Source organism: Crinia signifera, chromosome 6 (genome assembly GCF_055691185.1).
Source record: "Crinia signifera chromosome 6, ASM5569118v1, whole genome shotgun sequence".
NCBI classification, from domain to species: domain Eukaryota; kingdom Metazoa; phylum Chordata; class Amphibia; order Anura; family Myobatrachidae; genus Crinia; species Crinia signifera.
Genome location: NC_139222.1, coordinates 293,928,823 through 294,000,911, shown reverse-complemented (window position 1 = coordinate 294,000,911; position 72,089 = coordinate 293,928,823). Strand labels below are relative to the sequence as shown.

The following is a 72,089-nucleotide window of genomic DNA, read 5'->3' as shown; positions in this document are numbered from 1 at the left end:
TTATCCATACGTAGTCGCTGTATTCTGGCTTAGTGATATATAGTGGCTGAATATAGCAGTCGGCAGCCTGCACGGATCTTTATCCATACGTAGTCGCCGTATTCTGGGGTAGTGGTATATAGCGGCTGAATATAGGAGTCGTCAGCCTGCAGGGATCTTTATCCATACGTAGTCGCTGTATTCTGGCTTAGTGATATATAGTGGCTGAATATAGCAGTCGGCAGCCTGCAGGGATCTTTATCCATACGTAGTCACCGTATTCTGGTGTAGTGGTATATAGCGGCTGAATATAGGAGTCGGCAGCCTGCAGGGATCTTTATCCATACGTAGTCGGCTGTATTCTGGCGTAGTGGTATATAGTGGCTGAATATAGGAGTCGGCAGCCTGCAGGGATCTTTATCCATACGTAGTCGCCGTATTCTGGCGTAGTGGTATATAGTGGCTGAATATAGGAGTCGGCAGCCTGCACGGATCTTTATCCATACGTAGTCGCCGTATTCTGGGGTAGTGGTATATAGTGGCTGAATATAGGAGTCGGCAGCCTGCACGGATCTTTATCCATACGTAGTCGCTGTATTCTGGCGTAGTGGTATATAGTGGCTGAATATAGGAGTCGGCAGCCTGCACGGATCTTTATCCATACGTAGTCGGCCGTATTCTGGCGTAGTCGTATATAGCGGCTGAATATAGGAGTCGGCAGCCTGCAGGGATCTTTATCCATACGTAGTCGTCGTATTCTGGCGTAGTGGTATATAGTGGCTGAATATAGGAGTCGGCAGCCTGCAGGGATCTTTATCCATACGTAGTCGCCGTATTCTGGCGTAGTGGTATATAGTGGCTGAATATAGGAGTCGGCAGCCAGCACGGATCTTTATCCATACGTAGTCGCTGTATTCTGGCGTAGTGGTATATAGTGGCTGAATATAGGAGTCGGCAGCCTGCACGGATCTTTATCCATACGTAGTCGCCGTATTCTGGCGTAGTGGTATATAGTGGCTGAATATAGGAGTCGGCAGCCTGCACGGATCTTTATCCATACGTAGTCGGCCGTATTCTGGTGTAGTGGTATATAGTGACTGAATATAGGAGTCGGCAGCCTGCACGGATCTTTATCCATACGTAGTCGCTGTATACTGGCGTAGTGGTATATAGCGGCTGAATATAGGAGTCGGCAGCCCGCACGGATCTTTATCCATACGTAGTCGGCCGTATTCTGGTGTAGTGGTATATAGTGACTGAATATAGGAGTCGGCAGCCTGCACGGATCTTTATCCATACGTAGTCGCCGTATTCTGGCGTAGTGGTATATAGTGACTGAATATAGGAGTCGGCAGCTTGCACGGATCTTTATCCATACGTAGTCGGCCGTATTCTGGCGTAATGATATATAGTGGCTGAATATAGGAGTCGGCAGCCTGTACGGATCTTTATCCATACGTAGTCGCCGTATTCTGGCGTAGTGGTATATAGTGGCTGAATATAGGAGTCAGCAGCCTGCACGGATCTTTATCCATACGTAGTCGCCGTATTCTGGCGTAGTGGTATATAGTGGCTGAATATAGGAGTCGGCAGCCTGCACGGATCTTTATCCATACGTAGTCGGCCGTATTCTGGTGTAGTGGTATATAGCGGCTGAATATAGGAGTCGGCAGCCTGCACGAATCTTTATCCATACGTAGTCGCCGTATTCTGGCGTAGTGGTATATAGTGGCTGAATATAGGAGTCGGCAGCCTGCACGGATCTTTATCCATACGTAGTCGCCGTATTCTGGCGTAGTGGTATATAGTGGCTGAATATAGGAGTCGGCAGCCTGCACGGATCTTTATCCATACGTAGTCGCTGTATTCTGGCGTAGTGGTATATAGTGGCTGAATATAGGAGTCGGCAGCCTGCACGGATCTTTATCCATACGTAGTCGGCTGTATTCTGGCGTAGTGGTATATAGTGGCTGAATATAGGAGTCGGCAGCCTGCAGGGATCTTTATCCATACGTAGTCGCTGTATTCTGGTGTAGTGGTATATAGTGGCTGAATATAGGAGTCGGCAGCCTGCACGAATCTTTATCCATACGTAGTCGCCGTATTCTGGCGTAGTGGTATATAGTGGCTGAATATAGGAGTCGGCAGCCTGCACGGATCTTTATCCATACGTAGTCGGCCGTATTCTGGCGTAGTCGTATACAGTGGCTGAATATAGGAGTCGGCAGCCTGCACGGATCTTTATCCATACGTAGTCGCCGTATTCTGGCGTAGTGGTATATAGTGGCTGAATATAGGAGTCGGCAGCCCGCACGGATCTTTATCCATACGTAGTCGGCCGTATTCTGGCGTAGTGGTATATAGTAGCTGAATATAGGAGTCGGCAGCCTGCACGGATCTTTATCCATACGTAGTCGCTGTATTCTGGAGTAGTGGTATATAGCGGCTGAATATAGGAGTCGGCAGCCTGCACGGATCTTTATCCATACGTAGTCGGCCGTATTCTGGTGTAGTGGTATATAGTGGCTGAATATAGGAGTCGGCAGCCTGCACGGATCTTTATCCATACGTAGTCGGCCGTATTCTGGCGTAGTGATATATAGTGACTGAATATAGGAGTCGGCAGCCTGCACGGATCTTTATCCATACGTAGTCGCTGTATTCTGGCGTAGTGGTATATAGTGGCTGAATATAGGAGTCGGCAGCCTGCACGGATCTTTATCCATACGTAGTCGCCGTATTCTGGCGTAGTGGTATATAGTGGCTGAATATAGGAGTCGGCAGCCCGCACGGATCTTTATCCATACGTAGTCGGCCGTATTCTGGCGTAGTGGTATATAGTAGCTGAATATAGGAGTCGGCAGCCTGCACGGATCTTTATCCATACGTAGTCGGCCGTATTCTGGCGTAGTGGTATATAGTGGCTGAATATAGGAGTCGGCAGCCTGCACGGATCTTTATCCCTACGTAGTCGCTGTATTCTGGCGTAGTGGTATATAGTGGCTGAATATAGGAGTCGGCAGCCCGCACTGATCTTTATCCATACGTAGTCACCGTATTCTGGCGTAGTGGTATATAGTGGCTGAATATAGGAGTCGGCAGCCTGCACGGATCTTTATCCATAAGTAGTCACCGTACTCTGGCGTAGTGGTATATAGTGGCTGAATATAGGAGTCGGCAGCCTGCACGGATCTTTATCCATACGTAGTCGGCGTATTCTGGCGTAGTGGTATATAGTGGCTGAATATAGGAGTCGGCAGCCTGCACGGATCTTTATCCATACGTAGTCGCTGTATTCTGGCGTAGTGGTATATAGTGGCTGAATATAGGAGTCGGCAGCCTGCACGGATCTTTATCCATACGTAGTCGCTGTATTCTGGTGTAGTGGTATATAGTGGCTGAATATAGGAGTCGGCAGCCTGCACTGATCTTTCTCCATACGTAGTCGGCCGTATTCTGGCATAGTGGTATATAGTGGCTGAATATAGGAGTCGGCAGCCTGCACGGATCTTTATACATACGTAGTCGGCCGTATTCTGGCGTAGTGGTATATAGTGGCTGAATATAGGAGTCGGCAGCCTGCACGGATCTTTATCCATACGTAGTCGCCGTATTCTGGCGTAGTGGTATATAGTGGCTGAATATAGGAGTCGGCAGCCTGTACGGATCTTTATCCATACGTAGTCACCGTATTCTGGCGTAGTGGTATATAGTGGCTGAATATAGGAGTCGGCAGCCTGCACGGATCTTTATCCATACGTAGTCGCTGTATTCTGGTGTAGTGATATATAGTGGCTGAATATAGGAGTCGGCAGCCTGCACGGATCTTTATCCATACGTAGTCGCCGTATTCTGGCATAGTGGTATATAGTGGCTGAATATAGGAGTCGGCAGCCTGCACGGATCTTTATCCATACGTAGTCGGCCGTATTCTGGCGTAGTGGTATATAGTGGCTGAATATAGGAGTCGGCAGCCTGCACGGATCTTTATCCATACGTAGTCGCCGTATTCTGGCGTAGTGGTATATAGTGGCTGAATATAGGAGTCGGCAGCCTGCACGGATCTTTATCCATACGTAGTCGCTGTATTCTGGCATAGTGGTATATAGTGACTGAATATAGGAGTCGGCAGCCTGCACAGATCTTTATCCATACGTAGTCGCCGTATTCTGGCGTAGTGGTATATAGTGGCTGAATATAGGAGTCGGCAGCCTGCACGGATCTTTATCCATACGTAGTCGCTGTATTCTGGCGTAGTGGTATATAGTGGCTGAATATAGGAGTCGGCAGCCTGCACGGATCTTTATCCATACGTAGTCGCCGTATTCTGGGGTAGTGATATATAGTGGCTGAATATAGGAGTCGGCAGCCTGCAGGGATCTTTATCCATACGTAGTCGCCGTATTCTGGGGTAGTGGTATATAGTGACTGAATATAGGAGTCGGCCGCCTGCACGGATCTTTATCCATACGTAGTCGCCGTATTCTGGCGTAGTGGTATATAGTGGCTGAATATAGGAGTCGGCAGCCTGCAGGGATCTTTATCCATACGTAGTCGCTGTATTCTGGCGTAGTGATATATAGTGACTGAATATAGGAGTCGGCAGCCTGCACGGATCTTTATCCATACGTAGTCGGCCGTATTCTGGCGTAGTGGTATATAGTGGCTGAATATAGGAGTCGGCAGCCTGTACGGATCTTTATCCATACGTAGTCGCTGTATTCTGGCGTAGTGGTATATAGTAACTGAATATAGGAGTCGGCAGCCTGCACGGATCTTTATCCATACGTAGTCGGCCGTATTCTGGCGTAGTGGTATATAGTAACTGAATATAGGAGTCGGCAGCCTGCACGGATCTTTATCCATACGTAGTCGCCGTATTCTGGCGTAGTGGTATATAGTAACTGAATATAGGAGTCGGCAGCCTGCACGGATCTTTATCCATACGTAGTCGGCCGTATTCTGGCGTAGTGGTATATAGTGGCTGAATATAGGAGTCGGCAGCCTGTACGGATCTTTATCCATACGTAGTCGCTGTATTCTGGCGTAGTGGTATATAGCGACTGAATATAGGAGTCGGCCACCTGCACGGATCTTTATCCATACGTAGTCGCCGTATTCTGGCGTAGTGGTATATAGTGGCTGAATATAGGAGTCGGCAGCCTGTACGGATCATTATCCATACGTAGTCGGCCGTATTCTGGCGTAGTGGTATATAGTGGCTGAATATAGGAGTCGGCAGCCTGCACGGATCTTTATCCATACGTAGTCGCTGTATTCTGGCGTAGTGGTATATAGTGGCTGAATATAGGAGTCGGCAGCCTGTACGGATCTTTATCCAAACGTAGTCGCCGTATTCTGGCATAGTGGTATATAGTGGCTGGATATAGGAGTCGGCAGCCTGCACGGATCTTTATCCATACGTAGTCACCGTATTCTGGCGTAGTGGTATATAGTGACTGAATATAGGAGTCGGCAGCCTGCACGGATCTTTATCCATACGTAGTCACTGTATTCTGGCGTAGTGGTATATAGCGGCTGAATATAGGAGTCGGCAGCCTGCACGGATCTTTATCCATACGTAGTCGCCGTATTCTGGCGTAGTGGTATATAGTGGCTGAATATAGGAGTCGGCAGCCTGCACGGATCTTTATCCATACGTAGTCGCCGTATTCTGGCGTAGTGGTATATAGTGGCTGAATATAGGAGTCGGCAGCCCGCACGGATCTTTATCCATACGTAGTCGCCGTATTCTGGCGTAGTGGTATATAGTGGCTAAATATAGGAGTCGGCAGCCTGCAGGGATCTTTATCCATACGTAGTCGCCGTATTCTGGGGTAGTGGTATATAGTGACTGAATATAGGAGTCGGCCGCCTGCACGGATCTTTATCCATACGTAGTCGCCGTATTCTGGCGTAGTGGTATATAGTGGCTGAATATAGGAGTCGGCAGCCTGTACGGATCTTTATCCAAACGTAGTCGCCGTATTCTGGCATAGTGGTATATAGTGGCTGGATATAGGAGTCGGCAGCCTGCACGGATCTTTATCCATACGTAGTCGCTGTATTCTGGCGTAGTGGTATATAGTGGCTGAATATAGGAGTCGGCAGCCTGCACGGATCTTTATCCATACGTAGTCGCTGTATTCTGGCGTAGTGGTATATAGTGGCTGAATATAGGAGTCGGCAGCCTGCACGGATCTTTATCCATACGTAGTCGCCGTATTCTGGCGTAGTGGTATATAGTGGCTGAATATAGGAGTCGGCAGCCTGTACGGATCTTTATCCAAACGTAGTCGCCGTATTCTGGCATAGTGGTATATAGTGGCTGGATATAGGAGTCGGCAGCCTGCACGGATCTTTATCCATACGTAGTCGCTGTATTCTGGCGTAGTGGTATATAGTGGCTGAATATAGGAGTCGGCAGCCTGCACGGATCTTTATCCATACGTAGTCGCCGTATTCTGGCGTAGTGGTATATAGTGGCTGAATATAGGAGTCGGCAGCCTGCACGGATCTTTATCCATACGTAGTCGCTGTATTCTGGCGTAGTGGTATATAGTGGCTGAATATAGGAGTCGGCAGCCTGCACGGATCTTTATCCATACGTAGTCGCTGTATTCTGGCGTAGTGATATATAGTGGCTGAATATAGGAGTCGGCAGCCTGCACGGATCTTTATCCATACGTAGTCGCTGTATTCTGGCGTACTGGTATATAGTGGCTGAATATAGGAGTCGGCAGCCTGCAGGGATCTTTATCCATACGTAGTCGCCGTATTCTGACGTAGTGGTATATAGTGGCTGAATATAGGAGTCGGCAGCCTGCACGGAACTTTATCCATACGTAGTCGCCGTATTCTGGCGTAGTGGTATATAGTGGCTGAATATAGGAGTCGGCAGCCTGCACGGATCTTTATCCATACGTAGTCGCTGTATTCTGGCGTAGTGGTATATAGTGGCTGAATATAGGAGTCGGCAGCCTGCAGGGATCTTTATCCATACGTAGTCACCGTATTCTGGCGTAGTGGTATATAGTGGCTGAATATAGCAGTCGGCAGCCTGCACGGATCTTTATCCATACGTAGTCGCCGTATTCTGGCGTAGTGGTATATAGCGGCTGAATATAGGAGTCGGCAGCCTGCAGGGATCTTTATCCATACGTAGTCGCCGTATTCTGGCGTAGTGGTATATAGTGGCTGAATATAGGAGTCGGCAGCCTGCACGGATCTTTATCCATACGTAGTCGCCGTATTCTGGCGTAGTGGTATATAGTGGCTGAATATAGGAGTCGGCAGCCTGCACGGATCTTTATCCATACGTAGTCGCCGTATTCTGGCGTAGTGGTATATAGTGGCTGAATATAGGAGTCGGCAGCCCGCACGGATCTTTATCCATACGTAGTCGGCCGTATTCTGGCGTAGTGGTATATAGTAGCTGAATATAGGAGTCGGCAGCCCGCACGGATCTTTATCCATACGTAGTCGGCCGTATTCTGGCGTAGTGGTATATAGTGGCTGAATATAGGAGTCGGCAGCCTGCACGGATCTTTATCCATACGTAGTCGGCTGTATTCTGGCGTAGTGGTATATAGTGGCTGAATATAGGAGTCGGCAACCTGCAGGGATCTTTATACATACGTAGTCGGCCGTATTCTGGCGTAGTGGTATATAGTGGATGAATATAGGAGTCGGCAGCCCGCACGGATCTTTATCCATACGTAGTCGCCGTATTCTGGCGTAGTGGTATATAGCGGCTAAATATAGGAGTCGGCAGCCTGCACGGATCTTTATCCATACGTAGTCGCCGTATTCTGGCGTAGTGGTATATAGCGACTGAATATAGGAGTCGGCAGCCTGCACGGATCTTTATCCATACGTAGTCGCCGTATTCTGGCGTAGTGGTATATAGTGGCTGAATATAGGAGTCGGCAGCCTGCAGGGATCTTTATCCATACGTAGTCGCTGTATTCTGGCGTAGTGGTATATAGTGGCTGAATATAGGAGTCGGCAGCCTGCACGGATCTTTATCCATACGTAGTCGCCGTATTCTGGCGTAGTGGTATATAGTGGCTGAATATAGGAGTCGGCAGCCTGCACAGATCTTTATCCATACGTAGTCGCCATATTCTGGCGTAGTGGTATATAGTGGCTGAATATAGGAGTCGGCAGCCTGCACGGATCTTTATCCATACGTAGTCGCCGTATTCTGGCGTAGTGATATATAGTGGCTGAATATAGGAGTCGGCAGCCTGCACGGATCTTTATCCATACGTAGTCGCCGTATTCTGGCGTAGTGGTATATAGTGGCTGAATATAGGAGTCGGCAGCCTGCACGGATCTTTATCCATACGTAGTCGGCCGTATTCTGGCGTAGTCGTATATAGCGGCTGAATATAGGAGTCGGCAGCCTGCAGGGATCTTTATCCATACGTAGTCGTCGTATTCTGGCGTAGTGGTATATAGCGGCTGAATATAGGAGTCGGCAGCCTGCAGGGATCTTTATCCATACGTAGTCGCTGTATTCTGGCGTAGTGGTATATAGTGGCTGAATATAGGAGTCGGCAGCGTGCACGGATCTTTATCCATACGTAGTCGCCGTATTCTGGCGTAGTGGTATATAGTGGCTGAATATAGGAGTCGGCAGCGTGCACGGATCTTTATCCATACGTAGTCGCCGTATTCTGGCGTAGTGGTATATAGTGGCTGAATATAGGAGTCGGCAGCCTGCACGGATCTTTATCCATACGTAGTCGCCGTATTCTGGTGTAGTGGTATATAGTGGCTGAATATAGGAGTCGGCAGCCTGCAGGGATCTTTATCCATACGTAGTCGCTGTATTCTGGCGTAGTGGTATATAGTGGCTGAATATAGGAGTCGGCAGCCTGCACGGATCTCTATCCATACGTAGTCGCCGTATTCTGGCGTAGTGGTATATAGCGGCTGAATATAGGAGTCGGCAGCCTGCACGGATCTTTATCCATACGTAGTCGCCGTATTCTGGCGTAGTGGTATATAGTGGCTGAATATAGGAGTCGGCAGCCTGCACGGATCTTTATCCATACGTAGTCGCCGTATTCTGGCGTAGTGGTATATAGTGGCTGAATATAGGAGTCGGCAGCCTGCACGGATCTTTATCCATACGTAGTCGCCGTATTCTGGCGTAGTGGTATATAGTGGCTGAATATAGGAGTCGGCAGCCTGCACGGATCTTTATCCATACGTAGTCGGCCGTATTCTGTCGTAGTGGTATATAGTGGCTGAATATAGGAGTCGGCAGCCTGCACGGATCTTTATCCATACGTAGTCGCCGTGTTCTGGTGTAGTGGTATATAGTGGCTGAATATAGGAGTCAGCAGCCTGCACGGATCTTTATCCATACGTAGTCACCGTATTCTGGTGTAGTGGTATATAGTGGCTGAATATAGGAGTCGGCAGCCTGCACGGATCTTTATCCATACGTAGTCGCCATATTCTGGCGTAGTGGTATATAGTGGCTGAATATAGGAGTCGGCAGCCTGCACGGATCTTTATCCATACGTAGTCGCCGTATTCTGGCGTAGTGGTATATAGTGGCTGAATATAGGAGTCGGCAGCCTGCACAGATCTTTATCCATACGTAGTCGCCATATTCTGGCGTAGTGGTATATAGTGGCTGAATATAGGAGTCGGCAGCCTGCACGGATCTTTATCCATACGTAGTCGCCGTATTCTGGCGTAGTGATATATAGTGGCTGAATATAGGAGTCGGCAGCCTGCACGGATCTTTATCCATACGTAGTCGCCGTATTCTGGCGTAGTGGTATATAGTGGCTGAATATAGGAGTCGGCAGCCTGCACGGATCTTTATCCATACGTAGTCGGCCGTATTCTGGCGTAGTCGTATATAGCGGCTGAATATAGGAGTCGGCAGCCTGCAGGGATCTTTATCCATACGTAGTCGTCGTATTCTGGCGTAGTGGTATATAGCGGCTGAATATAGGAGTCGGCAGCCTGCAGGGATCTTTATCCATACGTAGTCGCTGTATTCTGGCGTAGTGGTATATAGTGGCTGAATATAGGAGTCGGCAGCCTGCAGGGATCTTTATCCATACGTAGTCGCTGTATTCTGGCGTAGTGGTATATAGTGGCTGAATATAGGAGTCGGCAGCGTGCACGGATCTTTATCCATACGTAGTCGCCGTATTCTGGCGTAGTGGTATATAGTGGCTGAATATAGGAGTCGGCAGCGTGCACGGATCTTTATCCATACGTAGTCGCCGTATTCTGGCGTAGTGGTATATAGTGGCTGAATATAGGAGTCGGCAGCCTGCACGGATCTTTATCCATACGTAGTCGCCGTATTCTGGTGTAGTGGTATATAGTGGCTGAATATAGGAGTCGGCAGCCTGCAGGGATCTTTATCCATACGTAGTCGCTGTATTCTGGCGTAGTGGTATATAGTGGCTGAATATAGGAGTCGGCAGCCTGCACGGATCTCTATCCATACGTAGTCGCCGTATTCTGGCGTAGTGGTATATAGCGGCTGAATATAGGAGTCGGCAGCCTGCACGGATCTTTATCCATACGTAGTCGCCGTATTCTGGCGTAGTGGTATATAGTGGCTGAATATAGGAGTCGGCAGCCTGCACGGATCTTTATCCATACGTAGTCGCCGTATTCTGGCGTAGTGGTATATAGTGGCTGAATATAGGAGTCGGCAGCCTGCACGGATCTTTATCCATACGTAGTCGCCGTATTCTGGCGTAGTGGTATATAGTGGCTGAATATAGGAGTCGGCAGCCTGCACGGATCTTTATCCATACGTAGTCGGCCGTATTCTGGCGTAGTGGTATATAGTGGCTGAATATAGGAGTCGGCAGCCTGCACGGATCTTTATCCATACGTAGTCGCCGTGTTCTGGTGTAGTGGTATATAGTGGCTGAATATAGGAGTCAGCAGCCTGCACGGATCTTTATCCATACGTAGTCACCGTATTCTGGTGTAGTGGTATATAGTGGCTGAATATAGGAGTCGGCAGCCTGCACGGATCTTTATCCATACGTAGTCGCTGTATTCTGGCGTAGTGGTATATAGTGGCTGAATATAGGAGTCGGCAGCCTGCACGGATCTTTATCCATACGTAGTCGGCCGTATTCTGGCGTAGTGGTATATAGTGGCTGAATATAGGAGTCGGCAGCCGGCACGGATCTTTATCCATACGTAGTCGCCGTATTCTGGCATAGTGGTATATAGTGGCTGAATATAAGAGTCGGCAGCCTGCACGGATCTTTATCCATACGTAGTCGCTGTATTCTGGCGTAGTGGTATATAGCGGCTGAATATAGGAGTCGGCAGCCTGCACGGATCTTTATCCATACGTAGTCGCCGTATTCTGGCGTAGTGGTATATAGTGGCTGAATATAGGAGTCGGCAGCCTGCACGGATCTTTATCCATACGTAGTCGCCGTATTCTGGCGTAGTGGTATATAGTGACTGAATATAGGAGTCGGCAGCCTGCACGGTTCTTTATCCATACGTAGTCGCCGTATTCTGGCGTAGTGGTATATAGTGGCTGAATATAGGAGTCGGCAGCCTGCACGGATCTTTATCCATACGTAGTCGCTGTATTCTGGCGTAGTGGTATATAGTGGCTGAATATAGGAGTCGGCAGCCTGCAGGGATCTTTATCCATACGTAGTCACTGTATTCTGGCGTAGTGGTATATAGTGGCTGAATATAGGAGTCGGCAGCCTGCAGGGATCTTTATCCATACGTAGTCACCGTACTCTGGCGTAGTGGTATATAGTGGCTGAATATAGGAGTCGGCAGCCTGCAGGGATCTTTATCCATACGTAGTCGCCGTATTCTGGCGTAGTGGTATATAGTGGCTGAATATAGGAGTCGGCAGCCTGCACGGATCTTTATCCATACGTAGTCGGCTGTATTCTGGCGTAGTGGTATATAGTGGCTGAATATAGGAGTCGGCAGCCTGCACGGATCTTTATCCATACGTAGTCGCCGTATTCTGGCGTAGTGGTATATAGTGGCTGAATATAGGAGTCGGCAGCCTGCACGGATCTTTATCCATACGTAGTCGCTGTATTCTGGTGTAGTGGTATATAGTGGCTGAATATAGGAGTCGGCAACCTGCACGGATCTTTATCCATACGTAGTCGGCCGTATTCTGGCGTAGTGGTATATAGTGGCTGAATATAGGAGTCGGCAGCCTGCACGGATCTTTATCCATACGTAGTCGCCGTATTCTGGCGTAGTGGTATATAGTGGCTGAATATAGGAGTCGGCAGCCTGCACGGATCTTTATCCATACGTAGTCGGTGTATTCTGGCATAGTGGTATATAGTGGCTGAATATAGGAGTCGGCAGCCTGCACGGATCTTTATCCATACGTAGTCGCCGTATTCTGGCGTAGTGGTATATAGTGGCTGAATATAGGAGTCGGCAGCCTGCACGGATCTTTATCCATACGTAGTCGCCGTATTCTGGCGTAGTGGTACATAGTGGCTGAATATAGGAGTCGGCAGCCTGCACGGATCTTTATCCATACGTAGTCGCCGTATTCTGGCGTAGTGGTATATAGTGGCTGAATATAGGGGTCGGCAGCCTGCACGGATCTTTATCCATACGTAGTCGCCGTATTCTGGCGTAGTGGTATATAGTGGATGTATATAGGAGTCGGCAGCCTGCACGGATCTTTATCCATACGTAGTCGGCCGTATTCTGAGGTAGTGGTATATAGTGGCTGAATATAGGAGTCGGCAGCCTGCACGGATCTTTATCCATACGTAGTCGCCGTATTCTGGCGTAGTGGTATATAGTGGATGTATATAGGAGTCGGCAGCCTGCACGGATCTTTATCCATACGTAGTCGGCCGTATTCTGAGGTAGTGGTATATAGTGGCTGAATATAGGGGTCGGCAGCCTGCACGGATCTTTATCCATACGTAGTCGCCGTATTCTGGCGTAGTGGTATATAGTGGATGTATATAGGAGTCGGCAGCCTGCACGGATCTTTATCCATACGTAGTCGGCCGTATTCTGAGGTAGTGGTATATAGTGGCTGAATATAGGAGTCGGCAGCCTGCACGGATCTTTATCCATACGTAGTCGCCGTATTCTGGCGTAGTGGTATATAGTGGCTGAATATAGGAGTCGGCAGCCCGCACGGATCTTTATCCATACGTAGTCGCTGTATTCTGGGGTAGTGGTATATAGTGGCTGAATATAGGAGTCCTCAGCCTGCAGGGATCTTTATCCATACGTAGTCGCCGTATTCTGGTGTAGTGGTATATAGTGGCTGAATATAGGAGTCGGCAGCCTGCACGGATCTTTATCCATACGTAGTCGCCGTATTCTGGTGTAGTGGTATATAGTGGCTGAATATAGGAGTCGGCAGCCTGCACGGATCTTTATCCATACGTAGTCGCCATATTCTGGTGTAGTGGTATATAGTGGCTGAATATAGGAGTCTGCAGCCTGCACGGATCTTTATCCATACGTAGTCGCCGTATTCTGGCGTAGTGGTATATAGTGGCTGAATATAGGAGTCGGCAGCCTGCACGGATCTTTATCCATACGTAGTCGCCGTATTCTGGCGTAGTGGTATATAGTGGCTGAATATAGGAGTCGGCAGCCTGCACGGATCTTTATCCATACGTAGTCACCGTATTCTGGCGTAGTGGTATATAGTGGCTGAATATAGGAGTCGGCAGCCTGCACGGATCTTTATCCATACGTAGTCACCGTATTCTGGCGTAGTGGTATATATTGGCTGAATATAGGGGTCGGCAGCCTGCACGGATCTTTATCCATACGTAGTCGCCGTATTCTGGCGTAGTGGTATATAGTGGATGTATATAGGAGTCGGCAGCCTGCACGGATCTTTATCCATACGTAGTCGGCCGTATTCTGAGGTAGTGGTTTATAGTGGCTGAATATAGGAGTCGGCAGCCTGCACGGATCTTTATCCATACGTAGTCGGCCGTATTCTGGCGTAGTGGTATATAGTGGCTGAATATAGGAGTCGGCAGCCTGCACGGATCTTTATCCATACGTAGTCGGCCGTATTCTGGTGTAGTGGTATATAGCGGCTGAATATAGGAGTCGGCAGCCTGCAGGGATCTTTATCCATACGTAGTCGCCGTGTTCTGGTGTAGTGGTATATAGTGGCTGAATATAGGAGTCAGCAGCCTGCACGGATCTTTATCCATACGTAGTCGCTGTATTCTGGCGTAGTGGTATATAGTGGCTGAATATAGGAGTCGGCAGCCTGCAGGGATCTTTATCCATACGTAGTCGCCGTATTCTGGCGTAGTGGTATATAGTGGCTGAATATAGGAGTCGGCAGCCTGCACGGATCTTTATCCATACGTAGTCGCCGTATTCTGGCGTAGTGGTATATAGTGGCTGAATATAGGAGTCGGCAGCCTGCACGGATCTTTATCCATACGTAGTCGCTGTATTCTGGCGTAGTGGTATATAGTGGCTGAATATAGGAGTCGGCAGCCTGCAGGGATCTTTATCCATACGTAGTCGCCGTATTCTGGCGTAGTGGTATATAGTGGCTGAATATAGGAGTCGGCAGCCTGCAGGGATCTTTATCCATACGTAGTCACCGTATTCTGGCGTAGTGGTATATAGTGGCTGAATATAGGAGTCGGCAGCCTGCAGGGATCTTTATCCATACGTTCTGCGTATTCTGGCGTAGTGGTATATAGTGGCTGAATATAGGAGTCGGTAGCCTGCAGGGATCTTTATCCATACGTAGTCGCTGTATTCTGGCGTAGTGGTATATAGTGGATGAATATAGGAGTCGGCAGCCTGCACGGATCTTTATCCATACGTAGTCGGCCGTATTCTGGCGTAGTGGTATATAGTGGCTGAATATAGGAGTCGGCAGCCTGCACGGATCTTTATCCATACGTAGTCGCTGTATTCTGGTGTAGTGGTATATAGTGGCTGAATATAGGAGTCGGCAGCCTGCACGGATCTTTATCCATACGTAGTCGCCGTATTCTGGCGTAGTGGTATATAGTGGCTGAATATAGGAGTCGGCAGCCTGCACGGATCTTTATCCATACGTAGTCGGCCGTATTCTGGTGTAGTGGTATATAGTGGCTGAATATTGGAGTCGGCAGCCTGCACGGATCTTTATCCATACGTAGTCGGCCGTATTCTGGCGTAGTGGTATATAGTGGCTGAATATAGGAGTCGGCAGCCTGCACGGATCTTTATCCATACGTAGTCGCTGTATTCTGGCGTAGTGGTATATAGTGGCTGAATATAGGAGTCGGCAGCCTGCACGGATCTTTATCCATACGTAGTCGCCGTATTCTGGCGTAGTGGTATATAGTGGCTGAATATAGGAGTCGGCAGCCTGCACAGATCTTTATCCATACGTAGTCGCTGTATTCTGGCGTAGTGGTATATAGTGGCTGAATATAGGAGTCGGCAGCCTGCAGGGATCTTTATCCATACGTAGTCGGCTGTATTCTGGCGTAGTGGTATATAGTGGCTGAATATAGGAGTCAGCAGCCTGCACGGATCTTTATCCATACGTAGTCGCTGTATTCTGGCGTAGTGGTATATAGTGGCTGAATATAGGAGTCGGCAGCCTGCACGGATCTTTATACATACGTAGTCGGCCGTATTCTGGCATAGTGGTATATAGTGGCTGAATATAAGAGTCGGCAGCCTGCACGGATCTTTATCCATACGTAGTCGCCGTATTCTGGCGTAGTGGTATATAGTGACTGAATATAGGAGTCGGCAGCCTGCACGGTTCTTTATCCATACGTAGTCGCCGTATTCTGGCGTAGTGGTATATAGTGGCTGAATATAGGAGTTGGCAGCCTGCACGGTTCTTTATCCATACGTAGTCGCCGTATTCTGGCGTAGTGGTATATAGTGGCTGAATATAGGAGTTGGCAGCCTGCACGGATCTTTATCCATACGTAGTCGCCGTATTCTGGCGTAGTGGTATATAGTGGCTGAATATAGGAGTCGGCAGCCTGCACGGATCTTTATCCATACGTAGTCGCCGTATTCTGGCGTAGTGGTATATAGTGGCTGAATATAGGAGTCGGCAGCCTGCACGGATCTTTATCCATACGTAGTCGCCGTTTTCTGGTGTAGTGGTATATAGCGGCTGAATATAGGAGTCGGCAGCCTGCACGGATCTTTATCCATACGTAGTCGCCCGTATTCTGGTGTAGTGGTATATAGTGGCTGAATATAGGAGTCAGCAGCCTGCACGGATCTTTATCCATACGTAGTCGCCGTATTCTGGCGTAGTGGTATATAGTGGCTGAATATAGGAGTCAGCAGCCTGCACGGATCTTTATCCATACGTAGTCGGCCGTATTCTGGCATAGTGGTATATAGTGGCTGAATATAAGAGTCGGCAGCCTGCACGGATCTTTATCCATACGTAGTCGCTGTATTCTGGCGTAGTGGTATATAGCGGCTGAATATAGGAGTCGGCCGCCTGCACGGATCTTTATCCATACGTAGTCGCCGTATTCTGGCGTAGTGGTATATAGTGGCTGAATATTGGAGTCGGCAGCCTGCACGGATCTTTATCCATACGTAGTCGGCCGTATTCTGGTGTAGTGGTATATAGCGGCTGAATATAGGAGTCGGCCGCCTGCACGGATCTTTATCCATACGTAGTCGCCTTATTCTGGCGTAGTGGTATATAGTGGCTGAATATTGGAGTCGGCAGCCTGCACGGATCTTTATCCATACGTAGTCGGCCGTATTCTGGCGTAGTGGTATATAGTGGCTGAATATAGGAGTCGGCAGCCTGCACGGATCTTTATCCATACGTAGTCGCCGTATTCTGGCGTAGTGGTATATAGTGGCTGAATATTGGAGTCGGCAGCCTGCACGGATCTTTATCCATACGTAGTCGCCGTATTCTGGTGTAGTGGTATATAGTGACTGAATATAGGAGTCGGCAGCCTGCACGGTTCTTTATCCATACGTAGTCGCCGTATTCTGGCGTAGTGGTATATAGTGGCTGAATATAGGAGTCGGCAGCCTGCACGGATCTTTATCCATACGTAGTCACCGTATTCTGGTGTAGTGGTATATAGTGGCTGAATATAGGAGTCGGCAGCCTGCACGGATCTTTATCCATACGTAGTCGCCGTATTCTGGCGTAGTGGTATATAGTGGCTGAATATAGGAGTCGGCAGCCTGCACGGATCTTTATCCATACGTAGTCGCCGTATTCTGGTGTAGTGGTATATAGTGGCTGAATATAGGAGTCGGCAGCCTGCACGGATCTTTATCCATACGTAGTCGGTGTATTCTGGCGTAGTGGTATATAGTGGCTGAATATAGGAGTCGGCAGCCTGCACGGATCTTTATCCATACGTAGTCGGTGTATTCTGGCGTAGTGGTATATAGTGGCTGAATATAGGAGTCGGCAGCCTGCAGGGATCTTTATCCATACGTAGTCGCCGTATTCTGGCGTAGTGGTATATAGTGACTAAATATAGGAGTCGGCAGCCTGCAGGGATCTTTATCCATACGTAGTCGCCGTATTCTGGCGTTTTGGTATATAGTGGCTGAATATAGGAGTCGGCAGCCTGCACGGATCTTTATCCATACGTAGTCACCGTATTCTGGCGTAGTGGTATATAGTGGCTGAATATAGGAGTCGGCAGCCTGCACGGATCTTTATCCATACGTAGTCACCGTATTCTGGCGTAGTGGTATATAGTGGCTGAATATAGGGGTCGGCAGCCTGCACGGATCTTTATCCATACGTAGTCGCCGTATTCTGGCGTAGTGGTATATAGTGGATGTATATAGGAGTCGGCAGCCTGCACGGATCTTTATCCATACGTAGTCGGCCGTATTCTGAGGTAGTGGTATATAGTGGCTGAATATAGGAGTCGGCAGCCTGCACGGATCTTTATCCATACGTAGTCGGCCGTATTCTGGCGTAGTGGTATATAGTAGCTGAATATAGATCCATACGTAGTCGCCGTATTCTGGCGTAGTGGTATATAGTGGCTGAATATAGGAGTCGGCAGCCTGCACGGATCTTTATCCATACGTAGTCGCCGTATTCTGGGGTAGTGATATATAGTGGCTGAATATAGGAGTCGGCAGCCTGCACGGATCTTTATCCATACGTAGTCGGCCGTATTCTGGCGTAGTGGTATATAGTGGCTGAATATAGGAGTCGGCAGCCTGCACGGATCTTTATCCATACGTAGTCGGCCGTATTCTGGTGTAGTGGTATATAGTGGCTGAATATAGGAGTCGGCAGCCTGCACGGATCTTTATCCATACGTAGTCGCCCATATTCTGGCGTAGTGGTATATAGTGGCTGAATATAGGAGTCGGCAGCCTGCACGGATCTTTATCCATACATAGTCGCAGTATTCTGGCGTAGTGGTATATAGTGGCTGAATATAGGAGTCGGCAGCCTGCACGGATCTTTATCCATACATAGTCGCAGTATTCTGGCGTAGTGGTATATAGTGGCTGAATATAGGAGTCGGCAGCCTGCACGGATCTTTATCCATACGTAGTCGCCGTATTCTGGCGTAGTGGTATATAGTGGCTGAATATAGGAGTCGGCAGCCTGCACGGATCTTTATCCATACGTAGTCGCCCGTATTCTGGTGTAGTGGTATATAGTGGCTGAATATAGGAGTCGGCAGCCTGCACGGATCTTTATCCATACGTAGTCGGCCGTATTCTGGTGTAGTGGTATATAGTGGCTGAATATAGGAGTCGGCAGCCTGCACGGATCTTTATCCATACGTAGTCGCCCGTATTCTGGTGTAGTGGTATATAGTGGCTGAATATAGGAGTCGGCAGCCTGCACGGATCTTTATCCATACGTAGTCGGCCGTATTCTGGTGTAGTGGTATATAGTGGCTGAATATAGGAGTCGGCAGCCTGCACAGATCTTTATCCATACGTAGTCGCCCGTATTCTGGTGTAGTGGTATATAGTGGCTGAATATAGGAGTCGGCAGCCTGCACGGATCTTTATCCATACGTAGTCGCTGTATTCTGGCGTAGTGGTATATAGTGGCTGAATATAGGAGTCGGCAGCCTGCACGGATCTTTATCCATACGTAGTCGGCCGTATTCTGGTGTAGTGGTATATAGTGACTGAATATAGGAGTCGGCAGCCTGCACGGATCTTTATCCATACGTAGTCGCCGTATTCTGGCGTAGTGGTATATAGTGGCTGAATATAGGAGTCGGCAGCCTGCACGGATCTTTATCCATACGTAGTCGCCGTATTCTGGCGTAGTGATATATAGTGGCTGAATATAGGAGTCGGCCGCCTGCAGGGATCTTTATCCATACGTAGTCGCCGTATTCTGGCGTAGTGGTATATAGTGGCTGAATATAGGAGTCGGCAGCCTGCACGGATCTTTATCCATACGTAGTCGGCTGTATTCTGGTGTAGTGATATATAGTGGCTGAATATAGGAGTCGGCAGCCTGCACGGATCTTTATCCATACGTAGTCGCTGTATTCTGGCGTAGTGGTATAAAGTGGCTGAATATAGGAGTCGGCAGCCTGCACGGATCTTTATCCATACGTAGTCACCGTATTCTGGCGTAGTGGTATATAGTGGCTGAATATAGGAGTCGGCAGCCTGCACGGATCTTTATCCATACGTAGTCGGCCGTATTCTGGCGTAGTGGTATATAGTGGCTGAATATAGGAGTCGGCAGCCTGCACGGATCTTTATCCATACGTAGTCGCCGTATTCTGGCGTAGTGATATATAGTGGCTGCCTCTCTGACTAATCACTTCCAGAAGTGAAGGAGTTACAGGAGGGTCCTGCACGGCGGCCTGTTCTCCTCCCCTGGCACTTGAACTCCAGATCTGAAGGCCCCTACTTAGAATGCAGCCCCCTGTGCAGGTCACCAGACGCCCTGTACATCTGCTAGCAGCTTTTGTCAACGAGGTTGTTAATTGGTTCTAATCCCCTCCTATGGGCTGTTGTTGTTCCCTGACCTAGCACCTAACAGACACCTTAGTGCCCATTCATACCAGAGAGCATTCCAACACTTGTTCAGTTCAGGGGGGAGAGTAGATCCCCGTCCCATCCTCAATGAGACACTGACAGCAAGCGGGAGAGACAACAAGAGCCAAGTGTGCTAAATACAGTGCCTGCTCCTATATACAGGGTGTATACAGTGCCTGCTCCTATATACAGGGTGTATACAGTGCCTGCTCCTATATACAGGGTGTATACAGTGCCTGCTCCTATATACAGGGTGTATACAGTGCCTGCTCCTATATACAGGGTGTATACAGTGCCTGCTCCTATATACAGGGTGTATACAGTGCCTGCTCCTATATACAGGGTGTATACAGCGCCTGCTTCTATATACAGGGTGTATACAGTGCCTGCTCCTATATACAGAGTGTATACAGTGCCTGTTCCTATATACGGGGTGCATACAGTGCCTGCTCCTATATACAGGGTGTATACAGTGCCTGCTCCTATATACTGGGTGTACACAGCGCCTGCTCCTATATACAGGGTGTATACAGCGCCTGCTCCTATATACTAGGTGTATACAGCACCTGCTCCTATATACAGGGTGTATACAGCGCCTGCTCCTATATACAGGGTGTATACAGCGCCTGCTCCTATATACAGGGTGTATATAGTGCTTGCTCCTATATACAGGGTGTATACAGCACCTGCTCCTATATACAGGGTGTATACAGCGCCTGCTCCTATATACAGGGTGTATACTGTATCTGCTCCTATATATAGGGTGCATACAGCGCCTGCTCCTATATACAGGGTGTATACAGCGCCTGCTCCTATATATAGGGTGTATACAGTGCCTGCTCCTATATACAGGGTGTATATAGTGCCTGCTCCTATATACAGGGTGTATACAGTGCCTGCTCCTATATACAGGGTGTGTACAGTGCCTGCTCCTATATAAAGGGTGTATACAGTGCCTGCTCCTATATAAAGGGTGTATACAGTGCCTGCTTCTAAATACAGGATGTATACAGTGCCTGCTCCTATATACAGAGTGTATACAGTGCCTGTTCCTATATACGGGGTGCATACAGTGCCTGCTCCTATATACAGGGTGTATACAGTGCCTGCTCCTATATACTGGGTGTACACAGCGCCTGCTCCTATATACAGGGTGTATACAGCGCCTGCTCCTATATACTGGGTGTATACAGCGCCTGCTCCTATATACAGGGTGTATACAGCACCTGCTCCTATATACAGGGTGTATACAGCGCCTGCTCCTATATACAGGGTGTATACAGTGCTTGCTCCTATATACAGGGTGTATACAGCACCTACTCCTATATACAGGGTGTATACAGCGCCTGCTCCTATATACAGGGTGTATACTGTATCTGCTCCTATATACAGGGTGTATACAGCGCCTGCTCCTATATACAGGGTGTATACAGTGCCTGCTCCTATATACAGGGTGTATACAGTGCCTGCTCCTATATACAGGGTGTATACAGTGCCTGCTCCTATATACAGGGTGTATACAGTACCTGCTCCTATATACAGGGTGTATACAGTGCCTGCTCCTATATACAGGGTGTATACAGTGCCTGCTCCTATATACAGGGTGTATACAGTGCCTGCTCCTATATACAAGGTGTATACCGTACCTGCTCCTATATACCGGGTGCATACAGTGCCTGCTCCTATATATGTGGTGTATACAGTACCTGCTCCTATATACAGGGTGCATACAGTGCCTGCTCCTATATACAGGGTGTATACAGTGCCTGCTCCTATATACGGGGTGCATACAGTGCCTGCTCCTATAAACAGGGTGTATACAGTGCCTGCTCCTATATACAGGGTGTATACAGTGCCTGCTCCTATATACGGGGTGTATACAGTGCCTGCTCCTATATACAGGGTGTATACAGTGCCTGCTCCTATATACGGGGTGTATACAGTGCCTGCTCCTATATACGGGGTGTAGACAGTGCCTGCTCCTATATAAGGGGTGTAGACTGATATGACGGATCTGACTGATGTGACGGATCTGACTGATGTGACGGATCGGACTAATGTGGCGGAGCGGACTGATGTGACGGGTCGGACTGATATGACGGATCGGACTGATGTGGCGGGTCGGACTGATGTGACGGGTCAGACTGATGTGACGGATCTGACTGGTATGACGGATCTGACTGATATAACGGATCTGACTGATATAACGGATCTGACAAAAAAAAATATATGACGGATCTGACAAAAAATATGACGGATCTGACAAATTATGACGGATCTGACTGATATGACGGATCTGACGGATCTGACTGATATGACGGATCTGACTGATATGATGGACCTGACTGATATAAAGGCTCTGACAAATATGACGGCTCTAACTGATGTGATGGATCTGACTGATATGAAGAACCTGACTGATATGACGGATCTGACTGATGTGACGGCTCGGACTGATGTGACGGCTCGGACTGATGTGACGGATCGGACTGATGTGACGGCTCGGACTGATGTGACGGGTCGGGCTGATGTGACGGGTCAGACTGATTTGACGGAACGGACTGGTATGACGGATCTGACAAATATGACGGCTCTGACTGATATGACGGATCTGACTGATATGACGGATCTGACTGATATGACGGATCTGACTGATATGGCGGATCTGAGAAAATATGACGGATCTGACAAATTATGACGGATCTGACAAATTATGACGGATCTGACTGATATGACGGATCTGACTGATATGACGGCTCTGACAAATATGACGGCTCTGACTGATATGACGGATCTGACTGATGTGACGGATCTGACTGATATGACGGGTCGGACTGATATGACAAATCTGACTGATGTGACGGATCAGACTGATGTGACGGATCGGACTGATGTGGCGGGTCGGACTGATGTGACGGATCGGACTGATGTGACGGATCGGACAGATCCGTGCAGACTTTTTCCAAATACGCCTGGGAAATGAAGTGTATTTTCCAGGAATATTTTAGCAGCCATATCCCACTAATTAGTAAATTTCTCCCAATGTCTAGTAATGTGCAGTAATACACAGCAGTCATACAGAACAGGAAATGCAGATTAATGCGGGAAAACAGCTCAACTATCCAAACCAGTGGCTGGTAGGAGCAAACTGCGGTCACCTGACCTCAATGGAGGAGTGGCCCCCGGGGCAGCAACCTAAACTGTCCAGCAGCAAAGGATCCTGGACTGAGCGACAATGGCTGCCATTGGTGGAAAGCCTGCAAGAGGGATTATGCTACTAACCTATGGGAGGGGCTCATAAGGAAAACCCACCTACGCCTGCTGACAATGAAAATGGCCTCCTGAACAGCGCCAGTAAAGCGGCAGGGATTAGGCTATGCTACTGACGCTGTGTGTCTGCTGCCTTAGTTTCCCAGGTGGTCCAGTGGGGGAATGGAGTGGACTGATGACCACTTGCCAGCGCAGCCCAGTAGTCCCCTGCACCAGAGCTGCAGAGCCACTGGCATCTCCACGCGCAGATAGACGCTTACCTGGCCTGCATCCGGCTGTGGCCTCCTCAGTGACCAGGGACCAGTGGAGGTCATGAACTTAGGTGTGGTGCTGCAGCCAAGGCTGAGTCAGCCCCCACATGACACTTCCCCATCAGAGATACCGGGATTAGTGTCCACCTGAGTCAGCCCCCACATGACACTTCCCCATCAGAGATACCGGGATTAGTGTCCACCTAAATCAGCCGCCACATGACACTTCCCCATCAGAGATACCGGGATTAGTGTCCACCTAAATCAGCCGCCACATGACACTTCCCCATCAGAGATACCGGGATTAGTGTCCACCTGAGACAGCCCCCACATGACACATCCCCATCAGAGATACCAGGATTAGTGTCCACCTGAGTCAGCCCCCACATGACACATCCCCATCAGAGATACCGGGATTAGTGTCCACCTGAGTCAGCCCCCACATGACACTTCCCCATCAGAGATACCGGGATTAGTGTCCACCTGAGTCAGCCCCCACATGACACTTCCCCATCAGAGATACCGGGATTAGTGTCCACCTCTGAGTCAGCCCCCACATGACACTTCCCCATCAGAGATACCAGGATTAGTGTCGACCTGAGTCAGCCCCCACATGACACTTCCCCATCAGAGATACCGGGATAAGTGTCCACCTGAGTCAGCCCCCACATGACACTTCCCCATCAGAGATACCGGTATTAGTGTCCACCTGAGTCAGCCCCCACATGACACATCCCCATCAGAGATACCGGTATTAGTGTCCACCTGAGTCAGCCCCCACATGACACATCCCCATCAGAGATACCGGTATTAGTGTCCACCTGAGTCAGCCCCCACATGACACTTCCCCATCAGAGATACCGGGATTAGTGTCCATCTGAGTCAGCCCCCACATGACACATCCCCATCAGAGATACCAGGATTAGTGTCCACCTGAGTCAGCCCCCACATAACACATCCCCATCAGAGATACCGGGATTAATGTCCACCTCTGAGTCAGCCCCCACATGACACATCCCCATCAGAGATACCGGTATTAGTGTCCACCTGAGTCAGCCCCCACATGACACTTCCCCATCAGAGATACCGGGATTAGTGTCCACCTGAGTCAGCCCCCACATGACACTTCCCCATTAGAGATACCGGGATTAGTGTCCACCTGAGTCAGCCCCCACATGACACTTCCCCATTAGAGATACCGGGATTAGTGTCCACCTGAGTCAGCCCCCACATGACACATCCCCATCAGAGATACCAGGATTATTGTCCACCTGAGTCAGCCCCCACATGACACTTCCCCATCAGAGATACCGGGATTAGTGTCCACCTGAGTCAGCCCCCACATGACACTTCCCCATCAGAGATACCGGGATAAGTGTCCATCTGAGTCAGCCCCCACATGACACATCCCCATCAGAGATACCAGGATTAGTGTCCACCTGAGTCAGCCCCCACATGACACTTCCCCATCAGAGATACCGGGATTAGTGTCCACCTGAGTCAGCCCCCACATGACACTTCCCCATCAGAGATACCGGGATTAGTGTCCATCTGAGTCAGCCCCCACATGACACATCCCCATCAGAGATACCAGGATTAGTGTCCACCTGAGTCAGCCGCCACATGACACATCTCCATCAGAGATACCGGGATTAGTGTCCACCTGAGTCAGCCACCACATGACACTTCCCCATCAGAGATACCGGGATTAGTGTCCACTTCTGAGTCAGCCCCCACATGACACATCTCCATCAGAGATACCGGTATTAGTGTCCACCTCTGAGTCAGCCCCCACATGACACATCCCCATCAGAGAAACCGGGATTAGTGTCCACCTAAATCAGCCGCCACATGACACTTCCCCATCAGAAATACCGGGATTAATGTCCACCTCTGAGTCAGCCCCCACATGACACTTCCCCATCAGAGATACCGGGATTAGTGTCCACCTCTGAGTCAGCCCCCACATGACACATCCCCATCAGAGATACCGGGATTAGTGTCCACCTGAGTCAGCCGCCACATGACACTTCCCCATCAGAGATACCGGTATTAGTGTCCACCTCTGAGTCAGCCCCCACATGACACATCCCCATCAGAGACACCGGGATTAGTGTCCACCTGAGTCAGCCCCCACATGACACATCCCCATCAGAGATACCAGGATTAGTGTCCACCTGTGTCCGCCCCCACATGACACTTCCCCATCAGAGATACCGGGATTAGTGTCCACCTCTGAGTCAGCCCCCACATGACACATCCCCATCAGAGATACCAGGATTAGTGTTCACCTGAGTCAGCCCCCACATGACACATCCCCATCAGAGATACCGGGATTAGTGTCCACCTGAGTCAGCCGCCACATGACACTTCCCCATCAGAGATACCGGGATTAGTGTCCACCTCTGAGTCAGCCCCCACATGACACTTCCCCATCAGAGAAACCGGGATTAGTGTCCACTTAAATCAGCCCCCACATGGCACATCCCCATCAGAGACACCGGGCTTAGTGTCTACCTGAGTCAGCCCCCACATCACACATACCCATCAGAGATACCAGGATTAGTGTCCACCTGTGTCCGCCCCCACATGACACTTCCCCATCAGAGATACCAGGATTAGTGTCCACCTGTGTCCGCCCCCACATGACACTTCCCCATCAGAGATACCGGGATTAGTGTCCACCTGTGTCAGCCCCCAGATGACACTTCCCCATCAGAGATACCGGGATTAGTGTCCACCTCTGAGTCAGCCCCCACATGACACTTCCCCTTCAGAGATACCGGGATTAGTGTACACCTGAGTCAGCCCCCACATGACACATCCCCATCAGAGATACCGGGATTAGTGTCCACCTGAGTCAGCCCCCACATGACACATCCACATCAGAGATACCGGGATTAGTGTCCACCTGAGTCAGCCCCCACATGACACTTCCCCATCAGAGATACCGGGATTAGTGTCCACCTGAGTCAGCCCCCACATGACACTTCCACATCAGAGATACCGGGATTAGTGTCCACCTGAGTCAGCCCCAACATGACACATCCCCATCAGAGATACCGGGTTTAGTGTCCACCTGAGTCAGCCCCCACATGACACTTCCCCATCAGAGATACCGGGATTAGTGTCCACCTGAGTCAGCCCCCACATGAAACATCCCCATCAGAGATACCGGTATTAGTGTCCACCTGAGTCAGCCCCCACATGAAACATCCCCATCAGAGATACCGGGATTAGTGTCCACCTGAGTCAGCCCCCACATGACACATCCACATCAGAGATACCGGGATTAGTGTCCACCTGAGTCAGCCCCCACATAACACATCCCCATCAGAGATACCGGGATTAGTGTCCACCTGAGTCAGCCCCCACATGACACATCCCCATCAGAGATACCAGGATTAGTGTCCACCTGAGTCAGCCCCCACATGACACATCCCCATCAGAGATACCGGGATTAGTGTCCACCTGAGTCAGCCGCCACATGACACTTCCCCATCAGAGATACCAGGATTAGTGTCCACCTGAGTCAGCCCCTACATAACACATCCCCATCAGAGATACCGGGATTAGTGTCCACCTGAGTCAGCCCCCACATGACACTTCCCCATCAGAGATACCAGGATTAGTGTCCACCTGAGTCAGCCGCCACATAACACTTCCCCATCAGAGATACCGGGATTAGTGTCCACCTCTGAGTCAGCCCCCACATGACACATCTCCATCAGAGAAACCAGGATTAGTGTCCACCTAAATCAGCCCCCACATGACACATCCCCATCAGAGACACCGGGATTAGTGTCCACCTGAGTCAGCCCCCACATGACACATCCCCATCAGAGATACCGGGATTAGCATCCACCTCTGAGTCAGCCCCCACATGACACTTCCCCATCAGAGATACCGAGATTAGCATCCCCCTCTGAGTCAGCCGCCACATGACACATCTCCATCAGAGATACCGGGATTAGTGCCCACATGAGTCAGCCCCCACATTACACATTCCAATCTGAGATACCGGTATTAGCGTCCACCTCTGAGTCACCCCCACAATACACATCCCCATCTGAGATACTGGGATTAGTGTCCACCTCTTAGTCAGCCCCCACATTACACATTCCAATCTGAGATACCGGTATTAGCGTCCACCTCTGAGTCACCCCCACATTACACGTCTCCATCTGAGATACCGGGATTAGCATCCCCCTCTGAGTCAGCCGCCACATGACACATCCCCATCAGAGATACCGGGATTAGTGCCCACATGAGTCAGCCCCCACATTACACATTCCAATCTGAGATACCGGTATTAGCGTCCACCTCTGAGTCACCCCCACAATACACATCCCCATCTAAGATACTGGGATTAGTGTCCACCTCTTAGTCAGCCCCTACATTACACATTCCAATCTGAGATACCGGTATTAGCGTCCACCTCTGAGTCACCCCCACATTACACGTCTCCATCTGAGATACCGGGATTAGCATCCACCTCTTAGTCAGCCCCCACATTACACATTCCAATCTGAGATACCATTATTAGTGTCCCCCTCTGAGTCACCCCCAAAATTACACATTACCATCTGAGATACCGGTATTAGCGTCACCCTCTGAGTCACCCCCAAAATTACACATTCCCATCTGAGATACTGGGAGTAGCATCCACCTGAGTCAGCCCCCACATTACACAAACCCATCTGAGATACCGGTATTAGCGTCCACCTCTGAGTCACCCCCAAAGTTACACATTCCCATCTGAGATACCGGGATTAGCATCCACCTCTGAGTCAGCCCCCACATGACACATTCCCATCAGAGATACCGGGATTAGGGTCCACCTGAGTCAGCCCCCACATTACACAATCCAATCTGAGATACCGGTATTAGCGTCCACCTCTGAGTCACCCCCAAAGTTACACATTCCCATCTGAGATACTGGGATTAGCATCCACCTGAGTCAGCCCCCACATTACACATTCCCATCTGAGATACCGGTATTAGCGTCCCCCTCTGAGTCACCCCCAAAATTACACATTCCCATCTGAGATACTGGGATTAGCATCCACCTGAGTCAGCCCCCACATTACACATTCCCATCTGAGATACCGGTATTAGCGTCCACCTCTGAGTCAACCCCAAAGTTACACATTCCCATCTGAGATACCGTGATTAACGTCCACCTCTGAGTCAGCCCCCACATTACACATTCCAATCTGAGATACCAGTATTAGCGTCCCCCTCTGAGTCACCCCCAAAATTACACATTACCATCTGAGATACTGGGATTAGCATCCACCTGAGTCAGCCCCCACATTACACATTCCCATCTGAGATACCGGTATTAGCGTCCACCTCTGAGTCACCCCCAAAGTTGCACATTCCCATCTGAGATACCGTGATTAACGCCCACCTCTGAGTCAGCTTCCGCATTGCACATTCCAATCTGAGATACCGGGATTAGCGTCCACCTCTGAGTCACCCCCAAAATTACACATTCCCATTTGAGATACTGGGATTAGCATCCACCTCTAAATCAGCCCCCACATTACACATTACCATCTGAGACACTGGAATTAGCATCCAGCTCTGAGTTAACCCCCAACATTACACATTCCCATCTGAGATACCGGGATTAGCGTCTACCTCTGAATCAGACCCCACATTACACATTCCCATCTGAGATAACAGGATTAGCGTCCACCTCTGAGTCAACCCCCAACATTACATATTCCCATCTGAGATACCGGGATTAGCGTCAACCTCTGAGTCAGCCCCCAAAATTACACATTCCCATCTGAGATACCGGTATTAGCGTCCACCTCTGAGTCACCGGTATTAGCGTCCACCTCTGAGTCACCCCCAAAGTTACACATTCCCATCTGAGATACCGTGATTAACGCCCACCTCTGAGTCAGCTCCCGCATTGCACATTCCAATCTGAGATACCGGGATTAGCGTCCACCTCTGAATCAGCCCCCACATTACACATTCCCATATGAAATAACAGGATTAGCGTCCACCTCTGAGTCAACCCCCAACATTACATATTCCCATCTGAGATACCGGGATTAGCATCTACCTCTGAGTCAACCCCCAACATTACACATTCCCATCTGAGATACCAGGATTAGCGTCCACCTCTGAGTCAGCCTTGATGTTACACATTCCCATTTGAGATACTGGGATTAGGGTCCTACTCTGAGTCAGCCCCCATGTTACACATCCCCATCAGAGATACCGGGATTAGCGTCTACCTCTGAGTCAGCCCCCACATGACACATCCCCATCAGAGATACCGGGATTAGTGTCCACCTCTGAGTCAGCCCCCATGTTACACATTCTCATCTGAGATACCAGGATTAGCATCCACATCTAAGTCAGATCCTGCTTTACACATTTCTGAGATACAAAGATTAACATCCGCCTCCTTGTCAGTTCCCCACATTGCACTTTCCCCCCATCTGAGATACTGGGATTAGAGTCCATCTCTAAATCACTCCCACATTACACATCCCCATCTGAGATACCAGGATTGGTGTCTACCTGTGAGTCACCCCCACGTTACACATTCCCATCAGAGATACTGGGATTAGCGTCCACCTCTGTGTCAGCCCCACATTACACATTCCCATCAGAGATACTGGGATTAGCGTCCACCTCTGAGTCAGCTCACTTTACACATTTCAGAGACACAGAGATTAGCATCTGCCTCTGTGTCAGTACCCCACATTACACATTCCCCCAATCTGAGATACCGGGATTAGAGTCCACCTCTTAGTCACTCCCACGTTACCCATTCCCATCTGGGATACCAGGATTAGCGTATACCTGTGAATCACCACGACGTTACACATTCCCATCAAAAATACTGGGATTAGCATCCACCTCTGTGTCACCCCCACATTACACATCCCCATTTGAGATACTGGGATTAGTATCCACCTCTGAGTCAACCCCAACCATATTCCAATCTGAGATATCGGGATTAGAGCCCACCTCTGAGTCACCCCCACATTACACATTACCATCTGAGATACTGGGATTAGCATCCTCCTCTGTGTTACGACCACATTACACATTTCCATCTGAGATACCAGGATTAGCATCCACCTCTGAGTTACCCGCACATTACACATTACCATCTGAGATACTGGGATAAGCATCCAGCTCTGAGTCACCCCCACATTACACATTCCCATCAGAGATACAGGGATTAGCATCCACCTCTGAGACCGCCACATTATACATTTCCATCTGAGATACTGGTATTAGCATCCACCTCTGAGTTACCGCCACATTACATGTTACCATCTGAGATATTGGGATTAGTATCCACCTCTGAGTTACCGCCACATTACACATTACCATATCTGAGATACTGGGATTAGTATCCACCTCTGAGTTACCGCAACATTACACATTTCCATCTGAGATACTGGGATTAGGATCCACCTCTGAGTTACCGCCACATTACACATTACCATCTGAGATACTGGGATTAGCATCCACCTCTGAGTCACCCCCACATTACACATTCCCATCAGAGATACAGGGATTAGCATCCACCTCTGAGTTACCGCCACATTACACATCCCCATCTGAGATACTGGGATTAGCATCCACCTCTGAGTTCCTGCCACATTACACATTCCCATCTGAGATACTGGGATTAACATCCACCTCTGAGTCACCCCCACATTACACATCCCCATTTGAGATACTGGGATTAGCATCCACCTCTGAGTCACCCCCACATTACACATCCCCATTTGAGATACTGGGAATAGTATCCACTTCTGAGTCAGCTCCAGCATTATATATTCCCATCTGCAATACCAGGATTAGAATCCACCTCTGAGTCACCCCCACATTACACATTCCCATCAGAGATACCAGGATTAGCATCCACTTCTGAGTCACCCCCACATTACACATTCCCATCAGAGATACCAGGATTAGCATCCACCTCTGAGTCAGATCCCGCATTATACATTCCCATCAGAGATAACAGGATTAGCATCCACTTCTGAGTCACCCCCACATTACACATTACCATCTGAGATACCGTGATTATCGTCCACCTCTGAGTCAGTTTCCGCATTACACATTTACATACAGGGGAATGAAGAAGAGACATTTACTCAAGTTGGTTATTTTCCATTTAATTTCAGATCCAACCAGTGTGAAATGCAGTTTACAGAGACCTCAGATCCGTCACTTCCAGAGCACATATGACATAAAATGCATTTAATTTTTAAATAGTATGTGTAAAATACATTAAATCTGTTATCATATATATGTATGTATACATTTTCAATTTATATATATATATGTAGAAGACACTCATACAACATAACACTAAACACTCCCTGACATTCTGAAATTAGTAACAAATATCGGTACTTATGAGTTATCTGGGCGCCCGATTTCTAAATCGGGTCGGATCGGGCACATCGCATCGCATGCGACCATCGGATGCGATGCGATGCGATGCGATGACCCGATTTTTCCATAGGAATCAATGTTAAAATGGACTGAGTCCATTTTAACATGGAATTCAATGGGAAAAAGGGGTCCTTTTCATACCCCTACTATCCAAGTGGGCATGGAGTTGGATATAAACCTGTGGCAAACGTAGCGAGCCACCGAGCCCGAAGCGTGGCGAGCGTAGCGAGCCCCGCGAGGGGACACGGAATACCGTCCCCTCGCGGGGCTCGCTTCGCTCGCCACGCTTCGGGCTCGGTGGCTCGCTACGCTCGCCACAGGTTTATATCCAACTCCATGCCCACTTGGATAGTAGGGGTATGAAAAGGACCCCTTTTTCCCATTGAATTCCATGTTAAAATGGACTCAGTCCATTTTAACATTGATTCCTATGGAAAAATCGGGTCATCGCATCCGATGGTCGCATGCGATGCGATGCGATGCGATATCGCATCGCATCGCATCTGATTGTATGCCTTAACTTAAGGCATACAATCAAAAAATCGGCAGCCCAGATAACTCACAAGTACCCAAATATCAGATACTGAAATCCTCTATATTTCAGCTATTTCCCCTTTAAATAATTTACAATAAAAAGAATATAATAAGCTTAGGGCCCACTGCTTCCATTTCAGTGAATTGACAAAGACACATGCCAGGTCAGCTGACCAGACAGAACTGTGTCTGGTGTGATCCCACATCTACAAGAACAATTGGCAAATTGTGGCTGTAACAGCATCCGAATTATTCTACAAATCCGATCCTAAAACATGGTCACAAAACACAAGTCCCATAATATATACCAAGTGATCCCCAATATTTGGGGACGGTCCCCAGAGAGGTCAAAACAAAGGATGGTCTGCAGTGTGGTGCACAACAAAGGATGTCCCCAGGGTGGTGCACAACAATGGACGGTCTGAAGGGTGGTGCACAACAAAGGACATTACTAAGCTGGGGCACAACAATGGACGGTCCCTAATGTGGTGAACAACAATGGATGGACCTAAGGGTGGTACACAACAAAGGATGGTCCCTATTGTGGCACACAACAATGGACGGTCCCCAAAGTGGTGCACAATAAAAGGTGGTCCTCTGGGTGGTGCATAACAATGGACAGACCCAATGCAGACCCAGTGGTGCACAATGGATTGTCCCTAGTGTGGTGCATAACAAAAGGTCTCTGGGTGGTGCATAATAATGGACGGTCTACAAGGTGGTGCACAAAAATTGACGGTGCCTAATGTGGTGAACAACAATGGATGGACCCCAGGTTGGTGCACAACAAAGGATGGTCCCTAGTGTGGTGCACAACAATGGATGGACCCCAGGGTGGTGCACAACAAAGGATGGGCCCTAGTGTGGTGCACAACAATGGACGGACCCCAGGGTGGTGGTCAACAATGGATGGTCCCTAGTGTGGTGCACAACAAAAGGTGGTCCTCTGAGTGGATGGTCTTTAAGGTGGTGCACAAAAATGGATGGACCCCAGGGTGGTACACAACAAAGGATGGTCCCTAGTGTGATGCACAATAGATGGACCCCAGGGTGGTGCATAACAATGGTTGGTCCCCAGGGTGGTCAACAACAAAGGATTGTCCCTAGTGTGGTGCATAACAATGGATGGTCCCCAGAGTGATGCACAACAAAGGACAGTCCCGAGAGTGGTGCACAACACTGGACCGTCTCCAGGGTGGTGCACAACAAAAACCGGTTCCCAGTCTGGTGCACAACATTGGATGGTCCCCAGGGTGGTGCACATCAAAGAACGGTTTCCAGTGTGGTGCACAACATTGGATGGTCCCCAGGGTAGTGCACAACTAAGGAAGGTGACAAGGTTGGTGCACAACAATGGACAGTCTCCAGGGTTGTGCACAGCAATGGATGGTTCCCAGGGTGGTGCAGAACAATAGATGGTCCCTATTGTGGTGCACAACAATGGATGGTCCTCTGGGTAGTGCAGAACAATGGATGGTCCTCTGGGTGGTGTACAACTATGGAAGGTCCCCTGAGTGGTGCACTACAATGGACAGTCCTCAGGGTGGTGCACAACAAAGAATGGCTAAAAAATGTGCAAATATTTTTCCTCCAATCCTGTAATTGTGCAACAAACATCAAATGTATCAAAATGTGTCTCATACGATTGTATGGTGTCAATATTGCATATTTATCTGCTGCATTGTGTGTGTTTGTGTGCGTGTGTGTACACAACATAAGAAGATGGACAGCAGATATGACCCTCAATTTAATGCAGCAATTTCAGGTAAGTTAGGTGCAAACATGTGCTCATAGATATGTGTACTTGGGATGGTATTCTTACATATCTGTGTAGTGTTGATGCACAGTATGTGTGTAGGGTACAGTACATTGCTCGTAAGTATATATGTAGGGTACAGTACATATCTGTGTAGTGTTGATGCACAGTATGTGTGTAGGGTACAGTACATTGCTTTTAAGTATATATGTAGAGTACAGTACATTGCTCTTATGTATGTATGTAGCATACAGTACATATGTGTGTAGGGTACAGTACATTGCTCTTATGTATGTATGTAGCGTACAGTACATATGTGTGTAGGGTACAGTACATTGCTCTTATGTATATATGTAGGGTACAGTACATTGCTCTTATGTATATATGTAGGGTACAGTATATATCTGTGTAGTGTTGATGCACAGTATGTGTGTAGGGTACAGTACATTGCTCGTAAGTATATATGTAGGGTACAGTACATTGCTCTTAGGTATGTATGTATGTATATAGCGTACAGTACATATGTGTGTAGGGTACAGTACATTGCTCTTATGTATTTATGTAGGGTACAGTACGTTGCTCTTATGTATATATGTAGGGTACAGTACATTGCTATTATGTATGTACTGTATGTATGTATGTAGCGTACAGTACATATGTGTGTAGGGTACAGTACATTGCTATTATGTGTGATTGTAGGGTATACTACATATAAATGAATGTATGTATGCAGGGTACAGTACATTGCTATTATGTATGTATGTATGTATGTATGTATGTAGCGTACAGTACATATGTATGTAGGGTACAGTACATTGCTATTATGTGTGATTGTAGGGTACACTACATATAAATGTATGTATGTATGTATGTATGTATGTATGCAGGGTACAGTACATTTCTATTATGAATGTTTGTAGGGTACAGTACATATGTGCGTAGGGGTGAAGCACATTGCTCTTATGTATGTATGTAGGGTACAGTACATATGTGTAGGGTACAGTACATTGCTATTATGTGTGTTTGTAGGGTACAGTACATATGTGTGCAGGGATACAGTACAGTACATATGTGTGTGTGTGTGTGTGTGTGTGTATATATGCAGGGTACAGTGCATTGCTATTATGTGTGTTTGTAGGGTACAGTACATATGTGTGTAGGGATACAGTAGAGTACATATGTGTGTAGGGGTAAAGCACATTGCTCTTATGTATGTGTGTAGGGTATACTACATGTGTGTAGGGTACAGTACATCAGTACACTGTTCCCTGCCTAAGTGAAGCCAGATGCAGTCTGTGTGACTGCTCTGGCTTCATTGTGACTGACAGTGACTTCCTATTGGAAGTCCGACCTGCTAGTCACCTGAGGCGGTCCCATTAGGAGGTGTTCCCTCCCTCCAGGCAGTACATATGTGTGTAGGGTACAGTACAGTACATAGGTGTGTAGGGTATGGTGCCTTTACATAAGTGTGTAGGGTACAGTACATATGTGTGTGGGGTACAGTACAGTACATATGTGTGTAGGGTACAGTAGAGTACATATGTGTGTAGGGTATGTAGCCTTTACATAAGTGTTTAGGGTACAGTACATATGTGTGTAGGGCACAGTACATTGCTCTTATGTATGTTTGTAGGGTACAGTACATTGCTCTCACCTATGTGTGTAGGCTACAATACATATTTGTCTAGGGCACAGTACATATGTGTGTATGTGTATGGGTGCAGTACATGTGTGTGCAGGAGTGCAGTACATGTGTATGTAGGGGTACAGCACATGTGAGTGTAGGGTACAGAATATATGTGTGTGGGGTACAGTACAGTACATATGTGTGTAGGGTACAGTAGAGTACATATGTGTGTAGGGTATGTAGCCTTTACATAAGTGTTTAGGGTACAGTACATATGTGTGTAGGGCACAGTACATTTCTCTTATGTATGTTTGTACATTGCTCTCACCATGTGTGAAGGGATAGAGTACTTATGTATACAAGGGTGGAGTACATGTGTATGTAGGGGTACAGCACATATGAGTGTAGGTTACAGTATATATGTGTGTAGGGTAGATAACATATATATGTAGGGGTGCAGTACATACATTTGTAGGGTTGCAGTACATATATATGTGTAGGGGTGCAGTACATACATGTGTTAGGGGGTGCAGTACATACATGTGTAGGTATTCAGTACACATGTGTGTAGAGTACGGCACATATTTGTGTAGGGGTGCAGTGCATACATGTGTATGCATGTGCCTTTCTTAGAATATATAAACCTCTGCCACCCTGATAATTGCTTCAGTGTCCTGTCCCCTGGTGCAACTATCCATATTATCCATGTACTTGTCCTAAACTGTCTTGTACTGTAATTTGTTATGTGTTTTTGATTATAACTATGCTCTGTAAAGCACCGCGGAATCTGTGTGCGCTATATAATAAATGTGTAGGGTACATTACATAGATGTGTAGGGGTGCAGTACATACTGTACATGTGTAGGGTTGCTGTAAATTCATGTGTACGGGTGCAGTACATATGTGTGTAGGGTACAGTGCATACATGTGTAGGGGTGCAAAATATTTATGTGTATGGGTAGAGTACATACGTGTGTAGCAGTGCAGTACATACATTTGTAGGGTACAGTACATACATGTGTAAAGGTGCAGTTACATGTGTCAGATACAGTGTAGGGGTGCAGTACATACGTACGATGATGTTTGTCTGTTATAGTTACTCATCAGAGAGAAAAGCACATACACCACATATATGTATATGATGCAGTACATACGTATGTAGTGCTGCGGTATTTAGGTGCGTCAGGTACAGTACATACATGTGTAGGGGTGCAGTATATATATGTGTGTAGGGTAGATAACATATATGTGTGTAGGGGTGCAGTCGATATGTGTGTAGGGTACATTGATGTTTGCCTGTTACAGTAACTCATCAGAGAGAAATACACATCCAGCACATATATGTATAAGGTACAGGACATACGTGTGTAGTATTTGTGTGTGTCAGGTACAGTACATAGGTGTATAGGGGTGTAGTATATATGTATGTCAGGTACAGTACATAGGTGTATAGGGGTGTAGTATATATGTATGTCAGGTACAGTACATAGGTGTATAGGGGTGTAGTATATATGTATGTCAGGTACAGTACATAGGTGTATAGGGGTGTAGTATATATGTATGTCAGGTACAGTACATAGGTGTATAGGGGTGTAGTATATATGTATGTCAGGTACAGTACATAGGTGTATAGGGGTGTAGTATATATGTATGTCAGGTACAGTACATAGGTGTATAGGGGTGTAGTATATATGTATGTCAGGTACAGTACATACATGTGTAGGGGTGCAGTATTTATGTATGTCAGGTACAGTACATAGGTGTATAGGGGCACAATATTTATGTGTGTCAGGTACAGTACATAGGTTTGTAGGGGTGTAGTATGTATATGTGTCAGGTATAGTACATACATGTGTGTGTGTGTGTGTGTGTGTGTGTGTGTGTGTGTGTGGAGTACAGTACATACTTGTGTTTGGTACATTGATGTTTGCCTGTAACAGTTACTCATCAGAGATAAATACACATCCAGCACATATGTGTATAAGGTACAGGACATACGTGTATAGGGGTGCAGTATTTATGTGTGTCAGGTAAGTACATACATGTGTATAGGGGTGCAGTATATATGTACTGTATGTCAGGTACAGTACATAGGTTTGTAGGGGTGTAGTATGTATATGTGTCGGATACAGTACATACATGTGCTTGTGTGGAGTACAGAACATATGTGTCCTGGGTCCATTGATGTTTGCCTGTTACGGTTACTCATCAGAGATAAATACACATTAAGCACATATGTGTATAAGATACAGGACATACGTGTGTAGGGGTGCAGTATTTATGTGTGTCAGGTACATTACATACATGTGTATAGGGGTGCAGTATATATGTACTGTATGTCAGGTACAGTACATAGGTTTGTAGGGGTGTAGTATGTATATGTGTCGGGTACAGTACATACATGTGCGTGTGTGGAGTACAGTACATACGTGTGTTGGGTACATTGATGTTTGCCTGTTACAGTTACTCATCAGAGATAAATACACATCCAGCACATATATGTGTAAGGTACAGGACATACGTGTGTAGGGGTGCAGTATATATGTACTGTATGTCAGGTTCAGTATTTATGTACTGTATGTCACGTACAGTATGTAGATTTGTAGGGGTGTAGTATGTATATGTGTCAGGTACAGTACATACATGTGCGTGTGTGGAGTACAGTACATATGTGTGTTGGGTACATTGATGTTTTCCTGTTACAGTTACTCATCAGAGATAAATACACATCCAGCAAATATATGTATAAGGTACAGTGCATAGGTTTGTAGGGGTGTAGTATGTATGTGTGTCAGGTACAGTACATACATGCGCGTGTGTGGAGTACAGTACATACGTGTGTTGGTTACATTGATGTTTTCCTGTTACAGTTACTCATCAGAGATAAATACACATCCAGCACATATATGTATAAAGTACAGTACATAGGTTTGTAGGGGTGTAGTATGTATGTGTGTCAGGCACAGTACATACATGCGCGTGTGTGGAGTACAGTACATACGTGTGTTGGGTACATTGATGTTTGCCTGTTACAGTTACTCATCAGAGATAAATACACATCCAGCATATATATGTATAAGGTACAGTACATAGGTTTGTAGGGGTGTAGTATGTATGTGTGTCAGGTACAGTACATACATGCATGTGTGTGGAGTACAGTACATACGTGTGTTGGGTACATTGATGTTTGCCTGTTACAGTTACTCATCAGAGATAAATACACATCCAGCACAGTCAGTCCAGAGACTTTTTGTCCATCGCCTCCTTGCAGATATTCCTAGAATAGGGCTCGAAGGCTGAGGAGCTGAGGTACCTGGCAGACAGTTCTTGGAGGTTCCCTGCCATTGTCAGTGGGTTGGATGACATCCTATTGGCTACTGTGCCCAAGAGCGATGGCACGGGCATGGTGAAAATACTGTGTCCAGATTGGGAAGTGTGCAGTCCAGGCTGGTGAGGGGAAGCGCTGGTGACTTCAGGATGAGAGGTAGCTCCAGGGCCAGAGCTATTAGGGGCCCGCAATACCCCTGCGGCACAAGCAGGTAGTAATCCAGGCAGTCCAGGAGGAGAGAGGAGACGACCTTGCTCCAGAAGTCTAAGGACACTGCAAGTGGCAGCTGTCTCTGACACCACCGACCGTAGCTCGGAGTCCTTCCCCTGGTCCTTCTTCTGCTTGGTTCTACGGTTCTGGAACCAGACCTTCACCTACGGAGAGAGGACAATGAATGCAGGGACTGACCCAGGGCGATACAACACAGATAATGTATCCCCCTATTTACCACATCACAGATACTGTGGGGGACATTAACTAATGCTTTTACAAATAAGAAGTCTTCCTGTGTGATGACTGTAGTCATATATATATATATATATATATATATATATATATATACATATATACTGCAGGGATGCCCGGCACTCCACTCCCAAGTGTAGATGCAAATGGTCTGGTGCCCTCTTAGGTCTGTGTAAGACCAAATATACCGTCGGGAATCAATCGGCACTCAGGAGACTTCAGATGCGGTGAAACAACACTTTCTTTATTGGATATCCAACAAATATTTCTTAGATGGACAAAACCATGTGCACTGCAGGTGTATGCAGGTGTGCTCGCAGCCCTTTCTCCAAGTCTTGTGTGTGGCTTGAGAAAAGGGGTGCGAGCCCCGAAACGTCACTTAAATAAACCATATATATATACTGTAACATGATACAAAGTATCACTTCTATATACTGTAACAGGACACACAGTAAGACTTCTATATATATATACTGTAACATGATACAAAGTATCACTTCTATATACTTTATACTGTAACAGGACACACAGCATCACTTCCATATATATATATATATATACTGTAACATGATACAAAGTATCACTTCTATATACTGTAACAGGACACACAGTAAGACTTCTATATATATATACTGTAACATGATACAAAGTATCACTTCTATATACTGTAACAGGACACACAGTAAGACTTCTATATATATATACTGTAACATGATACAAAGTATCACTTCTATATACTGTAACAGGACACACAGTAAGACTTCTATATATATATACTGTAACATGATACAAAGTATCACTTCTATATACTGTAACAGGACACACAGTAAGAATTCTATATATATATACTGTAACATGATACAAAGTATCACTTCTATATACTGTAACAGGACACACAGTAAGACTTATATATATATATATATATACTGTAACATGATACAAAGTAATACTTCTATATACTTTATACTGTAACAGGACACACAGCATCACTTCCATATATATATATATATATATATATATATATATATATATATATATATATATATATATATATATATATATATATATATATATATATATACACATACATACTGTAACAGGACACACACCACACAGCATCACTTCCACATATATATTAGGGCGGAGTGAAAAAACTGAAATTGAGAAATTCAGAATCGGCTAGTGTGGAAAAGTTGTGACTTGACTTGAATAAGAAACGTGCAAAAGCTTTTTGATCTGAGTCAACATCTTCTGTTCTGGCAAGAGGCCTGAAGTTTCACTTTTTTGGTGAAAATGACGAAAACTATGAAGATTCTCCAATCTAGTTAAAATTATGTCAGGATGTCTTAGAGTGGTTCATTAATATACTTTAGCATAGTAAAAGAGAGTACGAGATTGTTCTAGTGCAAAGGGAATGACTTTGGTGGGAGAAAAAATCCCTAATAATTGATCCATTTTCATGGTCACAATTGTGAATATTGTGTGTTTTCTCCTGAACGTGTTTATAATAGAAGAAGCACAAATACTCTAAATGGAATTTCGGTGACACTGTGTGAAATATAACACTGCATAATAGCCCTTAATCAGACCTGATCCCAGTACAAATTTGTTCTCAAAATGGGCAAAACAAATGCTGCATTGCAGGTGGGGCAGATGTAACGTGCTGAGAGAGTTAAATTTGGGTGGGGTGTGTTGAAACTGAAATCTAAATTACAGTGTAAAAATAATGCAGCCGGTATTTACCTTGCACAGAAACAAAATAACTCACACAAATCTAAAGGTGGCCATACATCTACAGATTGATTGTCAGATTGGGCCGGTTGGAACAAACAGCTGGTAATATCTGAATGACAGTTTTTCAGCATTTCAAAGCAAATGGTCAACTGTCATTTGCTCTCATCTTTTACCAGGATTTTGTTCCAACCAGACAGATCGGACAATAAATCTGTAGATGTATGGCCACCTTAAATCTCTCTGCACATGTTACATCTGCCCCACCTGCAGTCCAGCATTTTTTTGCCCATTTTGAGAACAAATTTGTACTGCGATCAGGTCTGATTAAGGGCCACTATGCAGTGTTATATTTCACACAGTGTCACTGAACTACATGAAATTGGATTTATGCTGCTCTCTTTGCAGTGCATATACAAAGATAGACAATCCTGTGTATATAAATAAGAAATAACTGTTGCAGTCTGTTATTGAAAAACAGTAACTGTTACAATAAGTATTGCAAGTAAGTGTAAACTGTCTAATGTATCATTTTACATATCACTTCTGTTTATTGACAGAAAAACAGTGTTGCATCCCCTATGCTGGGAACATGAATGGGCTGCATTACAGCATATAATTATGCCAAAGATAAGCCAATATATTAACTGTTAAATACGTTGAAGTGTATTATGATGTAATAAATTGTAAGCTTGCAGCAGGGCCCTCTAACCCCCAAGTCTGTCTGTCATTACCCAGTTTGTTTTATCACTGTCTACTATTGTAAAGCGTAAAGGAATCTGCTGCGCTATATAAGAAACTGTAAATAAATAAATAAACAAATACATCTAATGTTTAGGGGGAAAAAATTAGAACATTGATTCAAAAAATAACAGGTTAATCATTTTCTATGAGTGGTGTCCAGCAGTACATATATGCCAATCACTGTGTTCATTTCTAGGCAGCAGGGCCGTCTTAACAGCAGTATGGGCACCTGGGCAAAGCAATGCACTGGGGCCCTTACCCATTCTCCCCTCCTAGGGGTGGGGGTGCTATCAGCAGCAGCTTTGATGTCCCACGGGTGGCAGGGGGTGCTCCATCTTCCATTTAACATGTAGGACCTGGAGCAGTAACTTCTGCTAATTACTCCTTTACTGCACAGGCGGTGGGAGGGAGAACACTAATGTGTGGAAGGGGGCACTGAGCTGAATGAAGGGTCCCTTGTAAATAACTTCCAGGGAGCTAGGGGGTGTTTTATACACAGGGGACGGTTGGATAATGGAGTGGGCTTAATATTCGTAATTTTCCGGTGGAAGGGCAGCTTGTTTGACTGCAGATATCGCCATTATCTGGAAATAGATTTCTTAGCCTAGGATAAAAACCTAGAGTCCCAACTTTCAGGAGGTGCTGGGAACTTGGGGATCAGAGATCAGGAACCAGAGCAATCCATTGACAAAAATATAAAACTGTGCACCAGACGTTTGGAGCTGGAGCAGGGACCGGCTGCTTGAAGGCTGATATCTCTGGTTCTGGGCATGATAGAGACAAGCCGCTAGTGTCAGAGAGAACCTGAGAAATATGACTGGAAATTGTAATTAACAGGTCGGATGTGGACTGCTGCTTTGAAGTTGGATATCTGCAGTTCCCCAGGGCCGATTTTCAAAATTCTGGTATCCCTGGAAAAAGGGGATCCTCAGCTATCAACATAGAGCCATTATACACCTGGGGCCCCTGGGCAAGTGCCCATTAAGCCCATACAAAAAGACGGCCCTGCTAGGCAGGATTGATCAGCAATACTTATTACAGCATAATGCACTTTAATGTATTTAACTGTTAATATATTGGCTTATCTTTGGCATAATTATATGCTGTAATGCAGCTGCAGGTGGGGCAGATGTAACATGTGCAGAGGGAGTTAATGTGGCCATACATCTACAGATTTATTGTCCGATCTGTCTGTTTGGAACAAAATACAGGTAATGGATGAGAGCACTTTGCTTTGAAATGCTGGAAAACTGCCAAAAACTGTCATTCAGATATTACCAGGTATTTGTTCCAACCAGCCAGATCTGACAATCGATCTGTAGATGTATGGCCAGCTGTATTTGGGTGAGTTATTTTGTTTCTGTGCAGGGTAAATACCTGCTGCATTATTTTTACACTGCAATTTAGATTTCAGTTTCAACACACCCCACCCAAATTTAACTCTCTCCGAACGTTACATCTGCCCCACCTGCAATGCAGCATTTGTTTTGCCCATTTTGAAAACAAATTAGTACTGCGATCAGGTCTGATTAAGGGCCATTATGCAGTGTTATATTTCACCCAGTGTCATTGAAATTCCATTTAGAGTATTTGTGCTTCTTCTATTATAAACACGTTCAGGAGAAAACACACAATATTCACAATTGTGACCATGAAAATGGGTCAATTATTAGGGATTTTTTCTCCCACCAAAGTCATTCCCTTTGCACTAGAACAATCTCGTACTCTCTTTTACTATGCTAAAGTATATTAATGAACCACTCTAAGACATCCTGACATAATTTTAACTAGATCGGAGCATCTTCATAGTTTTCGTCATTTTCACCAAAAAAGTGAAACTTCAGGCCTCTTGCCAGAACAGAAGATGTTGACTCAGATCAAAATGCTTTTGCACGTTTCTTATTCAGGTCAAGTCACAACTTTCCCACACTAGCCGATTTTGAATTTCTCAATTTCAGTTTTTTCACTCCGCCCTAATATATATATATACTGTAGATGGCAATAAGGCGTCACTCGGAGACTGGATACAACTTCAAAAATTTATTGTGTGGTGACCGACACCAGTGTTTCGAGACTACAGCTCGTCCTCAGGGTTCAACTCACAAACATCAAATGACAGAGTTAAATACCCTACAGAGATTCCCGCGCCCACCAATGTTTAATTACACTTACCTGGATCAGGTGTGCCCTCAGCGCGTGTTGCGTGTAGTCGGATCACTCCTAAGCCGATGCGTGCTTCCTGGTGATGTCATCACCCCGCGTCCCTGCCTCTGGAACGCACGCCGGCGGTCAGAGCTCACCCGACTTCCGCATAACTGACACGCAGGAGCTAACCCGTCCAGGATTAATCTACGAGCACAATACAAATATGTGCAATAAAGTGTCAAATGCATACACAATATAATACAAGAAATAAACATTACAACATGATACAATATTAATATAAAAAAAGTGACAAAAAAATACAAAAAATTGAGAAAAGACGGACAATGTTAAAAAGTGTAGTAACCCTTTGTTTGTCAGACTCAAATCATTTCCAAGATAATACATACAAAATTACCCATTAAAGGGGCAGTATTAGATTCGATTTGTTTTTATTAATATTAATATTAGTAGGATTATCCAATAGTCTGACCTATACTGAGAGGGTGACCTATACAATATGAAAGCACTACCAATGCAGACTAAATCGATGGCATTTAACTAGTGGAAAAAATCAACACTGTAACAAAATCAGTCGGCTGGTATACAGACCAGCTTGTGCTATAATGCAGAAATACAAGAAAAAGGATAACAAACCAGGGTACATTCCCCACCTATAAAAAACTTTGTAAGCCATGCTGTTCATTTAACCCCCTAGGCGCGATGGTATCCAACAAGTGGATCCACCGTGCCTCAGCCTGGAGGAGCTTTTTGCCTTTATTACCACCCCTGTAATGCACAGGTATATGGTCAATAATTTTGGACCTCGCACTGGCAACACTGTGACTCTTCTGCACGCAATGTCGTGCAAAAGGCTGATCACTGTTGCCACTAGCCAGGGCTTGTCTGATAGCGTGGCGATGGTTCGCCATCCTGGTTTTGAACTGACATTCTGTCTTGCCCACGTAGTAAAGACCACATGGACAAGACATAACATAAACCACGAATTTAGTGGAACACGTGACCGCAAATTTGATAGGAATACTGCGGCCCGTGTGAGGATGGTTGATGAACTTTCCCGCCAGTAAAGAACCGCAGGTCGTACAACCCACACATTTATAACAGCCAGCCGGTCTAGTCAAAAAATGCGTGGGTGCAGCTTTTTTGGTAAGCTCACTAATATCCAATTTCACTACCAGATCACTCAAATTTCTCCCCCGTTTATATGATGGCATGATCTGCATTTTATTCAAGCCAGGCAGTTCCTTATCTGTAGTGATAAGGGACCATTGCTGTTTCACCTTTTTAGTAACCACTTGGCTGTCAGTTGCAAATTCATTAACCCAGGGCATCTTATACTTAATTTGCTCAGCCCTGTCAGGAGGATTTAATGCTACATCTCTTGAGATTTGTAAAACCTTTTCTTTGGCCTTCAAGAGAGAACCCCGTCTGTACCCCCGGGCTTCAAACTTTTCTTGCATTAAATCCAGTTGTTTACAGGTTTCTACAGGGTCACTGGTGATCCTGCGCACGCGCAACATCTGGGAGAAAGGGAGACCTTCACGTAGGGGAAGGGGATGGCAGCTTTCGTGGCGTAAAAGAGTATTTCTGTCTGTTTCTTTAACGAAAATAGAAGTAGAAAGCCTCCCACTGTTGAGCATAATTTTTACATCCAGAAAGTTAACATAATTCTCACTAATGGTGAAGGTAAACTTCACTGGACTTTCTGAACAATTATGAGCCTCAAACATCTCTGTTAGGGACTCGGCGGATCCCTGCCAAAATATCAACAAATCGTCGATATATCGAAGATAAAGTAGTATCTTATCACTATTTGGGCCCTGAAAGAATAACTCGTTGTCTATCAGGCACATAAAAGCATTGGCGTACGATGGGGCCACCGGGGACCAATGCTTTTATGTGCCTGATAGACAACGAGTTATTCTTTCAGGGCCCAAATAGTGATAAGATACTACTTTATCTTCGATATATCGACGATTTGTTGATATTTTGGCAGGGATCCGCCGAGTCCCTAACAGAGATGTTTGAGGCTCATAATTGTTCAGAAAGTCCAGTGAAGTTTACCTTCACCATTAGTGAGAATTATGTTAACTTTCTGGATGTAAAAATTATGCTCAACAGTGGGAGGCTTTCTACTTCTATTTTCGTTAAAGAAACAGACAGAAATACTCTTTTACGCCACGAAAGCTGCCATCCCCTTCCCCTACGTGAAGGTCTCCCTTTCTCCCAGATGTTGCGCGTGCGCAGGATCACCAGTGACCCTGTAGAAACCTGTAAACAACTGGATTTAATGCAAGAAAAGTTTGAAGCCCGGGGGTACAGACGGGGTTCTCTCTTGAAGGCCAAAGAAAAGGTTTTACAAATCTCAAGAGATGTAGCATTAAATCCTCCTGACAGGGCTGAGCAAATTAAGTATAAGATGCCCTGGGTTAATGAATTTGCAACTGACAGCCAAGTGGTTACTAAAAAGGTGAAACAGCAATGGTCCCTTATCACTACAGATAAGGAACTGCCTGGCTTGAATAAAATGCAGATCATGCCATCATATAAACGGGGGAGAAATTTGAGTGATCTGGTAGTGAAATTGGATATTAGTGAGCTTACTAAAAAAGCTGCACCCACGCAATTTTTGACTAGACCGGCTGGCTGTTATAAATGTGTGGGTTGTACGACCTGCGGTTCTTTACTGGCAGGGAAGTTCATCAACCATCCTCACACGGGCCGCAGTATTCCTATCAAATTTGCGGTCACGTGTTCCACTAAATTCGTGGTTTATGTTCTGTCTTGTCCATGTGGTCTTTACTACGTGGGCAAGACAGAATGTCAGTTCAAAACCAGGATGGCGAACCATCGCCACGCTATCAGACAAGCCCTGGCTAGTGGCAACAGTGATCAGCCTTTTGCACGACATTGCGTGCAGAAGAGTCACAGTGTTGCCAGTGCGAGGTCCAAAATTATTGACCATATACCTGTGCATTACAGGGGTGGTAATAGAGGCAAAAAGCTCCTCCAGGCTGAGGCACGGTGGATCCACTTGTTGGATACCATCGCGCCTAGGGGGTTAAATGAACAGCATGGCTTACAAAGTTTTTTATAGGTGGGGAATGTACCCTGGTTTGTTATCCTTTTTCTTGTATTTCTGCATTATAGCACAAGCTGGTCTGTATACCAGCCGACTGATTTTGTTACAGTGTTGATTTTTTCCACTAGTTAAATGCCATCGATTTAGTCTGCATTGGTAGTGCTTTCATATTGTATAGGTCACCCTCTCAGTATAGGTCAGACTATTGGATAATCCTACTAATATTAATATTAATAAAAACAAATCGAATCTAATACTGCCCCTTTAATGGGTAATTTAGTATGTATTATCTTGGAAATGATTTGAGTCTGACAAACAAAGGGTTACTACACTTTTTAACATTGTCCGTCTTTTCTCAATTTTTTGTATTTTTTTGTCACTTTTTTTTTATATTAATATTGTATCATGTTGTAATGTTTATTTCTTGTATTATATTGTGTATGCATTTGACACTTTATTGCACATCTTTGTATTGTGCTCGTAGATTAATCCTGGACGGGTTAGCTCCTGCGTGTCAGTTATGCGGAAGTCGGGTGAGCTCTGACCGCCGGCGTGCGTTCCAGAGGCAGGGACGCGGGGTGATGACATCACCAGGAAGCACGCATCGGCTTAGGAGTGATCCGACTACACGCAACACGCGCTGAGGGCACACCTGATCCAGGTAAGTGTAATTAAACATTGGTGGGCGCGGGAATCTCTGTAGGGTATTTAACTCTGTCATTTGATGTTTGTGAGTTGAACCCTGAGGACGAGCTGTAGTCTCGAAACACTGGTGTCGGTCACCACACAATAAATTTTTGAAGTTGTATCCAGTCTCCGAGTGACGCCTTATTGCCATCTACAGTACATTTGGTCGTTGACCTGGGAAGGCACCGGAGCAAGTATTGTCTACATTAAGTTGTGGAGTGCCGGATTCTTCACTTGTTTATATATATATATATATATATATATATATATATATATATATACTGTAACAGGACACACGGCATCACTTCCATATATACTGTAACAGGACACACAGCATCACTTCCATATACACTATAACAGGAAACACAACATCACTTCTATATATACTGTAACAGGACACAAAGCATCACTTCCATATATACTGTAACAGGACACAATGCATCACTTCCATATATACTGTAAGAGGACACACAGCATCACTTCCATATATACTGTAACAGGACACAATGCATCACTTCCATATATACTGTAACAGGACACACAGCATCACTTCCATATACACTATAACAGGAAACACAACATCACTTCTATATATACTGTAACAGGACACAAAGCATCACTTCCATATATACTGTAACAGGACACAATGCATCACTTCCATATATACTGTAACAGGACACACAGCATCACTTCCATATACACTATAACAGGACACATAACATCACTTCTATATATACTGTAACAGGACACAAAGCAGCACTTCCATATATACTGTAACAGGACACAATGCATCACTTCCATATATACTGTAACAGGACACAAAGCATCAGTTCTATATGTACTGTAACAGGACAGAAAGCATTACTTCTATATTTACTGTAATATGACAAAAACCATCACTTCCATATATACTGTAACAGAACACACAGCATCACTACTATATATACTGTAACAGGACACAAAGCATCACTTTTAGATATACTGTAACAGGACACAGCATCACTTCTATATATACTGTAACAGGACACAGCATCACTTCTATATATACTGTAACAGGACACATAGCATCGCTTCTATATATACTGTAACAGGACACACATCATCACTTCTATATATACTGTAACTGGACACATAGCATCACTTCTATATATACTGAAACAGGACACAGCATCACTTCTATATATACTGTAACAGGACACAGCATCACTTCTATATATACTGTAACAGGACACATAGCATCGCTTCTATATATACTATAACAGAACACACAGCATCACTTCTATATATACAATAACAGGACACAAAGTATCAGTTCTATATATACTCTAACAGGACACATAGCATCACTTCTATATATACTGAAACAGGACACAGCATCACTTCTATATATACTGTAACAGGACACATAGCATCACTTCTATATATACTGTAACAGGACACACAGCATCACTTCCATATATACTGTAACAGGACACACAACATCACTTCTATATATACTGTAACAGGACACATAGCATCACTTCTATATATACTGTAACAGGATACACAAAGCATCACTTCTATATATACTGTAACAGGACACAGCATCACTTCTATATATACTGTAACAGGACACATAGCATCGCTTCTATATATACTATAACAGAACACACAGCATCACTTCTATATATACAATAACAGGACACAAAGTATCAGTTCTATATATACTGTAACAGGACACATAGCATCACTTTCATGCCCTACTATCCACTAGGGCGTGGAGTGAGAATAGAAGGGACGCGTATAACTGTGAAGGTATCCGCGTCCCCTTGCGGGGCTCGCTGCGCTCGCCACGCTCGCCACGCTTCAGGCTCGGTGGCTCGCTGCGCTCGCCACACTATTCTATTCTCACTTCACGCCCTAGTGGATAGTAGGGCATGAAAAGGTCGGAGGACGCGTACCGCCGCCCCTCGCGGGCTCGCTGCGCTCGCCACGCTTCGGGTTCACGTTGATGGCGGGGTGGCGTCAACTACTTTTGGGGGGACATTTCAATGTTCAGGGGTGTTTTTTGCCCATTTACTATTGTTCCTATGATAATTTGGCTAAATTGAGCCATTTCACATTGTTCTCTATGGGGAAATCGCGGGCATCGCGTCTGGCCCATCGCACCCGATTTTTTAGCGGCCGCGATGCCCGCGATGGCCCCGATTTTACCCCCGATGACCGCGATTATGATCGTTGTGGCCGTGCTAGGAAACAAGTACCATATTCTCTGTACAGCGCTGCGGAATATGTGTGCTCTATATAATAACTGGTAATAATAGTCTCTGTATAGCGCTGCGGAATATGTGTGCGCTATATAATAACTGGTAATAATATTCTCTGTACAGCGCTGCGGAATATGTGTGCGCTAATTAATAACTGGTAATAATAGTCTCTGTACAGCGCTGCGTTATATGTGTGTGCCATGTAAATAACTGCTAATAAATAGATTATTATAGACATACAGGGTGAGATTTAATAGGATGAGAGATTCAGAAAGTTAGAGATTTGGGAAGAAATCTCCAGTTTTTTTAAAGCGGCAATCATTTACACTGCAAAAATAGTTTGATTATGCAGTGTAAATGATTGCCGCTTTAAAAAAACTGGAGATTTCTTCCCAAATCTCTCACTTTCTGAATCTCTCATCCTATTAAATCTCACCCACAGTATTACTCCTATGCTGGTGCTGGAGCTGGGAACACACATCTGGTAATGTATAGGAGGAGTCCATGACAATCACACACTCGCTCCCAAGTGCTGGAAGCAGACAATGGTCCTAACGATTGTCTTTGTCCATTCCCAGCAGTTGGAGCACATGGCTGATTGTCAGACGCTCCCCAGTTATTTGTTCCCACAACACAGTTCGGGGAGATAAATCAATAAGTGTGTACCCAGGATGGCAGGACCACAACATACCACTACCTACACTGTAAGGAGGTACAGGGGATGAGAGAGACAGAAACACAGAGAGAGAGAGAGAGATGGAGAGAGGGTAAGAGAGATGGGGAGGGAAAGAGAGAGTAGAGAGACAGAGTGTAGAGAGACAGGGGGAAGGGGAAGAGAGACCGGGAGGGGAAGAGAGAGTAGAGAGACAGAGAGAAGGGTAAGAGAGAGGGGTAGGGTAAGAGAGAGTAGAGAGACAGAGTAGAGAGAGATAGAGAGAAGGGTAAGAGAGACGGGGAGGGTAAGAGAGAGTAGAGAGACAGGGTAGAGAGAGACAGAGAGAAGGGGAAGAGAGAGTAGAGAGACAGAGTAGAGAGAGACAGAGAGAAGGGGAAGAGAGAGTAGAGAGACAGAGAAGAGAGAGACAGAGAAGGGGAAGAGAGACGGGGAGGGGAAGAGAGAGTAGAGAGACAGAGAGAAGGGTAAGAGAGACCGGGAGGGGAAGAGAGAGTAGATAGACAGAGTAGAGAGACCGAGAGAAGGGTAAGAGAGACGGGGAGGGGACAAGAGAGTAGAGAGACAGAGTAGAGAGAGACAGAGAGAAGGGGAAGAGAGACGGGGAGGGGAAGAGAGAGTAGAGAGAGACCGAGAGAAGAGGTAGAGAGACGGGGAGGGGAAGAGAGAGTAGAGAGACAGAGAAGAGAGAGAGACAGAGAGAAGGGGAAGAGAGACCGGGAGGGGAAGAGAGAGTAGAGAGACAGAGAAGAGAGAGAGACAGAGAGAAGGGGAAGAGAGACCGGGAGGGGAAGAGAGAGTAGAGAGACAGAGTAGAGAGAGAGACAGAGAGAGGGGGAAGAGAGATGGGGAGGGGAAGAAAGAGTAGAGAGACAGAGTAGAGAGAGACAGAGAGAAGAGGAAGAGAGACGGGGAGGTCCTGTATGACTGCACTGTCACGGAGGGGATGTCCTGTCACACTGTAGGAGAGGTGATATCCTGTATTACTGTACTGTCACACTGAAGGGCAGATGATATCTTGTATGACTGCACTGTCACACTGTACTGGAGGTGATATCCTGTATGACTGTACTGTCACATTGTAGGGGAGGGGAAATCCTGTACGACTTTACTATCACACTGTACTGGAGGTGATATCCTGTATTACTGTACTGTCACACTGTAGGGCAGATGATATCTTGTATGACTGCACTGTCACACTGTAGAGGAGGTGATATCCTGTATTACTGTACTGTCACACTGAAGGGCAGATGATATCTTGTATGACTGCACTGTCACACTGTAGGAGAGGTGATATCCAGTATGACTGCACTGTCACACTGTAGGAGAGGTGATATCCGGTATGACTGTACTGTCACACTGTCGGAGAGGTGATATCCGGTATGACTGCACTGTCACACTGTAGAGGAGGTGATATCCTGTATGACTGTACTGTCACATTGTAGGGGAGGGGAAATCCTGTACGACTGTACTGTCACACTGTACTGGAGGTGATATCCTGTACGACAGCACTGTCACATTGTAGGGGAGGGGAAATCCTGTACGACTGTACTATCACACTGTACTGGAGGTGATATCCTGTACGACTGTACTATCACACTGTAGAGGAGGTGATATCCTGTATGACTGTACTGTCACACTGTAGGAGAGGTGATATCCTGTATTACTGTACTGTCACACTGTAGAGGAGGTGATATCTGGTAAGACTGTACTGTCCCACTGTAGGAGAGGTGATATCCGGTATGACTGTACTGTCACACTGTAGAGGAGGTGATATCCTGTATTACTGTACTGTCACACTGTAGAGGAGGTGATATCTGGTATGACTGTACTGTCACACTGTAGAGGAGGTGATATCTGGTATGACTGTACTGTCACACTGTAGGAGAGGTGATATCCGGTATGACTGTACTGTCCCACTGTAGGAGAGGTGATATCCGGTATGACTGTACTGTCACACTGTAGGAGAGGTGATATCCTGTATGACTGTACTGTCACACTGTAGAGGAGGTGATATCCTGTATGACTGTACTGTCACACTGTAGAGGAGGTGATATCCGGTATGACTGCACTGTCACACTGTAGAGGAGGTGATATCTGGTATGACTGTACTGTCACACTGTCGGAGAGGTGATATCTGGTATGACTGTACTGTCACACTGTAGGAGAGGTGATATCTGGTATGACTGTACTGTCACACTGTAGAGGAGGTGATATCTGGTATGACTGTACTGTCACACTGTAGGAGAGGTGATATCCAGTATGACTGTACTGTCACACTGTCGGAGAGGTGATATCTGGTATGACTGTACTGTCACACTGTAGAGGAGGTGATATCTGGTATGACTGTACTGTCACACTGTAGAGGAGGTGATATCTGGTATGACTGCACTGTCACACTGTAGAGGAGGTGATATCCGGTATGACTGCACTGTCACACTGTAGAGGAGGTGATATCTGGTATGACTGTACTGTCACACTGTAGAGGAGGTGATATCTGGTATGACTGCACTGTCACACTGTAGGAGAGGTGATATCCGGTATGACTGTACTGTCACACTGTAGGAGAGGTGATATCTGGTATGACTGTACTGTCACACTGTAGAGGAGGTGATATCTGGTATGACTGCACTGTCACACTGTAGAGGAGGTGATATCTGGTATGACTGTACTGTCACACTGTAGAGGAGGTGATATCTGGTATGACTGTACTGTCACACTGTAGAGGAGGTGATATCTGGTATGACTGCACTGTCACACTGTAGGAGAGGTGATATCCGGTATGACTGTACTGTCACACTGTAGGAGAGGTGATATCTGGTATGACTGTACTGTCACACTGTAGAGGAGGTGATATCCGGTATGACTGTACTGTCACACTGTAGGAGAGGTGATATCCAGTATGACTGTACTGTCACACTGTAGGAGAGGTGATATCCAGTATGACTGCACTGTCACACTGTAGGAGAGGTGATATCCAGTATGATTGTACTGTCACACTGTAGAGGAGGTGATATCCTGTATGACTGTACTGTCCCACTGAAGGGCAGATGATATCTTGTATGACTGCACTGTCACACTGTACTGGAGGTGATATCCTGTATGACTGTACTATCACACTGTAGAGGAGGTGATATCTGGTATGACTGTACTGTCACACTGTAGGAGAGGTGATATCCGGTATGACTGTACTGTCACACTGTAGGAGAGGTGATATCCAGTATGATTGTACTGTCACACTGTAGAGGAGGTGATATCCTGTATGACTGTACTGTCCCACTGAAGGGCAGATGATATCTTGTATGACTGTACTGTCACACTGTAGGAGAGGTGATATCCGGTATGACTGCACTGTCACACTGTAGAGGAGGTGATATCTGGTATGACTGTACTGTCACACTGTAGGAGAGGTGATATCCGGTATGACTGTACTGTCACACTGTAGAGGAGGTGATATCTGGTATGACTGCACTGTCACACTGTAGGAGAGGTGATATCCGGTATGACTGTACTGTCACACTGTAGGAGAGGTGATATCCGGTATGACTGCACTGTCACACTGTAGGAGAGGTGATATCCGGTATGACTGTACTGTCACACTGTAGGAGAGGTGATATCCGGTATGACTGCACTGTCACACTGTAGAGGAGGTGATATCTGGTATGACTGTACTGTCACACTGTAGGAGAGGTGATATCCGGTATGACTGCACTGTCACACTGTAGAGGAGATGATATCCAGTATGATTGTACTGTCACACTGTAGAGGAGGTGATATCCTGTATGACTGTACTGTCACACTGTAGGAGAGGTGATATCCAGTATGACTGTACTGTCACACTGTAGGAGAGGTGATATCCGGTATGACTGCACTGTCACACTGTAGAGGAGGTGATATCTGGTATGACTGTACTGTCACACTGTAGGAGAGGTGATATCCGGTATGACTGTACTGTCACACTGTAGGAGAGGTGATATCCGGTATGACTGTACTGTCACACTGTAGGAGAGGTGATATCCGGTATGACTGTACTGTCACACTGTAGGAGAGGTGATATCCGGTATGACTGTACTGTCACACTGTAGAGGAGATGATATCCAGTATGATTGTACTGTCACACTGTAGAGGAGATGATATCCAGTATGACTGTACTGTCACACTGTAGGAGAGGTGATATCCGGTATGACTGTACTGTCACACTGTAGGAGAGGTGATATCCGGTATGACTGCACTGTCACACTGTAGAGGAGGTGATATCTGGTATGACTGTACTGTCACACTGTAGAGGAGGTGATATCCAGTATGACTGTACTGTCACACTGTAGGAGAGGTGATATCCGGTATGACTGCACTGTCACACTGTAGAGGAGGTGATATCTGGTATGACTGTACTGTCACACTGTAGGAGAGGTGATATCCGGTATGACTGTACTGTCACACTGTAGGAGAGGTGATATCCGGTATGACTGTACTGTCACACTGTAGGAGAGGTGATATCCGGTATGACTGCACTGTCACACTGTAGGAGAGGTGATATCCAGTATGACTGTACTGTCACACTGTAGGAGAGGTGATATCCGGTATGACTGCACTGTCACACTGTAGAGGAGGTGATATCTGGTATGACTGTACTGTCACACTGTAGGAGAGGTGATATCCGGTATGACTGCACTGTCACACTGTAGAGGAGGTGATATCTGGTATGACTGTACTGTCACATTGTAGGGGAGGGGAAATCCTGTACGACTGTACTATCACACTGTACTGGAGGTGATATCCTGTATTACTGTACTGTCACACTGTAGAGGAGGTGATATCCGGTATGACTGCACTGTCACACTGTAGAGGAGGTGATATCCGGTATGACTGTACTGTCACACTGTAGGAGAGGTGATATCCGGTATGACTGCACTGTCACACTGTAGGAGAGGTGATATCCGGTATGACTGTACTGTCACACTGTAGGAGAGGTGATATCCGGTATGACTGCACTGTCACACTGTAGAGGAGGTGATATCTGGTATGACTGTACTGTCACACTGTAGAGGAGGTGATATCCAGTATGACTGTACTGTCACACTGTAGGAGAGGTGATATCCGGTATGACTGCACTGTCACACTGTAGAGGAGGTGATATCTGGTATGACTGTACTGTCACACTGTAGGAGAGGTGATATCCAGTATGACTGTACTGTCACACTGTAGGAGAGGTGATATCCGGTATGACTGCACTGTCACACTGTAGAGGAGGTGATATCTGGTATGACTGTACTGTCACACTGTAGGAGAGGTGATATCCGGTATGACTGCACTGTCACACTGTAGAGGAGGTGATATCTGGTATGACTGTACTGTCACATTGTAGGGGAGGGGAAATCCTGTACGACTGTACTATCACACTGTACTGGAGGTGATATCCTGTATTACTGTACTGTCACACTGTAGAGGAGGTGATATCCGGTATGACTGCACTGTCACACTGTAGAGGAGGTGATATCCGGTATGACTGTACTGTCACACTGTAGGAGAGGTGATATCCAGTATGACTGTACTGTCACACTGTAGGAGAGGTGATATCCGGTATGACTGCACTGTCACACTGTAGAGGAGGTGATATCTGGTATGACTGTACTGTCACACTGTAGGAGAGGTGATATCCAGTATGACTGTACTGTCACACTGTAGGAGAGGTGATATCCGGTATGACTGCACTGTCACACTGTAGGAGAGGTGATATCCGGTATGACTGTACTGTCACACTGTAGAGGAGGTGATATCCTGTATGACTGCACTGTCACACTGTAGAGGAGATGATATCCAGTATGATTGTACTGTCACACTGTAGAGGAGGTGATATCCTGTATGACTGCACTGTCACCACTGTCACACTGTACAGGAGGTAATATCTGGTATGACTGTACTGTCACACTGTAGAGGAGGTGATATCCTGTATGACTGTACTGTCACATTGTAGGGGAGGGGAAATCCTGTACGACTGTACTATCACACTGTACTGGAGGTGATATCCTGTACGACAGCACTGTCACACTGTAGAGGAGGTGATATCTGGTAAGACTGTACTGTCCCACTGTAGGAGAGGTGATATCCGGTATGACTGCACTGTCACACTGTAGAGGAGGTGATATCCTGTATGATTGTACTGTCACACTGTAGAGGAGGTGATATCCTGTATGACTGCACTGTCACACTGTCGGAGAGGTGATATCCAGTATGATTGTACTGTCACACTGTAGAGGAGGTGATATCCTGTATGACTGCACTGTCACCACTGTCACACTGTATTGGAGGTTTATGTATGACTACAGTCTGTATGAGAAAGCTGAAATCTCCTGTACATAATACCAGATATTAGGGCAGTTGTTCATGCATATATATATATATACATATAAAACAGTGTGCTGTATATACAGTATTATATTGTAATCTGATTTGTGTGATCCAGGTGGGAGCCACGTAGAGTAAAAAAGCAGCAATCTATGTGTATAACGCAGAGGATATCCACAGATAACTCCGATAGGTGTGCGTTCGTGCAAGTGTGTGCGTGTGTGCAAGCGTGTTCATGTGTAAAAGCGTGTGCATGTGATTGAGATGTGCAGTTGGGCCTGATGTATACTACTTATACCTGTACTATAAAATCGTATATCCATTTGACAGATAGCTATTACAGTATACCTTATATACTATTCTAGTGTATATCCATTCTTGAAGAGCATTATTACAGACACAGATAATGTACACACTATTATATTCTGTACCCACTACACAGATCATCCTGACAGAACATGATAACTTATATAACACTATAATGATCCACATTACAGATAATAATAATCGTAACCTTACACTAGAACAGTGTATAATATTCTATATTGACATTATAGATATGGTAATTATTATATAGGAGTATATCTTACAGTATGTAACAGCATACACTACGGTGGACAGTATTCCCACTTTACAGATAATACTGTAATATATATATATATATATATATATCTATATCACACACAATTTGGAGTGGGTGCGCTGACACCTGCAAGAAATCACTTAAGAGTCTCTGATATTCTCTCCAATAGTCTCTTGATTTTTCAAGCATGTGGAACGCTGCTCCCTGGTTTTTTACCTTGATACCCACAAGGTCACCACAAGCAATCTACATCAAACATAAGAAAAGGGGCGCACAATAGTGCAGTATCTTCCAGTAAAATGTAATATATAAGCGTTCCCTAAAAACTCATCTCTTCCGGCAAGCTTATGAAATTCCAGAACCAGTCATAGAACCTCGCGTTCTGGTGGAATCGATGCAATAAAGAATACAGTATCTTTCCTTATGTATCAATGCCTATTTCCCTATGGATTGTAAGCTTGCGAGCAGGGCCCTCCTACATTTTGACTGTCTGTAAATACCCTGTTTTGTTGTATCACTGTCCCCTATGTAAAGCGCAACGGAATATGCTGCGCTATATAAGAAACTGTTAATAAATAAATAATAAATATATAAAACATAGAAGTGTACGACATGCGTACCATAAAATTCATCAGTGGTGGACTAAAAACCACTTGGTATAAAACAAATTCCACACTGGCAGTACACGAACAACAAAGTATGGCTGTATAAACACTGTGCACCCCGCTGACGAAATCCATGACGAAACGCGTAAGGACGTGGCCTAACTGACGAAATCAGGAGTAGGAGCTGTGGCACGGATGGAGCCGGGAAATGCTAAACAAATGATACTGCTGTTCCGGGTAGATCTGTGAGTGCTGTATACAGCCACACTCCGTTGTTCGTGTACTGCCAGTGTGGAATTTGTTTTATACCAAGTGGTTTTTAGTCCACCACTGATGAATTTTATGGTACGCATGTCGTACACGTCTATGTTTTATATATAAAATGTTACTGGATGATACTGTACTATTGGGCGCCCCTTTTCTTACGTTTGTTGTGTATATATATATATATATATATATATATATATATATATATATATATACTGTATATACATATGTGTGTGCGTATCAAAATACATTTATCCTTGCTATTTAAAGAGAGCTAATGACGAGAAAATACTTAAATAGCATGTAAATGTACGGTACTGTACAGAAGGGTATATGTTACCCGACACATATATTCTAGTTAGTATAGACCTATAGGTGGACCTCTCATGTATATATATATATATATATATATATATATATATATATATATATATATATATAGAGGTAAAGAATCAGGCTGGCACTCGAGGGTCTTGGGTAAAAAACAGTGTATTCACAGCAAATAAGCTCCAACGTTTCGGGGGCTGCGCCCCTTTGTCAAGCTCCCGAAACGTTGGAGCTTATTTGCTGTGAATACACTGTTTTTTACCCAAGACCCTCGAGTGCCAGCCTGATTCTTTACCTCTACACCATCTCCGCTTGTCGGGCACCGGGGCAGTTGACAGAGAGGAGCGAGTGCCGGACCGCATTGCCCTATATATATATATATATATATATATATGTGCAAAGGGACTCGATGTATGCTTATAATACACCAGTGTATAATATTCGGTACTTGTGAGTTATCCGGGCGTCCGATTTTGAAATCGGGTCGGATCGGGACATCGCATCGCATCGCATGCGACCATCGGATGCGATGCGATGCGATGACCCGATTTTTCCATAGGAATCAATGTTAAAATGGACTGAGTCCATTTTAACATGGAATTCAATGGGAAAAAGGGTCCTTTTCATACCCCTACTATCCAAGTGGGCATGGAGTTGGATATAAACCTGTGGCGAGCGTAGCGAGCCACCGAGCCCGAAGCGTGGCGAGCGTAGCGAGCCCCGCGAGGGGACACGGAGTACCGTCCCCTCGCGGGGCTCGCTTCGCTCGCCACGCTTCGGGCTCGGTGGCTCGCTACGCTCGCCACAGGTTTATATCCAACTCCATGCCCACTTGGATAGTAGGGGTATGAAAAGGACCCCTTTTTCCATAGGAATCATTTTAACATTGATTCCTATGGAAAAATCGGGTCATCGCATCCGATGGTCGCATGCGATGCGATGCGATGCGATATCGCATCGCATCGCATCTGATTGTATGCCTTAACTTAAGGCATACAATCAAAAAATCGGACGCCCGGATAACTCACAAGTACCTAATATTCTATTTCCACATTACAGATATTACAGACTAAATTAAAATACACCAGTATATAATATTCTATTTCCACATTACAGATATTATAGAATAACTTATAATGCACCAGTATATAATATTCTATTTCCACAATACAGATATTATAGAATAACTTATAATGCACCAGTATATAATATTCTATGTCCACATTACAGATATTATAGAATAACTTATAACGCAACAGTATATAATATTCTATTTCCACATTACAGATATTATAGAATAACTTATAATGCACCAGTATATAATATTCTATGTCCACATTACAGATATTATAGAATAACTTATAATGCACCAGTATATAATATTCTATTTCCACATTACAGATATTATATAATAACTTATAATACACCAGTATATAATATTCTATGTCCACATTACAGATATTATAGAATAACTTATAATGCACCAGTATATAATATTCTATGTCCACATTACAGATATTATAGAATAACTTATAATGCACCAGTATATAATATTCTATTTCCACATTACAGATATTATATAATAACTTAAAATACACCAGTATATAATATTCTATTTCCACATTACAGATATTATAGAATAACTTATAATGCACCAGTATTTAATATTCTATTTCCATATTACAGATATTATAAAATAACTTATAATGCACCAGTATATAATATTCTATTTCCACATTACAGATATTATAGAATAACTTATAATGCACCAGTATATAATATTCTATTTCCACATTACAGATATAATATAATAACTTATAATGCACCAGTATATAATATTCTATGTCCACATTACAGATATAATATAATAACTTATAATGCACTAGTATATAATATTCTATTTCCACATTACAGATATTATAGAATAACTTATAATGCACCAGTATATAATATTCTATTTCCATATTACAGATACAATATAATAACTTATAATGCACCAGTATACAATATTCTATGTCCACATTACAGATATTATAGAATAACTTATAATGCACCAGTATATAATATTATATTTCCACATTACAGATATAATATAATAACTTATAATGCACCAGTATATAATATTCTATTTCCATATTACAGATATTATAGAATAACTTATAATGCACCAGTATATAATATTCTATTTCCATATTACAGATATTATAGAATAACTTATAATGCACCAGTATATAATATTCTATTTCCACATTACAGATATTATAGAATAACTTATAATGCACCAGTATATAATATTCTATTTCCACATTACAGATATTATAGAATAACTTATAATGCACCAGTATATAATATTCTATGTCCACATTACAGATATTATAGAATAACTTATAATGCACCAGTATTTAATATTATATTTCCACATTACAGATATTATAGAATAACTTATAATGCACCAGTATATAATATTCTATTTCCACATTACAGATATTATAGAATAACTTATAATGCACCAGTATATAATATTCTATTTCCACATTACAGATATAATATAATAACTTATAATGCACCAGTATATAATATTCTATTTCCACATTACAGATATAATATAATAACTTATAATGCACCAGTATATAATATTCTATGTCCACATTACAGATATTATAGAATAACTTATAATGCACCAGTATATAATATTATATTTCCACATTACAGATATAATATAATAACTTATAATGCACCAGTATATAATATTCTATTTCCACATTACAGATATTATATAATAACTTATAATACACCAGTATATAATATTCTATTTCCACATTACAGATATTATAGAATAACTTATAATGCACCAGTATATAATATTCTATGTCCACATTACAGATATTATAGAATAACTTATAATACACCAGTATATAATATTCTATTTCCATATTACAGATACAATATAATAACTTATAATGCACCAGTATATAATATTATATTTCCACATTACAGATATAATATAATAACTTATAATGCACCAGTATATAATATTCTATTTCCACATTACAGATATTATATAATAACTTATAATACACCAGTATATAATATTCTATTTCCACATTACAGATATTATAGAATAACTTATAATGCACCAGTATATAATATTCTATGTCCACATTACAGATATTATAGAATAACTTATAATGCACCAGTATATAATATTATATTTCCACATTACGTATATAATATAATAACTTATAATGCACCAGTATATAATATTATATTTCCACATTACAGATATTATAGAATAGTTTATAATACACCAGTGTATAATATTCTATTTCCACATTACAGATATTATAGAATAACTTATAATACACCAGTATTTAATATTCTATTTCCATATTACAGATATTATAGAATAACTTATAATGCACCAGTATATAATATTCTATGTCCACATTACAGATATTATAGAATAACTTATAACGCACCAGTATATAATATTCTATTTCCACATTACAGATATTATAGAATAACTTATAATGCACCAGTATATAATATTCTATGTCCACATTACAGATATTATAGAATAACTTATAATGCACCAGTATATAATATTCTATGTCCACATTACAGATATAATATAATAACTTATAATGCACCAGTATATAATATTCTATGTCCACATTACAGATATTATATAATAACTTAAAATACACCAGTATATAATATTCTATTTCCACATTACAGATATTATAGAATAACTTATAATACACCAGTGTATAATATTCTATTTCCATATTACAGATATTATAGAATAACTTATAATGCACCAGTATTTAATATTCTATTTCCATATTACAGATATTATAGAATAACAGATATTATACAGATATTAAAGAATAACTTATAATGCACCAGAATATAATATTCTTTTTCTATATTACAGATATTATAGAATAACAGATATTAAACAGATATTATAGAATAATTTATAATACACCAGTATATAATATTATATTTCCACATTACGTATATAATATAATAACTTATAATGCACCAGTATATAATATTCTATTTCCACATTACAGATATTATAGAATAACTTATAATGCACCAGTATATAATATTCTATTTCCACATTACAGATATTATAGAATAACTTATAATGCACCAGTATATAATATTCTATTTCCACATTACAGATATTATAGAATAACTTATAATGCACCAGTATATAATATTCTATTTCCACATTATTATTTATTTTATTTATTTATTTACAGTTTCTTATATAGCATTACAGATATTATAGAATAACAGATATTATACAGATATTATAGAATAACTTATAATACACCAGTATATAATATTATATTTCCACATTACGTATATAATATAATAACTTATAATGCACCAGTATATAATATTATATTTCCACATTACAGATATTATAGAATAGTTTATAATACACCAGTGTATAATATTCTATTTCCACATTACAGATATTATAGAATAACTTATAATACACCAGTATATAATATTCTATTTCCACATTACAGAAATTATAGAATAACTTTCTATCTATATATATCTATATATGCATAAGCAGAATCGGTCGGCACTCGTGCTTCCTATTCAAGGGACAATGGTGCCTTCCAAACATTCAATAGATAGCCTTAGGATACAAGAGGCGGCACTCTCGGAGTTTGCAAAAAAAAGTGTATTTAAAATACAAAAAAGTGTCACATCAAATAGCCCGACGTTTCGAGGCACTAGCCCCTTCTTCATAACTTGAAGGCACCTTGGCTATCTATATATCTATCTTTCTATATATCTGTCTATATCTATCTATATGTATATATATACAAACACGCACCACATAATAGAGTATAAAAGTATAGTATAAACACCTTATAAGTATAGGGGAATAGATCAAAATCATTTTTAGGATACATTATATTATAAACACATAAATACATTTAATAATTTATATATGTTTTGTACTGTAATCTGACATAGTATATATAACTGTATTATACTGTAATCTGACATAATATATATTACTGTATTATATTGGAATCTGACATAGTATATATAACTGTATTATACTGTAATCTGACATAGTATATATTACTGTATTATATTGTAATCTCACATAGTATATATAACTGTATTATAGTGTAATCTGACATAGTATATATAACTATATTATACTGTAATCTGACATAGTATATATTACTGTATTATATTGTAATCTCACATAGTATATATAACTGTATTATAGTGTAATCTGACATAGTATATATAACTGTATTATACTATAATCTGACATAATATATAACTGTATTATACTGTACTGTAATCTGACATAGTATATATAACTGTATTGTACTATAATCTGACATAGTATATATAACTGTATTATACTGTACTGTAATCTGACATAATATATATTACTGTAATATATTGTAATCTGACATAATATATATTACTGTATTATATTGTAATCTGACATAGTATATATAACTGTATTATAATGTATTCTGACATAGTATATATTACTGTAATATATTGTAATCTCACATAGTATATATAACTGTATTATAGTGTAATCTGGCATAGTATATATAACTGTATTATACTGTACTGTAATCTGACATAGTATATATAACTGTATTATACTGTAATCTGACATAGTATATATAACTGTATTATAGTGTAATCTGGCATAGTATATATAACTGTATTATACTGTACTGTAATCTGACATAGTATATATAACTGTATTATACTGTATTCTGACATAGTATATATAACTGTATTATACTGTGATCTGACATAGTATATATAACTGTATTATACTGTAATCTGACATAGTATATACTATAACTGCATTATACTGTAATCTGACATAGTATATACTATAACTGTATTATACTGTAATCTGACATAGTATATACTATAACTGCATTATACTGTAATCTGACATAGTATATATAATTGTATTATACTGTAATCTGACATAGTATATACTATAACTGTATTATACTGTAATCTGGCATAGTATATATAACTGTATTATACTGTACTGTAATCTGACATAGTATATATAACTGTATTATACTGTAATCTGACATAGTATATATAACTGTATTATAGTGTAATCTGACATAGTATATATAACTGTATTATACTGTACTGTAATCTGACATAGTATATATAACTGTATTATACTGTAATCTGACATAGTATATATAACTGTATTATACTGTACTGTAATCTGACATAATATATATTACTGTATTATACTGTAATCTGACATAGTATATATAACTGTATTATAGTGTAATCTGGCATAGTAGATATATCTGTATTATACTGTAATCTGACATAGTATATATAACTGTATTATACTGTAATCTGACATAGTATATACTATAACTGCATTATACTGTAATCTGACATAGTATATACTATAACTGTATTATACTGTAATCTGACATAGTATATATAACTGTATTATACTGTAATCTGACATAGTATATATACACCTGTATTATACTGTAATCTGACATAGTATATATAACTGTATTATACTGTAATCTGACATAGTATATACTATAACTGCATTATACTGTAATCTGACATAGTATATACTATAACTGTATTATACTGTAATCTGACAGTATATATAACTGTATTATACTGTAATCTGACATAGTATATATATAACTGCATTATACTGTAATCTGACATAGTATATACTATAACTGCATTATACTGTAATCTGACATAGTATATATAACTGCATTATACTGTAATCTGACATAGTATATATAACTGCATTATACTGTAATCTGACATATTATATTCTATAACTGCATTATACTGTAAATCCTGTAGATAAATAATAATCCAATACTATTTGTATACTCAAATATATAATATTCACAGGTCTTTATAAAGTCTAGATCTAGTTAAATTAAAATAAGATACATCTACACATTACATAAAAAGTTTAGAACTATATTTCTAGACAGCATTAGATAATAAAATATGTTACACAGCAGAGACACAGGCAATGATTCTATTACATTTGTACATTATATACTGGACTCGCATGTTTTACACTCAATTCAATAAATATATATAAATCTATCTATCTATCTATCTATCTATCTATCTATCTATCTATCTATCTATCTATCTATCTATCTATCTCATATCTATCTATCTCATATCTATCTATCTCATATCTATCTATCTATCTATCTATCTATCTATCTATCTATCTATCTATCTCATATCTATCTATCTATTTATCTATCTATCTATCTATCTCATATCTATCTATCTATCTATCTATCTATCTATCTATCTATATATCTATATATATATATATATATATATATATATATATATATATATATATATATATATATATAAACACAGCTTTCTATAAACTCCAGTTACAACATTTACATACAGGTAATTCCCATCATCATATGCTATCATGTAATATAACACATTTACACATCACAGGTCCCGAGAACTTCCCATATATCAGACTGGAACCAGGAGTAGCTGGTTATCAGTACACCAAGGACCGTATCGTACAGTATATGCATGACAAACGGCAGAGGAGACACACACACACACACACACACACACACACACACACAGTCGTGTATATACATAACTCAGAGGATGTATAGAATTCTAGTATATGTGTGAAAATAAAATCCCATATACAGTGTGTGTGTGTGTGTGTGTGTATATATACCCAGCATATAGCTATAGCAGGCTAGCGCTGGTGTAAGTAATATATCTGCTACGCTATATAAGAAACGGTCAATAATAAATATACACAGCGTACAGCTATAACACCACTCAGACGCACCACTACTTGTCACAGACTCTTGGGATCAGATGTCTTTGATCCACTTAGCTGCACGTAAGCTGTGAGATCAAATATACAATATTGTTTTCAGGTACAATAGAGCCATTATAGAACAAATATGTAATTGTAGTGGAGGTATGAGGTGCATATTTATCCCGGTGGAGGTATGGGATGTAAGTATACGCAGGAGGAGGTAAGGAGTGGATGTATATCTAGGTGGGGTACAGGATGTATGCATATCCAAGTGGAGGTAAGAGGTGCATGTTTATCCCGGTGGAGGTATGGGATGTAGGTATACGCAGGAGGAGGTAAGGAGTGGATGTATATCTAGGTGGGGTACAGGATGTATGCATATCCAAGTGGAGGTAAGAGGTGCATGTTTATCCCGGTGGAGGTATGGGATGTAGGTATACGCAGGAGGAGGTAAGGAGTGGATGTATATCTAGGTGGGGTACAGGATGTATGCATATCCAAGTGGAGGTATGAGGTGCATGTTTATCCCGGTGGAGGTATGGGATGTAGGTATACGCAGGAGGAGGTAAGGAGTGGATGTATATCTAGGTGGGGGTACAGGATATATGTATATCCAAGTGGAGGTATGAGGTGCATGTTTATCCCGGTGGAGGTATGGGATGTAGGTATACGCAGGAGGAGGTAAGGAGTGGATGTATATCTAGGTGGGGGTACAGGATGTATGTATATCCAAGTGGAGGTATGAGGTGCATGTTTATCCATGAAATAGCTCCAGGTGAAGGTACTATACCTGGGTCTCAGAAAGGTTGAGCTGTCTGGCCAGTTCTGTCCTCTCTCGACCCACCACATACTGGCACCTCTGAAATTCCATCTCTAGCCGGTATAGCTGCTCTGCAGTGAATGATGTCCGAGTCCTCTTGGGTCGGTCTAGGTCCAACCCTTTCGGCAAAATAATCTCCCGGATGGAGCCTTTGGCATCTGGAAAACACAGGCAGGAGTCACAAGGATGAAAATAATCAGCAAGATCTAACATGCCAGCCAAGCCCTTCAGCTGGCTCCATGGGTCCAACACAACACTGCTCATGGTCTTAGACTCCAAACTACTTGCTGGGAGCTTTAAGACTCCCACTACAGTGCTGGGGAGCCCATGGGCTTCTCACTAAATTTCTGGGGGCACCTGAGGTTCTCACTACTTTACTGTGGACTATAAGCTTCTCATTACATTGCTTTTTGTCTAAGGCTCCGTGAATCATTTCTGAGGGGCACATAGACTCCTCTCTACATTACTCTGGGTCCAAGGGGTCATTGATACATTGCTGTGGTCCTGGTGTCCATAGAACATTACCGGGGGTCCAAGGGGTCATTGATACATTGCTGTGGTCCTGGTGTCCATAGAACATTACTGGGGGTCCAAGGGGTCATTGATACATTGCTGTGGTCCTGGTGTCCATAGAACATTACCGGGGGTCCAAGGGGTCATTGATACATTGCTGTGGTCCTGGTGTCCTTAGAACATTACCGGGGGTCCAAGGGGTCATTGATACATTGCTGTATTCCTGGTGTCCTTAGAACATTACCGGGGGTCCAAGGGGTCATCACTACATTGCTGGGGTCCTGGCTTTCTCAGAACATTTCTGGGAATATACATCACTACATTGCTGGGATTCCTTGGATATTTGGTATATTACTGGGGTTCTGTGCTACATTATTATATTACTGGGGTCCTGTGCTACATTATTATATTACTGGGGTCCTGTGCTACATTATTATATTACTGGGGTCCTGCTCCCATCAGTACATTACTTAGGGTCTAAACCCACCACCACTTAATGCAAGATGTTATTATAGCAGAGTTATTATATTGATATATTAATTATATTATATTGATATTAGCGTTTCATTTTGGCTGATTATTCAGTGATATAAAACAAATGTATACATATTCCTCCTTACCTGGCTGGGAACATATGATAACTGGGCCACCCGACACCCTAATCGCTATTATCCCGACACGGAACATAATACATAAGGGAATGTGCAAATAATGCCGCCGGGAGTGAATAAGTAATGGTAATGCTGGGATATAGGCAGGTATATAGGAGTAGGTATATAGGGCCAGGGGAAGGTATAGCGTGATAGGGGAAAATATATAGGGCCAGGGGCAGTTATAGAGTGATAGGGGCAGGTATATAGGGGCATGAATATAGGGGCAAATATATTGGGCTGGGGGCAGGTATAGAGTGACAGGTGCAAGTATATAAGGGCAGGTATATAGTAACAAGGGCAGGTATATAGTGACAGGGGCAAGTGTATAGGGCAAGGGGCATGTATAGAGTGACAGGGGCAGGTATAATGGAGCAGGTATATAGGGGCAAATATATAGGGCAAGGGGCAGGTATAGAGTGGCAGGGGCAAGTATATAGGGGCAGGTATATAGTGACAGAGGTGGGTATATATTGACAGGGACAGGTATATAGTGACTGGGGAAGGTGTATAGGGGCAGGTATATAGTGAGAGAGGCATGTATATAGTGATAGGGGCAGGTATATAGTGATAGGGGCAGGTATATAGTGATAGGGGCAGGTATATAGGGCCATAGACTGGTATATAGGGGCTGGGAAATGGGGACAGGGGCAGGTATATAGTGACAGTTGCTGGTATAATGTGACACGGGCAGGTGTATAGGGCACAGGGGCAGGTATATGAGGAAGGTATAAGGGCACAGGGGCAGGTATTAGGGCACAGGGGCAGGTATATGGGGCAGGTATAAGGGCACAGTGGCAGGTATTAGAGCACAAGAGTAGGTATAAGGGCACTGGGGCAGGTATATGGGGCAGGTATTAGGGCACAGGGGCAGGTATATGGGGCAAGTATTAGGGCACAGGGGCAGGTATTAGAGCACAAGAGTAGGTATAAGGGCACTGGGGCAGGTATATGGGGCAGGTATTAGGGCACAGGGGCAGGTATATGGGGCAAGTATTAGGGCACAGGGGCAGGTATATGGGCACAGGGGCATGTATATATGGGTAGGTATAAGGGTAAAGCAGCATGTATATATGGGGCAGGTATTAGGGCACAGGGGCAGGTACATGGGGAAGGTATAAGGGCACAGGGGCAGGTATTAGAGTACAGGGGCAGGTATATGGGGCAGGTATTATGGCACAGGGACAGGTATATGGGCACAGGGGGAGGTATATATGGGTAGGTATAAGGGTAAAGCAGCATGTATATATGGGGCAGGTATTAGGGCACAGGGGCAGGTATTAGAGCACAAGAGTAGGTATAAGGGCACTGGGGCAGGTATATGGGGCAGGTATTAAGGCACAGAGGCAGGTATATGGAGCAGGTATTAGGGCACAGGGGCAGGTATTAGAGCACAAGAGTAGGTATATGGTGTAGGTATTAGGGCACGGGGCAGGTATATGGGGCAGGTATTAGGGCACAGGGGCAGGTATATGGGGCAGGTATTAGGGCACCGGGGCAGGTACATGGGCACACGGGCAGGTACAGTATATGGGGAAGGTATTAGGGCACAGGGGCAGGTATATGGGGCAGGTATTAGGGCACCGGGGCAGGTATATGGGCAGGTATTAGGGCACAGGGGCAGGTATATGGGGAAGGTATTAGGGCACAGGGGCAGGTATATGGGGAAGGTATTAGGGCACAGGGGCAGGTATATGGGGCAGGTATAACGGGGTCGCCCATGGGGTCGGCAGTTACCTCGGACCAGGATCCGCCTGCAGTAATCCGGATCGGCGCTCTTGGCTTTGGCGCAGCTGTCAGAGGCTCCAGGAGCCGGGAAAGTGCCCTGCTGCTCCTTCAGGTAGGAGGTGGTGAGGGGCACTTGGGAGTCTTCCCTGTGCCCAGGTTTGGAGATCCTGCTGTTTTCTTCTGCGCTGCTGTTGCACCGAATGTCCATGCTGTGCGCCTTATCTAACATGTGGCGCAAAGTGCGGGGTGTCCGGGAGACGCGATGCAGAGTGCCGACTCCTGCCGCTGCCCAGTGCAGAGTGAGCAGTAACTGCGCTAATGCTGCCTCATTACTGCGCATCACACGGGGGTCGCGCACTGGCTGCTGCACTGATTGCGCTAATTCCCGGCTCCCATATATCACATTGTAGATGGAGGGTTCCGAGTCTGTCCCCAATCAGGAGAGGAAAGGAGGAACTGATTGGTGTGTGACCATCACTCAGACCCCGGCACTGGGGAGAGCAGAACTGTCCTTTGTTCAGTCACAGTCATTGGATTGTCAGCTCCTGTGCCAATCCCAGGTCTGCTCTCCTGCATCAGTCCTGACCAGAGCACTGGTGGGCAGGGGGTCACACAGGGGGGCACCTAATGAGGGCTGGTGGGCAGAAGTCACACACGGGGGCACCTAGTGAGGGCTGGTGGGCAGGAGTCACACAGGGGGGCACCTAGTGAGGGCTAGAGGGCAGGAGTCACACAAGTGGGCACATAGTGAGGGATGATGGGCAGGAGTCACACAGGATGGCATCTAGTGAGGGCTGGTGGGCAGGAGTCACACAGGGGGGCACCTAGTGAGGGCTGGTGGGCAGGAGTCACACAGGGGGGCACCTAGTGAGGGTTGGTGGGCAGGAGTCACACAGGATGGCATCTAGTGAGGGATGGTGGGCAGGGGTCACACAGGGGGGCACCTAGTGAAGGCTGGTGAGCAGGAGTCACACAGGGGGGCACCTAGTGAGTGCTGGTGGGCAGGAGTCACACAGGGGGGCACCTAGTGAGGGATGGTGGGCAGGAGTCACACATGAGGGCACCTAGTGAGGGCTGGTGGGCAGGAGTCACACAGGATGGCATCTAGTGAGGGCTTGTGGGCAGGAGTCACACAAGTGGGCACATAGTGAGGGCTGGTGAGCAGGAGTCACACAGGGGTGCATCTAGTGAGGGCTGGTGGGCAGGAGTCACACAGGATGGCATCTAGTGAGGGCTGGTGGGCAGGAGTCACACAGGGGGGCACATAGTGAGGGATGGTGGGCAGGAGTCACACATGAGGGCACCTAGTGAGGGCTGGTGGACAGGAGTCACACAGGATGGCATCTAGTGAGGGCTTGTGGGCAGGAGTTACACAAGTGGGCACATAGTGAGGGCT

General features: G+C 44.4%; 1 protein-coding gene across 1 annotated transcript; it reads right to left on the bottom strand.

Moving 5' to 3' along the window:
* Positions 1–32,371: 32,371 nt before the first annotated feature.
* On the bottom strand, positions 32,372–71,469 carry VAX1 (ventral anterior homeobox 1). Its single transcript, XM_083149945.1, has 3 exons — positions 70,703–71,469; positions 67,773–67,960; positions 32,372–39,574 (listed from the first exon to the last, which is right to left on the bottom strand). The coding sequence occupies exons 1-3, from the start codon at positions 71,031–71,033 to the stop codon at positions 39,107–39,109; spliced, it is 987 nt and encodes a 328-aa protein (XP_083006071.1). The 5' UTR covers positions 71,034–71,469; the 3' UTR covers positions 32,372–39,106.
* Positions 71,470–72,089: the final 620 nt, after the last annotated feature.

What these genes read in the sequence shown, in the direction of transcription:
- VAX1 (XM_083149945.1), bottom strand. Translation starts at nt 71,033, where the DNA reads ATGCGCAGTAATGAGGCAGCATTAGCGCAGTTACTGCTCACTCTGCAC. An exon ending in CAGGCGGATCCTGGTCCGAG is followed by an intron (nt 67,961 to 70,702) that starts GTAACTGCCGAC and finishes TGTGTTTTCCAG; the next exon opens with ATGCCAAAGGCTCCATCCGG. An exon ending in TCAACCTTTCTGAGACCCAG is followed by an intron (nt 39,575 to 67,772) that starts GTATAGTACCTT and finishes CTCTCTCCGTAG; the next exon opens with GTGAAGGTCTGGTTCCAGAA.